Source organism: Hippopotamus amphibius, chromosome 12, assembly GCF_030028045.1.
Source record: "Hippopotamus amphibius kiboko isolate mHipAmp2 chromosome 12, mHipAmp2.hap2, whole genome shotgun sequence".
Lineage (NCBI taxonomy): Eukaryota > Metazoa > Chordata > Mammalia > Artiodactyla > Hippopotamidae > Hippopotamus > Hippopotamus amphibius.
In genome coordinates, this window is record NC_080197.1 from 42,416,286 (window position 1) to 42,488,374 (window position 72,089).

Sequence of the window (72,089 nt, forward strand, 5' to 3'; positions counted from 1 at the left end):
AAAAAGAGTGATAAAAACAAACACAAATCTACCTGGGGGAATTATCCTAGCCTGGGAGTCAGGCAATAAGTCATCTATCCACCAATCAATTTCGGGGCTGCGGGAAGGGCGGAGCTTAAAATTTTAAGACTCGCCAGGAAGGTTTTCTTTGAGAAGATGTCTTTGGAGAAAAGGCATGTAGGAAGTGAGGCGGAGGGGCTTGGGGAGTTGTTGGAGGAGGTGCAAGCAGAGGGAACATCACGTGTGCAGCCGGGGCCACCTGGGAGTGCCTGGGAGCTGGCGTGAGTGATAGAGTGGAAAGGCAGCCCCTGTAGGGCCAGAAGTCACCACCAGACATAAGCTTCTATTTGAGGATTTTAAGCAGAGAAAGAATGTGACCTAAGGGCTTTAACAGAATTCAGGATCCTCCTCTCTGTACAGAGGCAGGAGGGTGAGGTGCAGGTGGGAAAAGGAGGGAGGAAGCTGTTACAGAGTAGAGATGGTACCTAGGATAGGCCAGTAAATGTAAAGGAAAATTGCTGTCATTTGTGGACTTTGTATATCAGTATCTCATGAGCTTTATCATTAAGAGTCAACATCCATATCATCATCGTTTAGAAACACCCTCCGGATCCTACAGCAGGTGTGACTTCTAAGCTAAGTGCTCCCCTGTGCAAAATGTAACTTGTTCTTTTATGTAACTAAATTTAATTTCGTGTTAGGGAACCATTAACCCCAGTTAAGTTTAATCCCAGGGTAAATTTAAATAGGTAGCATTTTCTAAGGCAGGCCTGGGCGTTCTCATGCCATTCAGGGGTTTTGCCTGCTTCTTCTCACGGTGGGTATCTCCTGCTGCACCTTCCTGCCCCTGTGCTTGCATTATCATGGGTGCCCTTGGCTGTCACTGCTGTCCTGTGCAACTGTCCTAGGCAAGTGTCACTGAAAAATATGGCTTTCTAGCTGGACTTCAGACACTGGTCCCCTGTATTCTGGGCCCTCAAACCTATTGGGGGGTCCTCCCGTCTGCTCCCATCTCACCTTGACCTTGCCCCTGGGTGGAGAGAAACCACTGGTCCAGTGAGTTTTACTCATCATTTTCTATGGAAACTTTGCCCAGGGTGGTGAAGAAGGGAAAGGAAGCTTATATGGTTCTTTATTTTATGTCTCTGGCACACACTGCAAAGCTCTGTTGTGTGTGTGTGAGTGTGTGTGTGTGTGTGTGTGTGTGTGTGTGTGTGTGTGATACCTATAAATAGAACACCAGTGAGCTATACAAGGAATAAACTACTGATAGAAGCAACACCATAGATAAATCCCACATCAGACGGTAGGCTAACACCCTGTTGGACAACATTTATGTAAAACTCTAGACAACACAAACTAATCTATAGAATAGAAAACAGATGGCTGTTTGTGCAGGGATGGGGCTAAAAGGAGTGATTTTAAAAAGTCATGAGGAAATTTTGGGGGATGAAGGACATGTTCATTATCATGATTGTGGTGATAGTTTCATGGATGTCTGCACATGTTAGTACATGAAATGGCATGATTGAAATAGACACAGCATATGCATATCAGTTATAACTCAATAAAGCTGCTGCAAGTGAAATACTTTAAAGATAGGATCTTAGGGCAGCTGTATTGTTATAAGCAGTAACCTAAGAACCACTGAAGACCTGTCTCTTGATGTCTACATCTCATTGCTCTAGTCCATCTGTAATGGACTCCATGGAGGGAAAGTTTTTTTTTTTTTTCTTTTCTTTCAATTCTACGTGAACTTTAGTGATTGCGAGATGGGGAGAGAGAGTACATTGTCTTGTGCTTGCAGATTGAGAGGTCTGGGCCATGGGGACAGGATGGAGAGATCAATAGTCTGTCTGAACTTGCCCCTGCCACCTCCTCAGCATGCGTGGTCCTCGTTTTTGCCAAGACCACCCTTCTGATCTCAGCAGTAGTGTCCCTGTGAGTGCTCTGGTTGCCGTCACCCCCCCTCCCCCCCGACGCCAAACCGATGATGCCCAGCTTCTTAGCCAGATGCACGGACAGCCTCCGCTGGGCTGAAGCTTGGTGTGGTGAGTCACACCCTCTGTGGTGGCTGGTCCACGGAAGCCATGGGGTCTTCGTTCATGGTCAACTTCCTGGTGCGGCTGCATGGAGGGCAGGTCTACCTGTTTCTAACCTGTAAGTCAGAAAGCATCGCCATGCTGAGCTGTAGACAATGCTGTAGTTGAAGAGGGAGGTGTGCAGGGACTTATCCTGCAACTTTCCAACCAGCCTTGAGGAGCAAGCTCACACTTCACTGTTCATCTTCTTGTTGATGAAGAGACTGGTGGGTCTTCCAGTTGCCCCTCTTAATGGCCTCGGAGGCCGGACTCATGAGGCTCAGCAGAACCTTCCACTGGCCCACCCACAGATAGTGATGGCACTGCCTGTGACATTCATTGGCTGCATTTCTCTTGTGGGTAGCTGTGCAGGGGACCCCCAGGAGATGCACACGCCTGGTAGACACGTGCCTGAAGCTCTAGGTTGATGTGCAGGTGAAGGACACTCCCTGGTGCCACTCCACCTTCTCCCCCAAGTGCTATTGTGAAAATGAAGACTGAGCATTAACTTGTTCTATCTTTCTGTCCTCGTTTTACAATCATAATGATGAGAGAGAAATGGTTTAAGTGCTAAGGATGGGGGGCTGGGGGGCAAGTCAGTTTACTTTCTACGATATTTTTGCACCACTGACTTTTTCTTGCAAGGTTGAGGACCAGCAGCTAAACCTTCTTTAATAAATACATCAAGGGCCTGTCACTGTTGGAAGCCTCCAGAACTAGACCCTTGAGGATTGCCTTAGCACCACAGAACCTCCCCTAAGCGGAGAGATCTCCTAAATATTGCCAACAGGACAGTTTGTATTTGCAACCTTGCAGGATGTTGCTAAGATCATAAAACCCCAAAGCAGAAGCTGGCCTCCTTTCTAAATGCCATTTGGACATTCCTCTAGAAATACGATACAGAAAATTGAGTGATAAAACTAATCTTAATTGCCTTATTAGCGCAAAAAATCTGGTGCAGACTTTTGCTTGGGAGCCCTGGGGAGAGCTCTGGGTTAGAGCAGAGGAAAGAAAAAATGTTCTAAACACGAACATCACCCTGATACTATTTTCACAGAACTTTGGGGCTTGGGTGACCTCACTCTAACTCCTGTCCTAAATGTTCACTGAAGTATTTTATTAAATTGAGCTTCTAATCACCCAGAAGATATTTTCCTGAATCATGGCCATGGCTGACAGAGCTGGGTGAGAAGGGTAGGAAGTGGGGAAAGGTTGAAATTCCCCCAAATCTATAATCTAAGATAAGCATCTAGCTTGGGGAGAGTTCTAGCAATTTTATTTTCTACTTGTAAAAGTTTTCATTGAAGTATAATATACATACCTTAAACTTCATATATGTATCATAAGTGTATAGCTTGGTACATTTTCAGAAATAACACCCATGTAACCAGTGCCTAGATCAGAAACAGCATTTACAGCCGTCTAGGACCCTCACCGCCCCCCTCCCCCCCCACACACACATACAGACAGCTTACTTCTGGTCACTACCTACATGGTCCTCCCATCTGGCTAACTGACTTCTAATACTGTAGATTAATTTTGCCTGTTTTAGAACATTAAATAAATAGAATTGTACATCTGTTTCTTGTTTCTGGCTTCTCTTGCTCAAGATTTTGTTTATGAGATTCATCTATGTTGCATGTGATCGTAGCTCATTTGTTCCCATTGCGTCTCATTGCCATGGTGTGAACACATCATAATGATTTTCAGTCCATTCTATTGTCGATGGACATTTGGTTTGTTTCCAGGTTTTAGTATTTATCAAAAAAGCTTCTATGAAAATTTTTGTACATGAACATAGCCCACCAAATTGTTTACTGGTAATTAGTATATTCACATGCCTGAAGTGTGTGTTCCAGTCTTTCACCCATGTTCCTTTTTATTGGGTGATCTGTCTCTTTCAGCTTGATGAATAGGAGTTGTTACAGATCCTGAACACGAGTCCTGCATTAGGCATATATACTGCAAATATCTTTTCTTATTCCATGGGGTAACAACCTTCTTTTGAAAATCAGGAGGTTCCTAGTCCTCCTCTTATAGTTATAGGCTGTGTCATCTTGGGACATTCACCTATTTTCTCTACCAAAGTTTTCTCATCAGTAAAATGACACTCTGATTTCTTGATTGTCACTTTTTTTCTTGAGCTGGTATTACATACACCCTTTGGCAAAGGTTGAGTAAGGTTCTAAGTCAAAATTTGAGGCCCCCTCAGCTGGCTCAAACTGGATGAGGAGAGAGCAAAGGAGCCACTCAACACATACAGTGGACACAAGTGGCAGCATCACAGAACATGCCCGCCTGTCCTCCCTCCTCCTCTACATCACTAGCCATTTAGGAAGTAGCTTCGAGAGTTCTATACTAGGGAAGGAATTCCTACTAGAGAAAATTTACTTCCCATGCAGGATGATAATGGCCATTTCTGAGTTCTGCTCCACTGGAATCTTACCTCTTAAACATTTTACCTCGTGGCTTCGGCTATTTCCTGCTTGACTTGAAGAAGCAGACTGCTGCCATCTTGCCGCCAAAATGTGCATCTACAATGGTATTGACGCCTGCTTCATAGATTATTTTAAAAAGGGCAAAGAAGAGTCTGAGCAAAAAATGAAATTGGGTGGTGATCATGGTAGAATATCTGGAATTGTGCTTCCTTAATTTCGCTGGTCTCATGTTGACCTTCTGAGAGGTGTGTATTATTCTTTTCTTCATGAAGATGCCCAAGGAATCAGTGTAGGTTGATAAAATCATACAGGGGCTGGAGTGAGACAGGACTGGTTTTAAATAGTAATTCCTGATCAAGTTATATGACTTCTCTGGGCCATATTTTTCCTTTCTATCAAAAAGTGACAATGCCTTCAGTCTTTTGGGTGGTTTTGAAGATTATAGACCTGTACTGACCAATGAAGCAGCAACTAGCACCCGTGACTCATCCAAACTGAGATGTGCTGTAAGTTGAACTGATGTATTGGATTTTAAAGACTTGGTACAACTGATTTCATGTGGATTACACGTGGAGACAATATTATCTTGTGTATCTTGGGTTAAATAAAATACATTACTAAATTTCATCTCACCTGCTTCTCTTTACTTTTAAAAATATGGCTATTAGAAAAATGTTAAATTATATATGTGGCTCATAATATATTTCTATTGGACAGCATTTTTGTGGATTATGGCTTATAATAGCCATATTCATGGCTGTGAGGTCACCACTCTTCTACTTAGAGTGGCAGGTTCTGCTTGTTCCATTTTGCAAGGGCACCAGAGGAAGCAGAGGAAAGGGAAGGAGGCTTCACGTCCCCATCTCCCACGAAAAGATTCCAAGTCACTCACCCTCTCTTCAGGGATGCTTAAGGGAATCAAGAGAAGACCATCAACATTATCCCTTCTACTCCTTGTCCTGGGCCTCATCATGGAAGTTTCTTTCTCTCTTTTCCACTTTGGGTGCAGCTAATCCTTCCAACCCATTTACCTTCTCATTCAAGCGGCCCCACAGATGCTCCTCTTCTCTGACTCTCCAGCCGCCTCGGGCTTACTTTGTCTCTGGGAGACAAAAAACTGGCAAATAGGATATTCACTAGGCACTTAGGTCTTTAAATACTTGCTCCTGTTTTGTGTGCCCAGGGAAGGAATCTCTGCTCTCAAAATACCCATGAGAGGGGAGGGGAAGGAAAAAAATACAGGAAATATTCTGATTTATAATTTAAGAAATAATGTTGCTACATAGCAGTCTTTTACGGAGTTCTGACCACGTGTCAAGAGTAAGCCAGGGAATATGCCAAGGGAATTTATTATCTCATTTATCTTCAAGCCAACGAGGTGGTGACCATTATTACTGCCATTTTACAGATGAGAGACTAAGGCTTGAAATCTCTTGGTATCTCCTTCTGCTAAAATTCCAACTCTGAGGTCTGACTCTAGAGTATCCCAATTTAGTAACCATACTTCACTGCACTAAGTAAAGCATCCAGCAGGATACCAAGCACACAGTAAGGACTTGATAAATAGTAGCTTTTAGTAACTATGATAGGTAACATTCTTATTAACATTGTCCAAGGGGCAATGCTGGCCTTTAAACCCAATTCCAAATCTCTTTCCCCCATCCCTTCCACTTTCAAGTCCACCCTTATAATCCTGATTACCTTTTTTGATGACCGGAAGTGGTGCATAATTTCAGCCACCTGCAGCTCCCACTGGTCCCTAGTGGCTGCCTGGAGTGTCGCCGGGAGTCTGAGGCCACATCAAAACCTGGCGAGAAGGAATGCCACGGTTGATTGGAAAATCTCCCATAGCATGGGAGGGTTGGTGGCAACATGGTGACACACTTGTCATTTCTGTCTTCCATACCCACTACTCACAGGTCTCCAGCCACTGAGTCTGTCCTCCCCAGCTGCCCCCCATCCCATGCTCTGGCTCTTCTTATCTTCTTTTCAGCTAATTTAAGTCATTGCCATAAAGAGTGGGTCACAATTCCCAAGGGCACTGGCATTATGATAGGGGATTACCTCCAGAGATGTTCTTTCCTAATCTTTCTTTTCTAATAGCTAAAGGTCATGGAATCCCATAGGCCTGGGGAGGAGGGATGAGGGGGTGTTGGTGAGAGAGGACAATATCTGGAGGCAGCCAACCTTTCCCCGTACCCCCGATCACACTGCATCTGCCGGTGGATGGAGCCTAGGTTAGTAACAAAGGTCTGGACGTCCCCTAGCAAATCCCAAACAGGCAGATTTTAAATGTGTACTTGTGGGGCTACTCTTACATTTGGACTCAGAATAGAATCCATTTTCCCTCCATAACTGAGGTGATTTGGAAAACAGATATTCTCCTCCAGACAGGCCCAGATATTCTTTATAACATGGCATAAACACAAAACTCTGATATGTGCTTGAAATATGCCCCCAAAGCTTCCAAAGGGAGGAAAAAGTGTGTGGAAATGGCATGAATTAGAACAGGCTATAATCCTCTGAACGTACAGTCTGTCCTCAGCCTTGCTGTTTTGCAAAAAAGCATCTAAAATTTATGCTCTTACATTTGTCAGTTTAAAATTGTGAGCTGCGTGTTAGGCCAGTGTAGTAAAACATTGAAGGCATCGCTGTGGCTGGGAGAGTGGGGGTGGGGCTGTGCAGTCAGGTCATCGTGCAGACGTTACAAATTCTGCAGAGATTTTTATCCCGCCTCATTTGTGAATTTCAAGAAGCTTTGTATAATGTCGTCTCCCCCCCCTTAGATATTTACTAAGGATAACAAATTATATTGTTTTTCTGTCACTTTTGGAGACAGGCTGTCAATGAACAAGCTGTAAATGGTGTAATATTCTTAATAAATATGTGGACGAATCACTTTACAAAACAAGGTTAGAGAAAGAGCTGATAGGTGATCAATGGCTCATGAGAAACCCATAAGGAGGCGAGGGAATTTAAGCCCCTATGTTCTTCTAGAGCAGTAGTATCACAGCTGGCTTTATTCTGAAGCACTGCAGATTTGACAGTTTCAATGTCACAATCAACAATTAATCTTAAAGGGAAAACACAGCATTAAGTATTGGAAAGGGAAAATACTTCTAAGTCTCTTTTAAACAAGTACATCATTCACTTACAGAACATCTCAGTAGAATGTTCAAATGGGAATCCAAATTAAGGCATATTTTAATTTTATTTTTTTTCAAGAGATGACATCCCAAGCAGCCTTTGCTTTTTGCTTTTCTTTTCCGCAAACCAAAAACCCAATTGTCTTTAGAATCTGCCTGGGGAGCATGGCCAGTCCTTATATCCCTTAGCAATAAACTTGAAATGAACTTGATTAAATCACGGTGATTATATTATCAATTTTAAATATGTTGAAGGACCCTTGTGATTTGGTTTACGATCATTTTGGAGTATGAGTAAGTTGGTTCTATTGAATACTGGGGAGAAGGTAATTGGAGGAAAATTTTTTCCTTCAAAGACTTACATAAGCCTGCCTCATTGGCATATATGAAGCCCAAATAGGCTTGGCTGACACAATATTATTTTAAGAAGGAGCTTTTATAATAGATGTAACGCTTGCTGTATCGCGCTTCTATTTCAAAACATATACGTGGGGATAAACCCTGCGTTCCTCTTAGAACCAAAGGCTGCATGCCAGCTAACATGTTGGATGAGAGAAGACCGTTTAAGTAACTCATCAATTGAATTTCTGTTTAGCTATCAGTTATCTGGACCATTTTATGTTTTGCCCTGCTCCTGGGCATTAATTACATCTATTATCGAAGGTGTGAAGCATTTCTAAGGAGCCTCAGCCAGGCACTCTTCTGTATGTCAGGAATGTCATAGGGGCACTGTCCTGATAGGACTGAATCTATCGAAGGAACAAGCATCTTACTCAAGCCGTTATGTTATAAATCTGGTTCCCAGGTGTGAAGGGCAACACTTCCATGAGATTAATTCTTCCTGAGTTCCTACTGTGTGAAAGGCACTAGGAAAACATGTAAATTCCAAATACATGGTTAAAAAATTCAAGGGCTGCAAAGCCAACATTCACCATCTGTTCTTTTCTCAACAGAACATCAGCCTCTTACTTAATACCGGACTGTTCTCCTCTCAGCTGACATGGGCTGCCAGAAACCACAAGCTGCTGATGATGACAGCAAGCATCTTTCTGAGCCAGAAGCCTGTTGGTTCACAGCCTGCTGAGGTAGAGGCAGGCCATGCTGGAACACAGGTTGCCCCTGGCCCCAGGTGAGAGAGGTTAAGTTGAAGCATTTGTAAGAAAATAGAGACAGAATGAAGAGAAAAACCTCAGAGTTGTGGGAAGTATCACATACACTTTTGACACTGTCTTCTCAGCCTGTTTACTTTTTTCTTTCCATCTTCTAGAAATGAGTTTTCTTCCTCTTAACAGAACATGGGAGAGATGACGAAGGAAGAGCCTGTCTTTAGAGGTCACACCAAAGAACAGGACTCCTTTTAAAACTCATTCCATTTTGGAAAACATGCACTGGTAGGAAACTTTATGACCTTTCTCCATCAGAAGTTGGGAAGATGTGGGTGAGTCTAGGGAGCTAGGGAGTTGACTGTGAAAAGTCCTCAGGTCTCTATACGCACAAGTATCCTTTCAACCGCTTGGCACCAAGGACACTACTTCTCTGCTCTATAAGATCGGTGGATTTGATAAATATTTCGGCACACTGCTGGTGAAAGCAAAGGAGTACAATTCATTTGGAAAGCTTTTTATCAGTATCTCTACTAAAGACAGGACAAATATGTGTACCCTATGACCCAGCCACCTTCCTTCTGGGTATACACCCAGCACTAATGAATACATATCTTTACATAAAGATGTGTAAATGAATGTTCAGAGCAACACACCAAATGGCCATCAAGAGTAAATGGATCAGGGCTTCCCTGGTGGCACAGTGGTTAAGAATCCGCCTACCACCACAGGGGATGTGGGTTTGAGCCTTGCTCCAGGAAGTTCCCACATGCCACAGAGCAACAAAGCCATGAGCCACAACTATTGAGCCCGTGTGCCGCAACTGCTGAAGCTCAAGTGCCTAGAGTGTGCGCTCCAGAACAAGAGAAGCCACCAAAATGAGGAGCCTGCACACCACAATGAAGAGTAGCCCCTGCTTGCTGCAACTAGAGAAAGCCTGTGTGTAGCAACGAAGACCCAATACAGCCAATAAATAAATAAATAAATAAATTTATTAAAAAAAAGAATAAATGGCTCATAAGTTTGTTTTCTACATCTGTGACTCTTTTTCTGTTTGATAAATAGGTTCATTTGCACCCCATTTTTAGAAACTAACACAACATTGCAAATCAACTATACTCCAATAAAAATTAATTTAAAAAAGAGTGAACGGATCACTTTGTTGTACAGCTAATACTAACACAACAGTGTAAATCAACTGTGCTTCCATGGAAACAAAAGAGTGAATGGATAGATTGTATTCTTACGCTGGAATGTCCTATGCTAATGAGAATGAAAGAACCTCAGCTCCAGGCAGCGACATTTTGCTCAAAAGCAAAAAGTTAAGTAAGGAAGCCAGGCACCAATGAGGACACACTGTATATAAACTTCAGAACAGCAACAAACTTCAGAACAGCAACAAAGACCTGCCGTTAGATACCAGAGTGATGGTTCTCTTTGGAGTGGTATTAACTGGAAGGGGACTCGAGGAGCTCCTGGAGGACTGAAATGTTCTGAAAGGGGGGCTGGTTACCTGGGACTGTTTTCTTTGTGAAAATTCATTGAGTTGTACACATGATTTATGCTCTTTCCTGTATGTATGCTACACCCCAACAAATTATTAACAATGCTAATTAGTTTGTAGGGCACTTGAGATGCCCTGTAATCAAGAGCAGTCATTTAAGTAACTTTAGTGTTTTTTCTTATCAATCAGCTCTGTATTGAGCATCAACATTCCCTGGCACTGTTTCAAAAAAGTACGACACATGGGCTCCAAGTGAATGTAAAATCTAACTGGGGAGACGAGCCACATAAACCTATTAGAAATGTCCACAGGTCAATATAAAGTTGTGGCACCAACATGCATGTTTGGAAAAAAATATTCAGCCAGAATTCAGATAGACGCAAATAGGCCTGGGCTTTTTCCTTCCTTCCTTCTTTCTTTCTTGCTTTCTTGCTTTTGCTTTCTTTTTCTCTTTCTCTTTCTTCTCTTTTTCTCCTTCTCTTTCTCTTTCTCTCTTTCTCTTTCTCTCTTTCTCTTTCTCTTTCTCTCTTCTGTTCCCTTTCCCTTTCTCTCTCTCTCTCTCTTTCTCTTTCTTCGTCAGCCACTGTTATCTGTTATTTTTAATTTTAATTTTTTTTATTAAAATATAGTTGATTTACAATGTTTTCAGTGTACAGCAAAGTGATATACATATATATATATTACATGTATATATACACATATATTATTTTTCAGATTCTTTTCCATTATAGGTTATTATAAGATATTGAGTATAGTTTACAAAACAGAAATAGACTCACAGTCACAGAAAACAAACAAGGCGCTGGCTCGTGATAACCCCTGCTGCCACTTCCATCCCAATTTCAGTGGCACTTTTTGAGACACCTTCTCTGACGGGTCTCTGTCCTATACTCCCATGATGTCCCAAAAGGGTGCTGGGTAGCTCACATCACAACGAATTCAATTAATCATGTACTCTACTGTTTACTTGACACCTCTCCATGTAGCAGGGACCGTTCTGTTAATACTGGTATCCCTGGGCCTAGCTCAGGCTCAGAAAATTTGCTTAAATAAGCAAGAGGGGAAAAAAAAAGTTTAACATGAGCTGATCTTGTGAATAAAGAGTTTACAAAGGGGCCTCATCTAAGCTAGCTTTGAATGATGTATAGGAAATAATACACAGAGTAGGGAAAATGGCTATTGACTGAGCAACAGAGAATGTCTCAAACTGTTTCCATGTGTGTATCATTTAGTTATCACAATGACCCTATGACACTCCCCATCTGATCCGTGGTTATTTATCGCTGGCAAGTATTTAGAGAGGTTAAGTCACTTGCTCCAACTTAGTGAAATTTGAAACTTTAAATTGTTCTGTCTAAATGGCTTCCACTGTAGAAAAAGAAAAGGCAGGTTTAGCACATAAAGCTGTGTTCAGCTGGGTCAGGAGAACCCCTTCTCCCCCAGACTATTATATGCAGCATTTGGACCCTGAGAGGTCTTTTGGGCAGAAACTATTTTGTTCCATTAAGCAAACAGTAGGAATTTTTAGTTTTGTTTTTAAAGAAGGCCAAATGATTTCTTTACAGGCTTAATCCATTTGACGATATAAATCCGAGCCAATTGTTAAGCCTTAAAATAGTCTTGTCCATTTCTGCAAAAGAGAGATTTGGGTATAAAATCAATATAAGCAATCAAAATGCATTTCTCAAATAAAGTCTAGGAGGACCTGCAGTGAGGAGAGGGTTGGAATATAAGACCAGAGTAAAAACAGACTCTGAGCTGGCAGGTAACCATTTTCTCTGGATCCCGCACTATTAAGACTGATCTCTGCTCTACTCCCCACCCCCACCCATGTGCTGCATGTATGTTTCCAAGTACCTGCGTGTTTATGTGAACATACGATGCAGCTAATGCCCATCAGCTCTCTAGTGTCCAGGAGATCAATATATCTACAGTGAAGTCTCTCACTGCAGCTAAAAACCATAGAATTATGAAGCTGGGGGAAAGTACACAAAATTATAAAAGCCCTAGAATTTATTTCATTTAGTTTCCTTTTCTACAGATGGCAAGTTTGAGGCCTAAAGATGTTGTTTCAGTTAGCTTTCGCTGTGTAACAAACTATTCAAAAACTCAGTAGCTTTAAATACATATATATATATATATTATCTTCCCTGAGTCTATAAGTCAAGCTGGGAGGTTTTTCTAGTCTCAGTCAGACTGGGTTCTGGGTTCATTCATGCATATTTGGTCACACTTGTGAGTTAACAGGGATAGGCTGGCTTAGGATGGCCTTATTCACAAGACTGGCTGTGAGCCAGGGTGACCCCCCAGCAGGCTAGCCTGGGCTGGATCACATGCTAGTGACAGGTGGCCGGGAGAGTGAGTGCAAGTGTGTGAGTCCTCTTGAGGCAATCACTCCTATTGCATTCTGCTGGCAAGAACAAGCCACAAGGCCAGGTCAGATTCCTGATGGAAAGAGCAGAAAGATTCAGGATGTGAATACATGGAGAAGTGGCAATTTAGGGACAAGTTTTCTATCAATCTATCAGAGAAGTGGAATGGAGGGACTGGTCAAATGTCACGCGGGCCGTTAGAGGCCAAGGCAAGACCAGCTCTGGTTTCTGAGCTGCAGCCTCGCTTCTTCCACAGACTGAGTGTTTTGTGACCTCCAGGTCACCTCTTTTCTAGCTCCTGTTTCCTTCCTGGTTCAGACTCGCATTCCTCACCAGTGACTCTCCCTGCCCCATCCCTCTTCCACTACTCAACCTCCTTTCTAAATGGAAACTCTGATCTCCCTAACCCTCTTGCTCAGGAGACCTCAACAATGGCTGTTCACTGTATCCAGAGATTCAGGATTTCCCAGGTTGGCATAAAGTCCTCCATGGTGTGACCTCAGCCACACCCCCGCCCCCCAGCCCCCACTCTCTCCCTGTAATGTTCTACCACATGGGCAAGCTTGTACTTCCTGACCATGCCTCGTATTTCCTAGCCTCTGCTTTTGTTACTCCCTCAGTGGTGAATGTTCTTTCTTGATGTTTCTACCATTCAAAATCCCTCTTGTGTTTTTCAAAAATATTTAACAATTTCTCTGCATATAGGAAGATTTTTCCCCCTCCAACACTTTCTATTAAAACTTTCCAACATACGGAATAGTTGAAAGGACTGTATAGTGAATCCTCTTTTATGAGACCTAGCGTCTACTGTTAACACTTTACTGTATTTGATTTATCTTATATCTACCATCCATCCATCCTCTCTCCATCCATCAGCGCATGTTATTTTTCAAACATTTTAAAGAGAATTACAGATGTTGGCACATTTCTCCATAAATATTGCAGTGGCATATCATTAACCACTGTTTCATATTTATTCCGTTTTTTAAGGTAAAATTTGCATACGATGAAACACACACCATCTAAAGTCTATCTTGTGATCAGCTTGACAAATGCATACACATGTGTAACCCCAAACCCTTCCAATATAGAAAACAGAAAGTGTCTTCATGCCCTTAACCAGTCACTTCTGCACCCCAGAAGACACCACTGCTCTCAGGTTTTGTTTTTTTTTTTTTTTACCATAGATTAGTTTTGCCTGTTCTAGAACATCATATTAATAGAATTATATGATAGAAAACAGTTTTGAGTCAGTCTTTTTTTTGCTCAGAAAAATGCTTTGTCAAATGGTCTTTGACAAGTAAAATGAGTTCTTGTCTTGTTCCTCCTGCTGAATGGCTGGCTCTATGAGGCTGGGACTCTGCCGTGCACAGCTCTAAATGCACTGCAGCATGGAGCACCCTGCCTTACTCATAATAGGAATTCAATTTACATTTGATGAAGTGGAAGGCAGAGTTCCTAAGAGAATCTAAAATATTACAAGAAAACATACTCTACTTGTTTTGCTATGTTGGGTTCAAATGAAAAGCAGAGCAAACATTTCTAAATTGCTACATCTGGTGAGAAGTATGTAGCAAGTACCTGCCTTTCACAGTTGCCTTTTCTTTTTTTGCAAAGGAGGGAGCTAGGTGAACTCTCAAACTCGTCTTCAGAGTGGCTACACTTTTGTGGCAAAGCACAGCCAACTCCTTACATCCTTCAGAATCCCCAAGAACAAGGTGAGTAGAGAATTTCACCCTCAGGCTCAGGATCTTAAATAGAAATCTCGAATGAGTGCGTGTGGATAAAAGGAGGCATTAATAAATGTTTGATCATTAAAAATCTGATCTACATTTCTTACAATTCTTATTGAAATTTCATAGTAATAGTAACTCTGTTAAACTTACTTGGGAGGATTAACTTTCTGCATTGCAATGTGCTGGGAGGTTTGAAACACCGCAAATCGTTCTCACCTTCATCACCCAAGAGCTTAGGGTCTCCTGGGTGTAAAGGTCATCAGAGGATGCACAGCCCCACTGTAGCGTGAACCTGGTGACCTGCAAGAACTGAGTTACCCTCCAAAAGGTGCCAGCTCAAGTGTGCTAGTTCTTTCTAGCGTAATGGATGATTATTTGACATTGTTAAGGAAAAAGTTAACTACTTTTTTTTCTTTCCAAAAAGAGTCCTATATTTATTGACCATAAAATTATTACTGCAGCAGCTGCCTCTATCTCCCTTGTAGAATTCAGTGGCTAGAATTAAACATTAGCCTCATCGTATCATAATCACGAAGCATACCGGGAGTCACAAACTAAGTGTGATCAATTTTCACCTCTGGTGCTTAAAAGAGCTCTCTGTTTCTGTTCAAAGAGTTCAATCGCCTAATTTTATTTTCAAAAAAATTGACTTTTCTGACCTCCCTTTCACTTTGCTCCATACCTTCTTCTGAGTTATTATTTATCAACAATGTGGTTTTCTTTTTGTAGCCCTTTGCACAGAGGGCAACTTTCCCAAAGACAGCCTATACTGTAGCTACTGTTGGTATGCATCCTGGAGGATGGGCCAGATTTTACATTCTTCGGAAGCACAGAAAATCATCCGCTGTGTTCGAAGAAAATCACTCACAAGGGCTTCCACAGAGGGATCTGCACGTGGAAGCATAGTTTTTCTCTCTGGGCTCTAATGTTGCTTTTTGAATTCTTCACCTTCTGGGATTCATATTCGTTAGGAGCTATAGCCATGTGCCACCCTGGTTAATTTCTCCATGCAGAAAGCAACAGAGATTTCCATGACACTGCCTGTGGTGGGCAGTGAGGGATCCCGAGCTCAACTCGGTACTTCTCCCCACTGGGTAAATGATTCCTCAGAATAGTTAATAGGGCGTTGAAATCTGCACAGACAGAAATGCTAATGCCTCTGCCAGATACCTACGATTATCAGCTCAATCTTTAGCAGCTGGAATCTGACATAAATCCTCCGAATGTATTAAAGTCAGCCGTGGTAGCTGGCAGAGAGGCTTGTTATGTTGACCTTGGGCAAAGCCTTACCTGACAGCAATTCAATAGAAAGATGGGTGCCAAGGCACTGTATTTGTATAAAGAAGAGAATAAAGAGGTTGTTTAGGTTAAGCATCTGCTGTCATACACCATAAAAGCATGATTCGGGCTTCCTTGTGTGAGCCATGTTCCAACGAGACCCTGAGAGAGCGGGACTCCAAACAGAGGGACATTAAGCCAAGATCAGAGACCGAGGGACATCTAACTGCCTGTTATCGCCTGCTTCGCTGTGGGGATTAAAAATGCCTAATGACTTTGTGTTCCCCCAACAGAGTTTCATTGCCACAAACTGTGATACTTTGGTACCATACGGGCAGAAGATCTTGCCTCTGAAGTTTTTCACAGAATCTGGATGTAGGAATATATTGAAAAAATCAATAGAGGTTTTCCAGTAAGGATTAACTGGTAGAGGCGAAATCCCCTGAATAGAATTGAAATTCCCTGCATGAAGGAAAAAAATGTTTCATTTATAAAGTAGCTAAAGACCTATTTCTCTTTCAAAAACCTGTTAAAATTTGTCAGGGCCCAACTTCATAATAATGTTGAAAAAAAAATGTTTTGGAAACATTGCGTTGAATATAATTAAAATTAAACTTATTTGTTTCTCTTTGCTTTTTGAATGTGGTTACTAGGAAATTACAATTACACACGTGGCCCACATTGGACATCCTTCCAATGGCTTCTTAGCCTATTCAGATTGAAAGGGCAATTCTTCCCCATGGCTTACAAGGTTCTATGTGACCGACACCTTGACTGTCTATTCAACCACCTCTTCTAGCATCCTTCACGTGTGCACTTCTTTCTAGCCACACTAGCTTTGCTATTTCTGAATACACAAAGCTTACCTCTCCCTCAAGGGCCTTTGCACGTGCTGTTCTCTCCACCTAGAATGCACTTTTCTGGATTTTCTCATTTGCTACTCCCTTCTTCATTTAAGTGAAGAATTGCCACTCTTCTGAGAAGACTTTCTTGTTCACTCTACCTAAAATAAACTCCCATCTTCCTGATGCTCACTATCACCTTATCCTGATTATTTTTCTTCATAATATCTATTACTATCAACTATATGTTTTAGTGAGAATCATTTATTTAGTAATTATCTTTTAACTGAGATAAAATTGACATATTGCATTATATTAGTTTCAGGTATACCATCAGATCTTTTAATACATGTTTATTTTATATTATTTGTTGTTTTAATTATTTAATATTTTTTAATCAATTTAATTTAAATATCTTCTTCTAGAAGGCATGTACCATTAGAGAAGAGACAGTGGTATGCTGTATACAGCTTGTACTTGGTCATGAGAGCCAACTGTTAAATTTTCAGGAATTTTGAGAGCCGGTTTTGAGACAGAGCCATTATTAAAATTAAAGTATATGAACTTATAATTAAATGAATTACATTGAAAACAAAGGTAATAAATACTTAATCCTTATCATTTTCTATTTGCTTTGTTACATTTTATTCTTATCAAGGCTCTAGATGTTATTTATAGTTATTGTCTCTTTAGGGTGGAAATACTACTACTCATCTTTTACCAACTTATGTTGGTAGTTTGAAATTGGCCATAGTGGACGTCTTTACACCATGGAGACTGACAAATGCTACATATCAGGGCTTTCTTTCAGGGACTGGAGAAAGTCCTTCAACACCACCAGAACTCCACTGGGCACGATCTTGTATTTTTGCTGCTGTTCTCCCAGCGTCTGCAGAAACAGGATCTAATACATATGTATTTCTGAAGAAATATTAATTTAATGGATGGGATTTCATGAAAAGGGCAGAACGAGGTAGGCTGAAGTTATTTAAGAAGATTTGAAGGTGGTGAAATGAAATATTTCTTAAAAGATTTGGAAGATTTAGAAATCAGAGAGGAGTTGGATGTGTGTGTGTGTGTGTGTGTGTGTGTGTTACACATTTTTGGTCAAAGCAACCACATGAATAAAGGAATGGAAAGTGAGACATTTACAATGAATGTGGGCCTGCAAATGGAACCATTTGTAGTGCAGAAAGGTGGAGAGGGCTGAGGCTGAGTTCTGCAGGCTGGTGCTGGGATTTCAGCACAGCTCTGGGTGTTCAATTAGATTCGTGCATAAGGGACCCATGTGTCTTACTGGCGCCATGATCCTTGAATTGGCCAGAGGTGACCTGGCAGCCTCTTCTCCCATCCTCTGAGCCCATCTGAGTGTTTATGTGCCTTCTTCAGGTCATCACAGCCTACAGGGACGCCCCCCAGGTGAACACTCCGGCCCAGGGCTTAGCTGTTCCTTGTAGGTTACTTCTTTTTAGCTCATCAGTAGATCCTCCCACCTGCCAATTCCTGTAGAAATTTTAGATGCTGTGAAATATTATTCTTCCTGACTTGAAGGAATGGAGGCCCAGGCAACTTTGTGTTATACCCAAAAGCCCACATCCCAAAGCCCACATCCCTCCCACCTCAGCTTTCAGGCACTGTAGTTCGATGCAGGTGTGCAAGGACAGCTGCAACCTTTCTTTTCTAGGCTTTGGTCCACTGAGTCCCACGGAGCACAAAGCTGGTCCAGAATTAGCCACAGCTCCACCACAGAGAGAAAAGCAGCTAAGACTCACGGTGACATTTCCAGAAAACCCAAATCCAACTGGCCTAGGAGAAAGAGAATGTCAAGGAAAAGGACTGGCTTTATGCACGCCTTGATCTGTGCCTCAAATGATGCCAGTGGGACCAGGTTTCACTCTCTTCACATCTCTTAACTTCTCTTAAACAGCAAAGCTCCACGTTGGCTTTATTTTCAGACAATTGCTTCCCTAAATTGCCTACAGCATTTCCAGACCTCACGTTTTCTGGTAAGGAAAAGGATGAGAATTTCTTACCCCAAAGTCTCGGGGGGGAATGATAATAGTAAACGATACTTGAGTAGGCTTTTAATTTGTTACTTAACGTGATAGTACTTTACATAGAGTAACTCCTTTAATCTTTACATCTTTCTGTACTTAGATTACTCCTATTTTAGAAATAAAGAAGCTGAGGTTGAGATGTATTAAATAACAGGTCAAGGCCACATATGCCGCAATTGGCTGATTGGGAATTTGAACCCCGGCAGCTGCTCCCCGAAGTGTGTGTCTGCGGTGGGGAGGGCGGGCTTTATTGCAACCACGCGATCTCTCAGAGACCCCTTTATATGGATTTCATTGGCTCTGATAGGGCCACATGCGCCAATCCCTGAGCCAATCCCATGGCTATCGGTTGCTCAGTCCCCAGTCATGTGTGGTCTCCTGGGAAGTTGGAGCCTGGTTCCCTGTCCACCTGATGCGGACTAGAAACCGGAGATAAGTGGGTCTCCACAGGGCTATGGCTTGAGTACAGTGAAAGCTGCAGTGCTGACTACAGAAGAATCTCAAGCCCCACTGGGCTCTAGTCTCCCTCCCCCACCACCACACATAACATGCAGTGGGTTTCCTTAAGCTCTGGGCTGTGGGGGTGGACCAGTCTCTGTCACAGGGTGATGGACCTGAAGAGGCTGAATCCTACATGACCCTGGGGATGTGGGCCCTCTCTGCCCCACGGTGAATGGGGCCTCGATCCCAGGGTAGGCCATGCTTGTGTCGGCCTGCCAGGCCTCCCTATAGGGCTTTCTTGCCCTAAGCCATAGTTCAGGAGTTTGAGAACTCCTTGAAAGAAGCCATTTGTGCCGGGCTTTTGAGGGATGCGTGGCAATAAACTAGAAGTGGAAATTGCCACTCTGAGAAATGAGGGTGTCACGTTTTCATCAAATATAGCTCCTGTGGTGAGGGTGGGGGCACTGACACGACCTTTCTGGCTGTCGAGACCTTTCCACCTTGTCAGCTTAACGAATTTGAGCACCAAAGCCTGCTGGCAACTGTCCGTGTTTGGAGTGAGACAGTGATGTAATCCTGATGAAAATAGTTAATGAGGAATTAATGAGAGGTTATCCTCTTGTCTTCAATCATTTCCTGGTGAGAAGAAGATTCTCTAGCAGAACTCATTAGAGCTGTTCCTTTGCAGCTACTGAAATTACCCTGTTTTGAAATTACTCAGGGTTTTCAAGAAGCAAACTCATTTCAAGTCATTATTTCCAAATGTTATACGATTGTGGTAGGAAAAAAAAAAAGTTTTATTCTTTTTTTAAGCCAAAGATCTAGTCCAATCATGTGGATTTGAACACTTATTCTGTTGTCTAAATTCCACTCACACTTTATTTTAGTTTATTTTCTGGTGGAATTTTTTGCAGGCAGATGAAGGAAGGCAGAGGCCATTTGGGTCTCCATCAAAGATAGCAGATGAAGACAGATTTACTCTAACTGGGTCTGGGAGAAGAAGGCAGTTCAACCCAATTAAACAAATATTCACTGTGTACCTTCTGTATTGTGATAAGTGGAGTGCTTAAGATACAGCAACAAAAGAGCACTATGGGTAGAGTCTAGCTGTTGTGAGCACAGACTCTGGGATCTCACTGGAAGCTCCAAATCTCAGCCCCAGTATTTGCTATCTTTGTAATCCTGGGCAACTAAAGTCTCTAGTTTTCAGCTTTTTAATATGCAAAACGGACATTAATGTAATATTTGACTTACTGGGTTAACATGAGGAGTAAAAGAGAAAAATCTATAAAAAATATTTAGAAGTGTGTTTGGTGCATATAAGGGTCCAGTGGGTGTCTCATCAAGGAGCTCAAATTAGCACAAAACTTAAAGTAAGAGAAGTTTCTGCTTGAAAGTTTGACGAAGTATGTGGACCACTATCTGGTCAGGTTTTGTCAGCAAAACACGTTTTATTTCAGGTGATCTTCATGGCTTTCAGGGAAGCTGTTTTCATCAGAGCACCTGGGAAAAAAGCAAATTGCATCCAGGTATATTTGGAAATTTATCACAAGACCAAGACTGCATTTTAATTCAGGATAGTTTATTGCCTATATCTTACTGTAATAATTGCTACCTACATGGAAGAACATGTGACATCCCTTTCTGACTCCACACACAGATATAAATTCCAGATGCATTAAAGACATAAATAAAAACATGATCATCTTAGAACAAATTATAGATGAATATTTTCATAACGTTGGGATGATGGGACATTCTTAAACAAGGCAGGAATCTCAGAAACCATCATAAAAGAGAGATATTTGACTATATAAATATTTTTTAAAGAGTATGGTAAATATAACACTAGTAAAATGAATATCAAACTACATAGATTGTTAACATAATTACAACACAAATTCCAAGAAAAGAGTATGGTCTCTACTGTTCAAGGAACTCTTTCAATTGGTAAAATTAAAACCAAAGACAAATCATTCTAGCAAATATGAATAGACAATTCAGAGAAGATCTGGAAAAAGTCAGCAAATTTAGAGAAAGATGCTCCAACACATACAGGAAAAATGCAATTAAAAATTGAAGTACCATTTTTTTCAGTCGTCACATTGGCAATACAACATGGTGAGATTTTTGAGGGGAGGTGGGAGGCAAGAGAGGAGACATATTTCTTGTGTGAGAGTAAATTGCTACCGCATTTGAGGAAATTATCTAGAAATGCTGCTGAAAATAATGTTGACACCCTTTGCCCAAGAAATCCCACTTCAGGGAGTCTTGCCTACAGAAATAAAAGCACAAGAAGATAATGATATTATGTAGCCAAGTGTTTACTGCAGCTTTGCAGAGGAAGAAAATGGAAAGTGAGCTGAAAAATGCATCAACAACATAAAGATTGAATACATTACGGTACATACATTCTATTGAAGATTATGCAACTTTTAAAGAAATGAGTTACGGATGTTTATTTATTTTCCCATCTCCCAAATAAGTTTTTCCAACTCTCTGTTGCTTTTATTGCTGGCAGTTCTCAGCCTCCAAAGGAAGGCATTACTGTAGCTATGTTTACGTTTTCCTCCACATCAGTAGTAAAAGAACTGTATCCTGGATGGAAATTCACCTGTTAGATTCATATTCTCTGTAGCATGAAATTTCTGCCTGGGACATAGTTGAGGAAGCAAGAGGGGTGGAATCTCAGGGAAAGCATATCAGCACTAGCATGGAGAAGAACCTGGTAGTATATAAATTATTCCTTTAGCCTGGTTGCTTCATAATGATTTTTAAGGGGTAGTTCTTCCTACTGGGGAGAGGGGCTTCTTTATAAGACAATGGAAGATTTACCCACACAACCTAGGATTGTTCTCATGACATCAAGGTTAATGTGGCTCTCTGTCCCCTGGGACCTGTCAGCTGAGGTCATGTCCACTTTCTGCATCATTAAAGTCAATTAGTCACTTTTCTAACAGCTTCATCCAGGTGCCCTTTGATGACTTCTAATATCTGAAATAATTCATTCATGCTGTCATTTCTACAACAGGTATTTATTGAACACCTGATATGTGTTTGGATATCAGGGGATAGGCTAACGAATCAAGTAGACCAAGTCTGTGCTCTTATGAAGTTTGTATTCTAACTGGGGGACGAGGTGGGAAACAGACAGTAGAAAAATAAATGAATGATGTATAGAAGCCGATAATAAGTATATGAAGAAAAACAAAGCAGGTAAGCAGATGGAGAATAAACACATAGTGTGTGTGTGTGTGTAGGCACACATAGATGTGCATATATGTACCCACACTATTTTAATTAAGGTTGCACATCTCCGTAAAGGTAATGTTTCAGCAAGACTCTAGCTATGGGAGGACATGGACTCTTGGGGCTTCCCAGGAAAGAGGGTTTCCAGTAGAGGAAACAGTGAGAGAAATTGTTCCAAGGTGTTACTGAGTCCAAGTTCCTGCGGCTTGCTGCACTACAGGCCAATAAATCAAGAGATGAGTTGTCGGGGCAAGGAATAGAGACTTTATTTGGAAAGCCAGCAGGCCAAGGAGATGGTGGACTAATATCCCAAAGAACCATCTTACCAGTGTTAGAACTCAGACTTCTTTTATACTAAAAGGGGAGGAGGGTGTGGTTGGTCGCTGCAAACTTCTTGGTGTCGGACTCCTTTGTTCTTGCAGCTGTCCAGGTAGGTCAGGTCACAATATTCCTGTAAACCTCCAACAAGAGAAATGTTATTCTCCGTTCTTTTTAATCTCTATATGAATGGAAAACTGTTATGCCTTGAAAGGTCAGAGCCTTGAGAATGGGCTATCCTGTGTATTTCAGGCTATAGGAACATCCTTGCAGCAAAAGCAACAGAATGTAAAGGTTAAAGCAAAAGCAACATATCCAATATGGAGTCAGATTTGTTTTTCCCTATTATAAAGGCAGGAGCATGTGTGTGCCTGTGTTCCCAGGAAGACCGAGGCAGCCAATACCCCCGGAGCAGAGGGAGTGGGGATGGTAGAGAGTGAAGAAGATGCACGTACTGGGGCCGTGTGGGACCAGGTCACTCTGCTCGAGGCCCCCCCTCCTGAGCAGGAGGCTGATGATGTCCCTCTTAACATTTTAACGATCATGGCTCTCGCTGTTGTGAAGAGGACAGACAGGAAGAAGCAAAGCTGGAAGCAGGAAGCTAATTTCTTTTTTTTTTTATAAATTTATTTATTTATTTTTCTTATTTATTGACTGCATTTGGGTCTTCGTTGCTGCACACGGGCTTCCTGTAGTTGCTGCGAGTGGGGGTTACTCTTCATTGTGGTGCACAGGGTCCTCATTATAGTGGCTTCTCTTGTTGTGGAGCACGGGCCCTAGACACGTGGGCTTCAATAGTTGTGGCTCACGGGCTCAGTAGTTGTGGCTCACGGGCTCTAGAGCACAGGCTCAATAGTTGTGGCGCAGGGACTTTGTTGCTCTTTGGCATGTGGAATCTTCCCAGAGCAGGGCTCGAACCCATGTCCCCTGCATTGGCAGGCGGATTCTTAACCACTGCGCCACCTAGGAATTCTGCAGGAAGCTTATTCAAAGGCTCTTCAGAGATGCAGGGGGAGATTGTGGTACCTTACACTGGGATAGAAGCTGTGGAGGCAGCGAATAGCGGTCCAGTTTGGGAGCTTCTGAAGATGAAGCTGACCACATTTGCAGACAGCCCAGATATGAGGCAAGAGAGAGGAGTCCAAGGGGACTCCCCTGGTTTGGGAAGGGCCCCTGAAAGAGCTCCTTTCACAGTTATTTCTAACCTCCTGATCTACGTCCTGAGGTCTCATTCCTGAGAAGGAGGTAGAAGTTTGCACTCCAGATTCCTGGGTGAGCTCTGGAGAAGGCTGGCCTCCTGGTGTTTGCACTGGGCACCAGGCCTCTCTCCTCCAGCTTCGCTCTAAGCTAATCGCCAAACATGTTTGTATTTCACTTTAGAATTGAACAAGAGTGGACCACGTTCAAATAATTCATTTGCGATTCAGAAGGACCCCATGTGGTCTTCTTTTTATCCTGAAACTCCTTGTTATCCTGATTCTGTAGATGAATTCTCGAGCTGAAGGGCTAACACGGTTTCTCCAGTGTAACAGGGCTCTGATTTGAACCCCTCTGATCGCAGGCCCTCACCCTGCAGTGTCTTCCGTGAACTTGGCACATCATTCCCCATGTCCTGCCTCATCCACGCTTCCCAGTGACCTTGCCAGTATGCGGGGCAGATATAAACAGCTCTCTAGTGTGAACAGGAAACTGAAGCTTAGAGACGTCTCTGGTCACGGTGAGGTTCTGGTCTTCTGACACTCAGTACAGTGCTGTGTGTCCTCGTCCAGGGACCTGGGGAGTGGCTGACAACCGCAAAGAATTAGCAGACAATGCTTCATTTTTGTTGTTATTGTTGTTATTTTCAATCTAGCTTGTTCAAACACTAAGTTCCTTTAAAAACAGGACTTCGGAGAAGCAAACGTCAGCGAATCTCTGTTTGGTCTTGTGGAATCGGTTGGCTGACACCTCTCAGAGGAGATTTTGGCAGAGTCCAACTCAGAGCTCAAAACTCCCCACTGACAGCAAGCGTCAGCCCAGGAAGCAGAATCACAGTCTAAAGAAAGGAAAGTCCCCAAGTCTTCCCTGCTCTAAAACTCTGAAGCGGTTGCTGTGACTCATCCGAGGCCGGCTTATCAGAGGAGGCACATCATGCAGACAGCAAAAGCCTGTCCTTTTCAAGGTATCACGGCTCTGCGTCAGCTGGAAACTCAGAAGGCACAGAGGCCCGGGGAGGGCGCTGATGCCTTTCCTCGCTGCCGCCTCCTTGCGCTGCCCCCAGCCTGCTGTGGGAGGGGAAGCTGGCTGCCTCTGTGCGGAGGTTCTCGGCAGCCCCGTCTGCTTAATTTCCGGTGGACCCTCAGTGCCCGTGGAGAACGCAGGGTCTGCTTGTGATGTTGGTAATGAACAGCCGCTGGGAACAAATTAATGAGTGTGTCAGAAACTGCAGTGAAACTATATTACGATTCATAAACACCACGATGAACACGCCAGTTAAGCTCTGGTATAAATACACGCAGACTCTGAAGAAGCAAACTCCTTTTTCTTCTAATGAGAGGAGAATTTAAAATAACATCATTCTGCCCTGAGCAGCATTGCCAGGGGAGAATTCCTTAGTGGGTAGACAGTTTTTCTAATTTCATATTTGACACAGAAAGAAACATAGGGGAGTTTAATGTTACTTCTTATATTTGAGTGCACATGTACTATACTTTGAAATACATGTAGTATATATAGCATGTATGGATATAAAATATACAAAAATGTAAACAGTGTCATCTTTCTAGGTGCTGTGTCATGCTTGTTAAATGAGATTTTTTTTTTTAATTTTTAAAAATATTTTTATTTTGTATTGGAGTATAGTTGATTTACAATATTGTGTTAGTTTCAGGTGTACAGCAAAGTGATTCAGCGATACATATATCTATTCATTTTCAGATTCTTTTCCCATTTAGATTATTACAGGATATTGAGCAGAGTTCCCTGGGCTATTCATTAGTTCCTTGTTGATTATTTATTTTATACACAGTAGTGTGTATATGTTAATTCCAACCTCCTAATTTAAACTCCCCCCCTCCCCATCTTTTCTCTTTGGTAACCATAAGTTTGCTTTCTAAGTCTGTGAGTCTGTTTCTGTTCTGCAAATAAATTAATTTGTATCATTTTTTTAAGAGTCTACATATAAGTGATATCATATGATATTTGTCTTTCCCTGTCTGGCTTACTTCACTTAGTATGATAATCTCTAGGCCCATCTATGTTGCTGTAAATGGCATTACTTCATTCTTTTTTATGGCTAATATTCTACTGTATATATGTACCACAACTTCTTTATCATTCATGGACATTTAGGTTGCTTCTGTGTCCTGGCTATTGTAAATAGTGCTGCAATGAACATTGCGGTGCATGTATCTTTTCAAATTATGGTTTTCTCCAGGTGTGTGCCCAGGAGTGGGATCACAAGATCATATGGTAACTCTATTTTTAGTTTTTTAAGGAACTTCCATACTGTTCTCCATAATGGCTGCACCAATTTACATTTCCACCAACAGTGAAGGAGGGACTATCGTGTTTACATGGCCTTTCATTAATATTCTTCTTTACCATTTTGTTTGGAATTTGGAATCAGAAATTAAAACTCAAAGAAAAAAAAAAAAAACACATTGATCCCCAGAGACTTGTAACTTTAAAGCTCATGGCAGGAGGAGATAAAGAAACTTCCATTTACTTTAAAGTTGTAGAAGGATTGTGTTGGGAGCACCTACAGGCATCTGAGTTTTCGATCTGATCCCTCATGTGCATGAGGAAGCTTGTGTTTACGGTGGGGATGCTTTTCATAGGAGACCTAACACAGGGCTTCCGCCTCCCAGGAAAGCACCAGGGGCTTCTGCAGAGAGGATGGGAAATGGGGACAGGGTCTCAGTAGTAAGTTTTCAGGCTTTCTCTTCCCAATTCAAACAGAAACACCCCACTTTTTATCTGCTTTACATATTAGGGTTCCAGGTAAATTTCATCCCATTAAAGTGCGCTATAAATTAAAACTAGAACACTAAAAGTTAGTAGTAGATTGAGCATGGGCTTGAGAACTTATAAGACTTGATTTCATATATTGAGTCCAGTGTTTATTAGCTATTAGACATGGAGTACATGTAACCTCTTGGAGCTTTGATTTCTAAGACAGAGTGATAATAATACCTACTTGATTGATTGCCATGAGAATTAAAGATAGTGAATTAAAATGCCTTGTGTTTAATTGAATTTTACAAAAGATTATGATTATTAAAACAGATTCTAGCTGGTAACTAAATGGTCTGTTTTCCTCTGCTGAAAACTGCAGAACATGAAGCCTCCTTCCTCCAACTGTTGTAATGTCAAGCCTAACAGAAGGTATTTTTGCCTTGAGTCAGACTATTTAGCTACTCACAATCTAAAATGTTAAATAGATTTCTAGAAAAGAGAACAAAAACTAGTTCGAAAGTATTGCTTGTTTGTCATAAGCGACCAATTTGAATTAAGAACAGTTGTGGGAAATGATTTACTAAGACTTGAAGCAACAATGTTTCAGTTTTTTTGACCACCTCATTTTCAGTTATATATTCTTAGATATTTCTTTAATAGCTTAACATCATAACCTGTGACTTTCCATCTACAACAATATGCAAAAGAGAAAGCACCGCGACTAAATCAGGATTAGGTGTCAAATCAACTTTTCAGAAGTAAAAGCACATCTGGTTAGATTCTAGTTTAGTCCCTTTGTGTATTACTTCAGAAGCTGGGTGGTCTTCCTAGGTGGCACAGTGGTTAAGAACCCACCTGCCAATGCAGGGGACGCGGGTTCAATTGCGGTGCCAGGAAGATTCCACATGCCATGGAACAACTAAGCCCATGAGCCACAACTATTGAACCAGTGTGCTGCAACTACTGAAGCCTGTGCGCCTAGAGCCCATGCTCTGCAACAAGAGAAACAGCTGTAATGAGGAGCCCGTGCACCACAATGAAGAGTAGCCCCCCTCACTGCAAATACAGAAAGCCCGAGTGCAGCAACAAAAACCCAAGGCAGCCAAAATAATAATAATAGTAAATTAATTAATTAATTAAAAAAATAAATCTTAAAGAAAAGTTGGGTTTTTAGTAAGTGCCATGTTAGGGCCCTATTCCTTTGTTGGTATCCCTCCAGTCTTTTTACAGGCATGGCATGTCATATCACTTGTTTTATTCTATTCCTTAACAGAGTGACTCTTTATTGATACAGAAATCTTTCATTTGAATGGAGATTCAGGTCAGTAGTTAATGAGTTGATCTGTGGTCAATATCGTAGAAAAAGTGACAAGACATGCATTTGTTTTGAATGGAATGTTAGTACTTTACTGCTAGAGGAAAAGGGCTAGATATTGGAAATTAAAGGAGAAAATCCAAACTGAATTATACTGCCAAGATAAAAGGGAAGATTTGCTCTGCCCCCTCTTTAGGGAATTCTGTTACTCTAGTTGAACAATCTCACATTTATTTTATGTAGTTCAAAACCAAAGAAGATGAGGTATTACATAACCTTTTCAAACTTAGCAACCCAAGGTGAAATTTTGATGTATGGACCCAGCTTCATGTAGACAAGAGATCTTAAATGTGCCACTCACAAAACAACAGTGAGTGTTAACAGGGGCATCACAATTTATGTTCTTACATAACCAAGTATTTCCAGAGATGGGAGATCCACTGAGCTCATTTAGAGCAGAAAAAAATGGGTGTTTTAGATCAAAATGGCTTCTATCTATCATGAAAATGTATCCTTGAAGGACAGTGAATCAAGACTTAGGTGAGGAGAGAGATAGGATCAAGATGGCAGAGTAGGAGGACGTGCGCTCACTCCCTCTTGCAAGAACACCAGATTACAACTAACTGCTGAACAATCATCGACAGAAAGACACTGGAAATCACCAAAAAAGACACCCCACATCCAGAGACAAAGGAGAAGCTGCAATAACATGGTAGGAGGGGTGCAATTGTGTTAAAATCAAATCCCATAAATGCTGGGTGGGTGACTCACAAGCTGGAGAACAGTTATAATGCAGAAGTCTACCCACTAAAGTGAGGGTTCTGAGCCCCACATCAGGCTTCCCAACCTGGGAGTCCAGCAATGGGAGGAACCCCCAGAGAATCAGGCTTTGAAAGCCAGCAGGATTTGATTGCAGGACCTCCACAGGACTGGGGGAAACAGAGGCCACTCTTGGAGGGCACACAAAAAAGTGTGCTCACCAGGACCCAGGGGGAAGGAGCAGTGACCCCATAGGACACTGAACCAGACCTACCTGCTGGTGTTGGAGGGTTGCCTGTAGAGGTAGGGGGCAGCTGTGGCTCACCAAGGAGACAGGGGCACTGGCAGCAGGGGTTCTGGGAAGTGCTCATTGGTGTGAGCCCTCCCAGAGTCCACCATTAGCCCCACCAAAGAGCCTGTGAGTTCCAGTACTGGGTAGCCTCAGGCCAAACATCAAAGTGGGAACACAACCCAACCCATTGGCAGACAAGCAGATTAAAGTTTTACTGAGCTCCGCCCACCAAATTGGATTAAAGCCTTACTGAGCTCCACCCACCCAGCCCTACCCACCATTTGTCCCTTCCATCAGGAAGCATGCTCAAGCCTCCTAGATAGCTTCCTCCACAAGAGGGCAGACAACAGTATCAAGCAGTATCAGCAGTATTTTGTCTTGTGGAACTGAAAACCACAGCCACAGAAAGATAGAGAAAATGAAAAAGCAGAGGACTTTGTACCAGATGAAGGGACAGGATAAAACCCCAGAAAAACAACTAAATGAAGAGGAGATAGGCACCCTTCCAGAAAAAGAATTCAGAAAAATGATGGTGAAGGTGGTCCAGGACTTTGAAAAAAGACTGGATGCAAAGATCGAAAAGTTTACCAAAGACCTACAAGAATTAAAGAGCAAACAAACAGAGATATGCAACACAATAATGGAAATGAAAAATACACTGGAAGGAACCAATAGCAGATTAACTGAGGCAGAAGGACGAATAAGTGACCTGGAAGACAGAATGGTGATAATCACTGAGGCAGAATAAAATAAAACAGAATGAAAAGAACTGACGACAGCTTAAGAGACCTCTGGGACAATGTTAAACACACCAACATTCGCATTATAAGGACCCCAGAAGGAGAAGAGAGAGAGAAAGGACCTGAGAAAATATTGGAAAAGATTATAGTTGAAAACTTCCTTAACATGGGAAAGGAAATAGCTACCCAAGTCCAGGAAACAAAGAGAGTCCCAGGCAGGATAAACCCAAGGAGAAACACGCCAAGACATATAGTAGTCGAACTGACAAAAATTAAAGACAGAGAAAAGTTATTAAAAGCAACAAGGGAAAAACGACAAATAATATATGAGGAAACTTCCATAAGGGTAACAGCTGATTTCTCAGCAGAAACTCTGCAAGCCAGAAGGGAGTGGCATGATATATTTCAAGTGATGAAAGGGAAGAACCTACAACCAAGAATACTCTACCCAGCAAGGATCTCATTCAGATTGGATGGAGAAATCAAAAGCTTTACAGATAAGCAACAGCTAAGAGAATTCAGCACCACCAAACCAGCCCTACAACAAATGCTAAAGGAACTTCTCTAAGCGGGAAACATAAGAGAAGAAAAGGACCTACAAAAACATAAACAAAACAATTAAGAAAATGGTAATAGGAACACGCATATCGATAATTATCTTGAATATAAATGATCTAAATACACCAACCAAAATACACAGACTGGCTGAATGGATACAAAAAGAAGACCCATATATATGCTGTCTACAAGAGACCCACTTCAGACCTAGGGACACATACAGACTGAAAGTGAGGGGATGGAAAAAGATATTCCATGCAAGTGGAAATCAAAAGAAAGCTGGAGTTGCAATAGTCATATCAGATAAAATAGACTTTAAAATAAAAAATGTTACAAGAGACAAGAAAGGACACTACATAAAGATCAAGGGATCCATCCAAGAAGAGGAGATAACAATTATAAATCTATATGCACCCAATACAGGAGCACCTCAATACATAAGGCAAATGCTAACAACTATGAAAGAGGAAATGCAAGGCAGAAATAGAGACACGGATGTAGAGAACAAACATATGGACACCAAGTGGGGAAAGCGGGGAGGGTTGGGGGGAACGAATTGGGAGATTGGGATACCAAATTGTACACTCTAAATGTATGCTGTTTATTGTCTGTTACCTGTATCTCAATAAAATTTCTTAAAAAAAAAAAAGACTTAGGTGAGGCCTTTTATGATCCACTCCACACAGAATGACTAGAAAAGTTTTAAGGTCTCATTCATATTTAGAGTCACCAGATTTCTGAAGTGCTTGTTGACTGTATGGGACCATCTTAGCACAACTGGGGTGTTTCACGTCAGCCAACACATGGTGTAAACTCAGTCTTCTCACACTCGTCCTTTCTGTAATGCCTGAAATGAAACAACAAGGAGGGACAATGGTAAGTAACTCAGCAAAAAGCAGTGATTTGTAGGTAGTTGCCCAAAGGCCAGGGTGAGTCCCAGCCTGTTTTCTAGACGTCTGTTCAGTTCCCCTAGGAAGGTAGTTTCTTTGTTTTACAAAGTTGTTTTGCTGTGGTGTTCATTTTCTCCAGATGTGATTTTAGCAATGACTAAATCACTCTGAAATAAATTGAGACAGTATTTAGTACCGTAGTTTGGCTTCCTCCAGAAGCACATTCCGAGAAAAGGAATCAAGAGCAAGTTTATTGGGAAGGTAGTCCCAGGCAAAACTGAGGCATGGGGGGAAGGAAACAGATCAAACATGGGTTGTAAAATGTTACTGCTGGAGACAACTAGAACCCACACCCACTGGGAAGTTTGGGGAAAAGATGTGAAATATGCCTCAGCGTTACCATACATGAGCAACAAGAAGGGTCAGAGAAGAGGCAAATGAGAGGCAGGGACAGGTCTGCTACAGATGGTGACATCATGATGTCAGTAAATCCCCTACATACAAACAAGTTCTGTTCCGAGAGTGCATTTGTGAGCCAATTGTTTGTCGGTCCAACAAAGTTAGCCTAGGTACCCAACTAACACAATCGACTATATGGTGCTGTACTGTAATAAGTTTATAATACTTTTCAAACAAAGAATACAAAAAAAACAAACACAGAAAAAATTTCTAATCTTACAGTATAGTACCCTGAAAAGGACAGTAGAACAGTACAACAGCTGGCATAAAAAAGCACATTCACATCTTTGAAAGTTTGCAACTTGAAGGTTCGTATGTAGGGGACTTACAGTAATGATTTCAGGAAAGTTATCCGGAAATTGGGGTGAGTTCGGGATGGGTGGGAGGAAATCCGGTACATAGGAAGATAAAGCAGAGGGAGCCAAAAAATATATCACGGATGGGAAGACTTTGGATACATTAAGTCTCTAGTGAGGAAGAGTACTTGTGTTAATTCCGACCTTCCACCATGATTAAGTTTTACGTATCCACAGAATGGTTACTCGGCACATAGGGTGTCCGGGCACTGATCCTTGGTTTCTTCTTGTTGGCTTTTATTCGACCATATCCTTGATGACCATCACTGGTGGACAAGCAAAGAAGGAGGAAGAGGAGGTGACAGGAGGAGAAAGAAGAGGAAGAATATTAAGAAGGTGGAGGAGAACAAAAGACAATAGTTAGAGTATATAACCTAGATCAGAAGTTTTGGAATTTGGATGTATGGATCAGTGCTAAACTGTGATAACCTTTTTTCCTAGTCCACAATGGAAAGAGAAATAAAAGGACAGTGAAGTTGTGTTGATAAAACTTAATCTACTCTGAGATTATATCTTTCCAAATTTTTGTTAAAATTTTCTCTTTTCTGCAACAACAGTGAAAATAGATGAGTATTTTTAAAAGTACTCTCTTAAAGCAAGATCATTAGAAACCTCATGCTCTCAGTTTTAAAAATGTGCATCTATTTTGCTGGTATGAGAAACCCAGGGTCCTGGAACCATTAGCCTCTTCCACTGAGGTATTCCTTCGATCATTCAATGCATAGTCAGCCAATCATATTGACTGTGACTCACTTCTTAGCAAGGCTGCATTTGAAAGAGTGTATTCAAGTGGATCAGAGCACAGTCCGGGGGCTAGAGACTGGGTCTATCAGCATGGTCTTTTGCTGTCCATGAGAACCTTTATGGGTTATTCAAACTTTGCATCTCAATATACTCATCTGTAGAATGGGCAAAGTAGTAATAGCACGTAGTTCAACAGGTTGAGGCAAAAATAAACAAAATAATACATGTACAATGCCTAGGACACTAAGCAAACAATAAATGCTGCTGGTTAGAGTGAATTATAGGTCCTATTGTGAGTTAAATGAAACACACTATTACGGCTGGATGTTTCCTAAATCGAATTTTTTTCTGAAGTAGTGCTTTCTAATTAAACTACTTGGTCTATATGCATTACAACAGGTGGAGGAACATTTTCTAAATAAAGTAGTCAAAGAGCTAAACATAATTTTAGACATCAAGGACAGATACATTACTCACTGTAGGTAATAACTTTTCCCATTTTCACATTATTTTAATGAATATTCAGATGGACTCTACTACAAAGAATTTACATTTGTATAAAAGCATTTGTAAAGCTTTTAAGGTTTAGCACTAGTTCTTGACCACTTGTTTTACCTACATTCTTTGCAAGCGTTTCTTATAATTGGTGTGGAAAACAATGGCATTTTCTTCTTAATTAAGACACCCTTTGGAAATGTTAATTAGCTATAGTAATTATATAATAAATAGTGTAATATATCATAGCAACTGCATTATAAAATAATAAAGCAAAAGAAGTCATTTTCTGTTTTTAGGCTTTTTTCTGGAAGTTTTAATAGCATTTTAGCAGACAAGGTAGTACATGAGAAAGGATTTAGGAGGTGGTACTAGTTCTATTATACCATAAGTCTAAATTTTGGATGATAGCCTATGAGAGACATAGAATAAGAAGATAGAATCTTTACAGAGAGGAAGATAAGAGCTGAACAGATGGGCTAACTCTGGCTTTTTTAAGCAGAGGTCTTTCCAAATATGAAAGCAGCCTGGTGGATAAAGGAAGAGATGTTTTGTCTGAACTCAGCACCTGAAGCAATAAATGCTGACTCTTTTTCCCGTTACCATAAGGGAATCTTGACCAGGACAGCAGGGAGACTGATGGGATGAGGAAGACAAATGAGTTTAAGATACATTAGCTTCTTATCTCCTAATGGACAGACTAAAATTTGATTTTAATTTCAAGCAAAATCTCATTAACTGAGCTCAGCAGAACTACAGGGAGACAGTTATCGGCCATTCCTTAATCGCTTCTCAAGTGGTCACTTGGCTGGACTTTTAACAGCTGGTTTCCAGACTCACTGGCGGTGGTGGCTAGAGCACCTGGAGACAACTACACCATAGTTAGCTTCTCTTTCTCCTGCGATGTCCTTATGTTTAGTAAAGCCACACGCAGCCGCTTGTGGATGACTATTGTAATTTTTCAGGGAAATGAAGCCCACAATTATGGTTTGCAAAGTGTCATTTCCAGTCTGACGAAATATACTTCAGTCTTTATGTTACCAAACTGGTTGACCAGACCCGTTCTGGGATCCTAACCCAGGCCGAGACCCCCTGTCTCGGCCAAGGAGTTTCTTTTTCCAACAAGATTTGCAAAGCCAATAATGAAACCTATGCTAAGATTGGAACAGCACAAGCTTTGTTTGATGGCCAGAGAGTGGAGAAGCAGGAGCCTAGTCTGAAAATCAACCTCTCAAAACAATTCGTGCAGAGACACCAAATATATAGGAGAGTCGGGATAAAAGGGAGGGAATTGGAAAGAGTGGGAGGGATATTCATGACTTATCCGGGAATAGGCTTGTGATTTGAACCTGGAACTGATGCAACTCTCCCTGTCAGTCCTTGTATGGGCTTTTCTGGTTGTTGTCATGGCAACCATCAACTGCCTTGGTGTTGGTGGGTGTGTCACTTAGCATGTTAATGTGTCACCAGGAGCATGTAATGAGGCTCAAGGTCTTCTGGAGGTCAAATCCTCCAACCTCTTGGGCCTAGTTTGTTCTAACCAGTTCTTTTTTTTTTTCTCTTTGTAGCTTCTTCCTGATACTTAGATAAGAGGGAGGCACAGGGGTATGATTCTGGGGCAACAGCTTTGGTAATATTTATTCCTGTTGAGGAATTTGGAAACTGATTTGGCTAGTCCCTAAGTACCCCTCCCCTCATTACAGGTAATTGATAGCATCAAAGTGTCCACCCTGGATGGCTAATTCTGGATCTAGATGGTTTTGTATATTTAACTCCATACCATTACAGTATCTAATTTTACTGGGAACACCTTGTGCTTCATTTTTTTAACTTGTTAAATTCTTACTATGTGCAAAAGATCCCTTTTCTGGAAGCTGAGAAGAATGCCAGTGAAGTACAGGGCAAATTCCACACAAACATATGAAAACACGCCCACATAGCAGGGATATTTGATTAAGTAAATCCACCCTGAAGAGTGGATTTGCAGATTTTGAAAAATGATGATTAAAATCGGGCCTGCAAAAATAGCTGAACTTAATGTTGGGTAGAACCGAAGATGAAAGTGCTGAATGTACATTTTAAACAGATGATCAGCAAAAATATAATGTGTAGAACTCAGCAGTTTCAACCAAAGAGTGAATATTATGACGCAGACTGAAAGATAGAAAATTAGAGGTAAATAAAATTTTCCCTTACAGATTTTTCAAAATCATCAAATCTAAAGTCCCCAGGTTGGTTTTGCTGTGGTGACTAGAAAATGGTCATATAAGATAATCTCTCTCTCTCGCTCTCTCCCCTCTATGTCATGCCGATACTAGTTCCAGAATTTAAAGCTGATGTAACTCTAGGCTGGTGGGGTATGTACCTGTCGGATAGTCTCAGAAATGCAATGATGCCTGAGCACAGACTAATCTGGGGAAGAGTGAACCCCTGCCCGTTTGCTCACTGCCTGGTTATAGGAGAGGAAGAAAGGCAGACCCCAGGAGCTCCCTTAACCTCCTGTTATAGGTGGTGCAGACCTAACCAGAGATTCCAGTCTGGCCTGGCCTCCTCTCTGACCCCACTTCCTCCTGCTCCTGAATAAGCTTCCTATGCCTCTGCCCAACTGAACAATCAAACAGTTCTCTCTGTTGCTGTTCAGCTGTGGCCCAAGATGCTTCTCTATGTCATACCTCTACTCTTCTAAGTCCAGCTTATCTATTTTATCTTCCGGGAAGAGTTCCCTCACCACTTCCAGGCAGCAGATACACTGCCCTCTGTGCCATCACCATGCCCAGGCAGACCCTAGCAGGCACAGTTCCACATGGTGGATGCTCAAAAGATGTTTATTATTGGAGGAAGTGGGATAAAGGAAGACAGTTATTTGAAACACTGGCACCAAGGATCTTGAAGTAAATCCAAGATTCATCAGCTGCGCTGGTATTTTGTCTTTTTGTTTCTCCAGTCTGTGGAGAGTATATTCACTACTGACATGCTTCACATCTACAATGCATAAGTTATGAACACTGGAACCAATAGCAGCACAGAATGGAAAGGGGAAGAGATGCCACCTCACTGCCCATTTTTCAGTCCTCACCTGCAACAGCAAACCTGAGGCCATTAGCATTTGATGAAGAATCAGAAGAGCTGTATTTACAAACCCCAGTTTGCTCTCAGCTTCCTTGTGTGACTCCAGACTTCAAACCTATGGAAGGATTTTGGGGTAGCAATTGGAAAACCTGTAAACTGAGAGTGAATTTTTTCCCCTTGAATTTTCTGATTGGCAATCTACATCACAATACTCACTGTTTGGTTGAAACTGCTGAGTTTTACAAATTTTCATATTGACTTAAGAAGTCTGTTTGGCGTGTTTCCCCAGAACATAGCGTCCATAAAATGCTGTTTGTCTTGTGTAACTGTAAAGTAAATGTATAATTATTTGCTGAGGCAACTAAGCCAAATACTAAGAAAGTATAGAGCCAGGGAATTGAAACGTATGGCTGTATTGGATATCTCTCTGGACCATGGATTTTCTTCCAAAATGTAGGCCTTATGAAGGCAACTTATCAATTTCACCACAAGATATTCAAGGAAGCCCCAGTCATAAATGAATTGACAATAAGAAGAATAAAGTTTCTAAGGTAACAGTCGTAAAACTGGGGATTGCATTTTCCATCAAAGGCTCAGCATTGAGTAACTCTAAAAACCATCAAAATGGGTATTAATATCAAACGCATAACAACTACCAACCATGGAAAAAATTTAAAGTAATCAAATTATACTTTAGGCCCAGTAGCCGTAAATGTAGGATAACCTATTGTCTAAAAGTGACTCCATGGGGCTATAAACAGCAAGGACAGTATTTCAGTGAGTCTTCAACACTTGGTAGATGCAGAAGGCATTTTTATTGAAATCTTCCCCTCAGAACACCAATAGGTAAACTTGAAGAAACACTTGTTAACGTACAAATAAGAATGAATTTCACAGACCATCCCATCCTTCCTCTTCTCTGTCCGACATGGTGGGTACCATTTAAGGACTTTGCTAGATCATAATTGTGACCAAAACTTAGGCAGCCTCTTTAGCCAAAATTAAACTTTTGACTTTTACTCATTTTTTCTGTTAAAATTATTTTTACTCATTTTTGATGAGTGATAAGATGTATATGGTTAAAAATTCAAAAGACACAAAAGGGAATAGACATTTCTGGTTTGAAGATGACAGCATAAAGGTGCCACGTACCCTCCCTCTTTACATAAATCACCTCCAAATGAGAAGGAAAAACAAGTGGGAAAAACAGAGACGCAAAGTCCGTATTAGACACGCTTAGGGATAATTGAAATGGCAAATGAGAGTGGCTGGAAAGGGCTTCAAAGGCAGTGGAGAGGACCCGATATAAGTCACCTCCCCTCTTTGTTCTGAAGCTGCAGCTTGCCCTCCCCGGAGGCCATAACAGATACCAGTCAGTTGTGTATCCTTCTGGAGATAATCCCCATTATTTTTCTGTAATCACACAAATAGTACATATTTTCCATGCAATTCTGCACTTTGATATGTTTAAAAGTTATCTTTTCATATCATTTCAAATAGATCTGCTATTTTTAATGACTGTAATATTTTATTTTAATAAATTGCTCATAATTTGTGTAACTGGTGCCTGTTAATAGACATGTAGGTTGTTTATATTTTGCAGCTACAAGCAACGCTCCAGGAATGAAGCTGTGTATTCATCATTTGACACATGCTTATGTATAGAATAAACTCCCAGAAGGTGCACTGTGATTTCAAAGGGTGCACGCATTTTTAATTTTGATACATCTTTTTAAGTAGTTCTGCATAGTGGTTGTTCCAATTTATACTTTTACTGGCGGTGGAAGATATTTACTTTCTTCATTAATGATACCAATAAAGTGTGTTTTCAAACTTTATGATCTCCCCTAATCTGTTAATGTTAATATCAAAGTTTAATAAGCAGCTATTCTAGTGTAAGTGAAGTTAACATTTTTACTATTTTTGAAACTTTTTAATGAACTCTATGTCACAGACTTTGTACTTTTTCTATTAGAGTTTTCAAAAATTGATTCGTAGAAACTTTTTGTATGATAAGGGAATTAATTTTCTGTGATATGAATCACTAATTTTTTTTTTACAAATGTATTGTTTGATTTTTAACTTTGTATGTAGTGCTTTTGAACACAATTAAAGGAAAAAAATAATATTGTTTAATTTACCAACCTTTCTTTATATGTCCTCTACCTATTTTATCACACCAAAGAGTTTTATCTGCCTCGAAATCATACAAAATTTTTTCATGGTTTTTTTTTTGGCAATTTGTTTTATTTGTCATAAAAATTTTTTAAAGCAATCTAAAATGTGTTTCATTTAAAAGTTAAATTATGGATTTTAGGGTATATATACATTTTTTCCCCCAGAAGGCTATTAAGCTGTCACAATATATTTGTTGAATAAGCCTTCTTTTCTCCATTCCCAAAATTGAAACGTTATCTTCATGACATATTTAATTGCCTTGTGTATACAGATATTTCTGGACTTCTACTATTCATCTCTCTCTTTTTTTAAGTTCCTTATTGGAATATAATTGCTTTACACTGTTGTGCCAGTTTTTTTCTGTACACCAAAGTGAATCAGCTGTATTTATACACATATCCCCATATCCCCTCCCTCCCTCGACTCCCTCCCACCCTCCCTTTCCCAGCCCTCTAAGTTATCACCCATCTTTGAGTTGATCTCCCTATGTTATGCAGCAACTTCCCACTAGCTATCTATTTTACATTTGGTAGTATATATATGTCAACCTTACTCTTTCACTTCTACCCAGCTTCCCCTTCGCCTCCCCTGCCTCCACTCACCCCATGTCCTCAAGTCTGTTCTCTACATCTCCATCTTTATTCTTGCCCTGTCACTGGGTTCATCAGAGCCATTTTTTTTTTTTTTTTTTTAGATTCCATATATATGAGTTAGTATATGGTATTTGTTTTTCTCTTTCTGGCTTACTTCACTCTGTATGAGTCTCTAGGGCCATCCACCTCACTACAAATAACTCAATTTCATTCCTTTTTATGGCTAATATTCCATTGTATATATGTGCCACATCTTCTTTATCCATTTATCTGTTGATGGGCATTTAGGTTGCTTCCATGTCCTGGCTATTGTAAATAGTGAATAGTGTTGCAATGAACATTGTGCTGCATGTTTCTTTCTGGATTATGGTTTTCTCTGGGATTGCTGGGTCATATGGCAGTTCCATTTCTAGTTTTTTAAGGAACCTCCATACTGTTTTCCATAGTGGCTGTACCAATTTACATTCCCACCAACAGTGCAGGAGAGTTCCCTTTTCTCCACACCCTCTCCAGCATTTATTGTTTCTAGATTTTGTGATGATGGCCATTCTGACTGGTGTGAGGTGATACCTCATTGTGGATTTGACTTGCATTTCTCTGATGATTAGTGATGTTGAGCATCTTTTCATGTGTTTGTTAGCCATCTGCATGTCTTGTTTGGAGAAATGTCTATTTAGGTCTTCTGCCCATTTGTGGATTGGGTTATTTGCTTTTTTGGTATTAAGCTGCATGAGCTGCTTATATATTTTTTAGATTAATCCTTTGTCCATTGCTTCGTTGGCAACTATTTTTTCCCATTCTGCAGGCTGTCTTCTTGTCTTGTTTATGGTTTCTTTCGCTGTGCAAAAGCTTTTCAGTTTCATGAGGTCCCATTTGTTTACTCTTGATTTTATTTCCATGATTCTAGGAGGTGGGTCAGAAAGGATCTTGCTTTGATGTATGTCATAGAGTGTTCTGTCTATGTTTTCCTCTAAGAGTTTTATAGTATCTGGCCTTACATTTAGGTCTTTCATCCATTTTGAGTTTATTTTTGTGTATGGTGTTAGGAAGTGTTCTAATTTAATTCTTTTACATGTAGCTGTCCAATATTCCAAGCACTACTTATTGAAGAGGCTGTCTTTTTTCCATTGTATATTCTTGTTTCCTTTGTCAATGATAAGGTGCCCGTATGTGCGTGGGTTTATCTCCAGGCTCTCTATTCTGTTCCATTTATCTATATTTCTGTTTTTGTGCCAGTACCATACTGTCTTGATCACTGTTGCCTTATAGTATTGTTTGAAGTCAGGGAGCCTGATTCCACCAATTCCATCTTTCCTTCTCAAGATTGCTTTGGCTATTCGGGGTCTTCTGCATTTCCATACAAATTGCAAGATTTCTTGTTCTAGTTTTGTGAAAAATGCCATTGGTAATTTGATAGGGATTGCATTGAATCTGTAAATTGCTTTGGGTAGTATAGTCATTTTCACACTGTTGATTCTTCTAATCCAAGAATATGGTATGTCCCTCCATCTGTTTGTATCGTCTTTGATTTCTTTCATCAGTGTCTTGTAGTTTTCTGCCTACAGGTCTTTTGCCTCCTTAGGCAGGTTTATCTCTAGGTATTTTATTCTTTTGGTTGCTATGGTAAATCAGAATGTTTCCTTAATTTCTCTTTCTGCTCTTTCATTATTCATCTCTTATTCATGTGTCAGTACCACACTTTTTAAATTTTTGTGGCCTTATAACATGCTTCAGTATTTATAGCTCTAGTCCTCTCCCATTGTTGCTCCCCCTGAATATCCAAGTTTATTTTTGCTTGCTTATTTTTCCATATGAAATTTAGAGTGAGTTTATCTAGTTCCAAATAAAATACTATTCACTTTTTTTTGGATCACTACCTTCAATTTAAAGCCAACCCAAGAGTGCTTAATAGTATAAAAATGCTAAGAACACAGGGTCCCCCCCATTTTTTTCTCCTTTTTTGCATCTCACTAGTATTGCAAAATATTTTTTTTTTTTTACAGATTGTACATATTTTTGTTAAGTTCATATATGTATAATTTTTTTTGGTTGCTACTCTAAATGGTGTCTCTTATTCCATTATATCTTTTGATTAGTCGAATTCATGAAAGCTACTGATTTCTGTGCATTAGTTTTGTTGCCCAGATATTTTTGAATTCTCTAATTGTTTGTGGTAGCTTTTAATTAGATTCTTTCTAATTTTCCATATTAACATCTGCACATGATCATTTCATTTCTTGGTTTCTCACTAAAATCTTTTTCTTTATTTTGTTTAATTATATTGGCTGGTATTTCTAGAGCAATGTTAAACGATAATGGTGATAGTAGCATCCTTATTTCATTTCTAACATTAATGAAAATGCTTTCCTAATAAACCTAGTGCTGACTTTGGGTTGTGATCATTTATATTTCAGAACATTATTTTATTCCTACTTTATGAGGTTTTCATTTTGAAATCAAGAGTGGTTTTTGGTTCTTGTTAAAGACTTTTAGCATATATGGTGATGAATGTTCAATTTTGGTCTGTTTATATGGTGAATTATATTAATAAATTTCCTAATATTGATACCTTCTTTCATTTTTGTATAAAGTCCCACCTGCTTATTCTGTCTTTTTTTTTTTTTTTTTTAACATATTGCTCCATTTTCCCTTATGCTGTTTTGTTGGGCTTTTTTTTTTTTTTTTATATCACTTCTCATTGTGCTATTAACCTGGATTTTTTTTTTAACTGTACTAACTTTGTTGGGTTTGGATAGCAATGTTATAGTATTTCCAAAGAAAAATGTAGTTTGGAGCTTATTTTTTTTTTTCCTTTCTGTGCTTTAGACAAATTTAAAACAATGGATATTAGAATGATCTGTTCTTTAAAGGTTTAGTTGAAATCCCCTGGGAAGGTTGTTCTCTGAAGTATCTTTTCCCCCTATAGCAGTTGGATTCTTTAGATTCTCTATTTCTCCTAGAATTGGTTCTGGTTAAGTTTTGCTCAGCAATGGCTACTGCGAATCACTTAACTATAGAAAAAATGATATTTCTGGAAGCATGTTGAGAGCTATTTGGGCGCTTCCCATTTCTTTGGTGAGATTTTATAGTTAGAGACATAAAAATTTAAATTCAAAACCAATTGCTAAAGTAAATAGAGTATTTAACCGTATATGTTCTGTAGCCTTCCAATCATGGAAACTGGCAGAAATACCTGAGTGACAAGGAAAGTCAGGGAAGGTTTTCAGATTGTAGAAAGGCTTTAGGATGTTGCATAGCTCCCCAAAATAGAGTCTCATCTGTGACAAAGTTGCTTGGTAGAAACCAATCTCCCCACCATTTATTGTGCTACAACTCAGCCTCTCACCCTTGGGGATCACTAATTTCTGATCTCCTTCACAAAGCTTTGGAACGTCCTTGTCAATGTAGAAAACTGACGCTCTATAACCACAGCTGCCTGTGCTTAGCATCTCAGATCATCCCAGATACAGCCATGTGTCGTTTGTGTGTGTGTGTGCGTTATTCAAAGTGTGTTATGTTGCACAGGCCTTGAACTGAGAGTTAATTAGGCAACAGGGAAGGAAAGGAAGAAAGCAAAAAAAAAAAAAATCAATTTTAATCACCTGCTATGTATATGACCTAACAGCTTTATATGTGCTATGTTATTTAATTTTTACGTGTGTCACTTTATTTTTTTTCAGTTTCATCAAAGAACTAACTGGGGTCCAGGGAAGTTAAATGACTTTCCTAAAGTCACATAATTAATGCATAACCGAGTTGCAACATGAACCGATGTTCTTTCCTCTACGCAATCCTGAAACACCAATGATAAAATGAAGAGCTCCAAAGAGACAAAAGTGTTGCTGGTAGAGTGAAATATTAGTGACCCCAAGTTAAGGGGTTAAGAAATTCCATAGGCAACAAAAACTGAGGTCACCAAAACTTCACATCTTAGCTAATCATTTTAATTCCTCTTTTATCAAGACTTTTATCACATCGGGGGGAAATAACATTTTTAGTAGTTTCTATTTTGAAGCTGTCAGACACATTTAAAAAAAAAAGGAAGGAAAATTATGACTTTGTTCTTAGCAACTTCCTGGTCAGAGAGGTAATTTTCTAAGTAGGCAGTAGGTTCCTGAGTGCGGATGCTGCTATTTTGGTCTGACCTAAATATCCACCCACCACCCATAAGAAATTGGCAGACACCTCTCAGAAGGCTGTCCTGTGAAAAGGTAGGCTTTATAGCAATGTCAATGTCCAACAGGCACTTAATGCAGGATGGTTTCAGGAACTAAATTTCAACATGGAAACAACTCCCATTTGTACCACACGATCCAAAGCGCACTGCTGGCTGGACTAAAAGCAGGTTGATGTTTCAGCCTTTTCATTAGTCCATGTGTACTCCTCAGTAATTTTCTTTGAACTCAGATTTTATTCCACAAGCTAATTGTGTGTTTCCAAGTTTTATGGAAAACACTATTCCCTTAAGATAAACTTGCAAATCATATTTCTAAAGTTAAGAATGTGTTTAGGAAATGTAGGACACTGCATCCATCTCTAGGTAATTTGCAATACACATTCACATAGTAAAGGATCTGAGACGTTTTGCAATAAGAAATTAGCTTAATTTTGTTTAATCCAGCATCTTCAAAATAATTTTTGACAATACTATTTTTTTTAATTTGTCACATTCCTATGTATAAACTTTTTTTTCTAAATCAGTGGTTGGCAAACTATAGCACATGAACAAAGTCCTGTACATCCACAAGCTTCCTTTTGTACACACTAGAGCTAAGAATGTTTAAGAATGTTTAAACCAAAAAAAAAAAAAAAAAAGGTTGTATAAAAAGTGCCCTACATGACCCTCAGATCCTAAAAGTATTTATTCTCTGGTCTTTTCCAGAGAAGTTTTCTTACCCATGTCATTCTGAACCAAAAATATTAACACATTTTAAGTAAATAAAGATACACCACTTATTACAAATTATATAAAGAAATGAGGTAATCATTTTTCTTTTAAAATTACTCTTCTAAATAATTCAAAATTGAATTATTCAAATGAAAGGCATGGCAATGAAAAGATTAGAGGATTCAGGCAGCTCTTGCAGATTTAAACCCTCAAATTTACAGTTGATATCAAGAGGCAATGTTTTACGGGCTAAAATAAAAATTAGTTTTAATTAAATAAAATAACTCAAAAAATAACTTTGGTGCTATACCAAATGAATAATTTCTATCCTCATAGAGTCACTTACCATCTCTTATAATCTCTTATTTATATATATTTAAAAAAAGCAGATTGAACTCACTATTCTTAGCTTAAGGAGAGAGTTTCAGAATTATATGGTAGTTTAAATACTTAAGGTCTGCAAGCTGCAACACGGTCCCATATTAATTGGGTCATGTCAAAAACTCACTGAATCTGGGAAAGTTTTTCAAAACACACATTACTGCATTAGATCCTCCCTCTTGAGATGCAGATTTTGTAGGTGTGAGGTAGATCCTCTATATGTAATTTGATAGACCTTCCAGAAACTTCTTTTTTGCTTTCTTCCCTCCTCTTCCCTCCTTACTGTTGTGTAACAAATCACCCCAAAATTTAATGGCTTAAAACAATGTAAGATGACCACATGCTAGCGTGTCATCTTGTCATGTGGGTTGCCAGGGCTCAGTTGGAAGGTTCTCACTTTAGATCTTTTATCCAGCTGTGGTCAGATGGCTCTTCAGGATACAGGTATCTGAAGGCTTGTTTGGGCTGGACATCCAAGACAGCTCATCACATGGTTGGCATTTGATGCTTGCTGTTAACTAGGAGCTCATCTGGGACCATCAGCTGAAATACCTATGAATGGTCTTTCCATGTGGTTTGGGTTTCTCACAGCATGAAAGCTGGGTTCAGAGAGGGGGCATCCCAGAGACCCAGGTGAAATCTTTGAAAGACCTAGCCTCAGAAGCTCAGAGCCTCACTTCTACAGCACTCTATTACTCAAGCAAGTCACTAAGGCCAGCTCAGTTTCAAGGGGAGGAGAATTGGGTCTTATTTTTTATGTGGGGTACAACATGAGCAAGAAGGAATTGGTACCCGTTATTTTTGGAGTCTATCTACCATACTCTACAGCTAGAAGATACTTAGTCATCTAAAAAGCTCTTCCATTCCAAACCTATGGTGAAAAAAATGATGGTGCTTTCTCTTTTTAATATGTCATTGACAAGGCATTGATGCTACTCACTGTTTCTAGAGGAAAAGTGGAAACCACAAACTTGGATGTACTCTGATAGCCTTATAAGAGGAGCTACATTTAGGGTGGCCTAAGGTTGTAATTGTTTTATTTTTCAGTGGCACTTTCTTGTCAAGTAACTCAATGTCTTGTGTAACCTCATCAACCATGGGATATCATACAGTCTGCATGAGATGGTGTAGGGTGTTTCCTTAATTCAAAATTGATGTGATTCTGCAAATGCATGCAGTACACACAGCAAGACAGAGTACTTGTTGGGGAGGTTTCAGGGGTTATTTGTTTGCACAATTGAATAAAAGCAATAATTGGACAAAGTGATTCATTGCTTAGGGGCAGTCCTGAAAGCAACTTATCTGTTTAATGTGCCTTTCCATTTATTTAGCCAGGTTGCATATTTTCCCCTTAGTGCTCTGTTTATTATGCATGTTTTTCCATATATTAATTGACATATATGTTTATAAAAGAGATGCTTTTACTCAAATAGGAATTGGTCTTGCTGCTTGGGCTGATACTTACCCAGGGCATATTACAGTGAGTTAGGTAGCGAAGAAGTTCCACTTAGCGCTTCACATTCATGGAGAGCCTTAAATTTAGAACTGATGTTTTCTCAAATGAGGTCATACTTGTACTCAGAAAGATACCCTGGCACCAATGAAAAAGAGAGTCATTATACATCTTTAAACCTAAATTCATGATCTGACCACTCCAAAAATTTGTTGTATGTGACAATTTTTTTTAACTTAAACTAAATCCTGATTGTCATGTGAATAGCATTGTTATATTGTGATGCAGTTGTGTGTATGTGTGTGTATACATTACTGCTGTTGAGTTTTTTCAATATAATCACATCCTGTTGACTGCAGTATTTGGACTCCTGTTTGGATCTTTGTTTCACTTCATATGTGGGGCGCCTCAGGAGGTGGCAGGGCCTCCTGTGGGCTTCAAGAAGCCGTATGTCTCCCTCATTTGCATTTTCTGGGAGTCAGGAGGATAGTATAAATGCCTCTCTGTTTTCCCAATTGAGATAGCTCTCCTTAACTTTACCTAAGTAATGTGGGGAAAATGTTTATCTTCGTAGCAACAGATGCAAGAAATTTATTTGTGGCAAAAGGCTAGCTCTTCTGAAAAAAGCCTTTCATATGTGACTTCAGTATGGAACTCAGCTTCAGACTGGCTACCACATTTACACAACAGACAGAGGAGGGCTTTAATAATTTTGTGGGAAGAAGGAGGGGACAGCCAGTAGAGCAATGAGTATGCGCGGAGTTCAAAGACAGAGAAGCCCCCCCACACCTATTTCATTGTTTTCTGCGTAACTGCTTTTAAGATACTTGCTTCAGTAAATTCTACGTTGCCCAGAAATGCTTTTGTGCAAATGTTCTTTTTGAGAATCTCAGAAAAGAAGAACAAAACAACTAGCTGTTTGGACAACATGCAAGAATAATGTAATTGGGTGAGAGCAGGTTACCCAGCAGGGTCCCAGCGGGACAGGAAACGGACAGCCTGAGCTCTAAGCTGTTTCAGCAAGGCCAGGGGCTTGGTAACAGGAAGCAAGAGGCAGGACTCAACTGAGTCTATGGGGCTTTTAACTCCTGCGGAAAGATACCCCAGCCTTGTTTTTGTCCCATCAATAGCAGGAAGCCGAGTCCCATTCTTCCCTATGGGGAGACCCTGTCAGCAGTGGGATTAGAACTGGTTTTTGGTATCAGTTGGGAGCTCATAGGTTGGCTCTTCAACACGGTAGCACTGTGACATTGGGAAAATTCCTTAATTCCCCTTGCCTGTTTCCCCCAAAGTGCGTTGGTGTGAATGATACTCACCTTAAAGTGTTTCTCTGAGACTTAGATGATATAATGCATAGAACATTCCCGTCAGAGGCCCACATCCAGTAAATGCTTGATAAACAATAGCTGTCGTTGTCTTTAGCGGTCATGGTACCACAACTGTGAAGGATGTTCAGACTTTGGCTGAGGATGCTATAGGGGAACATTTGCTTTGCGGGAACGTCGTGCTTCTGGCAGTTCCACATTTGCAGGAAATTGGCAGTAACAATTCAGAGCAGAAATAGCTAAAGAAAGAAACGCAGACATGGTGATTTTTCAGAACTGAACTCTGAGGCTTGGAGACACAATGTCCTCTGGAATTGGAACACAGCCTCTGGATCAAAATTAAACATTAAGACGCCAATTAGTAAGGACCAGCATGGGGCAGGGACCATTGGAGCTTCAAAGGCGGGCAGGGAAGGAAAAAGAAGGAATCCACGATATTTAGAGCTAAAAAATAACTGCAACCTGGAGAGTTCCTTAGCTCAGATCTTGAGAGTCAGACCCTCAGGTCGGAAGTCATGTCCTCCCAGGAGGAACTGGTGAGGATGAGGGGAAGCAAGACAGAGCAAGGGACCGGCAAAGCCACACAAGAGAACAGTCTCAGAAATCCCAGCCTTGGCCGATCCCATGGACGTTCTGAAGCTGCTTGCCTTGAGGTAAAGGAGCTGGCTTTTGTTACTCAGGCCCTAAGGGTCTTGGCACTTTCCAGCTTTCAATCATATGGCAACAGCCAGGGTCAGAGTGGAGAGCACTGGCTGGAGGCCAGCCACTCTGGCCAGAGCAGGATATGGCCTTACTTGCAGTATAATATTCAGCTGGTGACCCACAGCGATGGTAGAACTAGTCATTAAATACTGAAACCCTTCTGTATAGTAATGGTTTGGTAAACAGCTGTTTCTCCGATGCCCCTGAGCATCCCATGACCACTCCTAGGATCCTGCAGAGCTCCCTGGAGGCTTCTGGCTACTAATAGGATTGTTCGGTGTCCTATCACAGATGCTGAGCAAGATTGGGGTTCTCACCCGTAGATAGGAGTCTCCCAGATCATTATAATTTTGTCAGTTGTCAATCCTTTAATGAAATTGCATATGGTTTCTTAAATTAATTTATTTATTGGCTGTGTTGGATCCTTGTTGCTGCACGCAGACTTTTTCCAGTTGCTGAGAGCGGGGGCTATGCTTCGTCGTGGTGTGCAGGTTTCTCATTGTGGTGGCTTCTCATGTTGTAGAGCACGGGCTCTAGGTAAGTGGGCTTCAGTAGTTGTGTCTCGTGGGCTCAGTAGTTGTGGCACATGGGCTTTGTTGCTCCTCAGCATGTGGGATCTTCCTGGACCGGGGATGGAACCTGTGTCCCCTGCCTTGGCAGGCAGATTCTTAACCACTGTGCCGCCAGGGAAGTCCCTGCACATAGTTTCTTAAACTCTCCTTTCTAGGGAATAAATTCCAAAGCACTGTGAGGAGCAACAAAGGAAGCACACTGTGGAATTTTCTTGATTAATTTCTCTTCATTATCTAAGAAGACTCAGAGATTTTTAGTAACGTCCGTGCCCTGATTTACTAAAGTGACTTTTAATGGTGAGTAGGCTCACTTCTCTTCTAAGCACAGGTGTTTATTGGGAAACTTTAGAGAAATAGTCTATGAATCACTGTAGAGTTTCACATCCTGACAAAGGAGAGAGAGGTAGTGTGTCACTATTTAGTACAAGGTTTTGTTGCTCTGTTTACGCCTGTGAGTTCCATTGAGGCTCCTATGATGACTATTTTGACAAGCTGAATCTGTCTTCCATCCATTAGTAGATAATGCTGTTTCATTATACACTGGGAAAATGATAAACCTGTAAGGGGTGATGGAATAACCAAAGATGGGTGGATGGGCTTAACTCTTATTGTGAGGCATTTGCTCCTAGTCAAGTTCCAATGGCTTGACTCATGACAGGGTCCTGTTCAGTCATGCTCAAAAATAGATGAGACATTTATTCCCCAGTTGGCTTCTGGATTACTTCTAACTGATGCATGTGATAACACACCTCTTGTCCTAGGTGTGTGTGTATGTTTGTATGAAGGGGTTGTCATACATTGGGTTTCCCCAGAAGCAGACCCTAAAACAAAGTCATGAGTGCCAGTAGCTTATTTGGGAAGGGATCCCAGGAAGCACCGGAATGGAAGTGAGGAAGTGAGGGAGGGAAGGAAAAGGGGTGTCACTGAGCAGGTTATCGCTGTGGGTCCCTGGAGCTCAAGGTTGCTGGGAAAGTTAGGCAGTGTGGAGACAGTGTAGAGCATGTAATTCAGGGTAATCCTCACCAAGGCACTAGTAACATCGTTCTATATCCAGGCCTTTTCATGCCTGTATTTACCTGTCTGCTCAGGAGACATGTGAGTTTGAAAACCTGTAGTTAGTTGATGGGTCAGAACAAATGGAGGATGGGTATACTTACTTGGTTATTCCTTGACTTTCTTGACTGTGAGCATTAAGAGGGGTATCTCTGTAACTCAAACCATAGAAACATGAGAGATTTTACGAACTGCCACCTTCTATAATTACAAAGTCTACAATATTATCTTTTTGTTAACAAACTCATAGCAGCCATTTTGACATTTCTGGGTTGATATTCTTATTAATGACTCTTCTAGAGAGGACTCAACTTTGAAAAGCTTTAGACATCTTTGCAGCTGTGCCCAAAGCAAAGGAGAGATATGAGAAAAGAAGACCTTTTTTTTTTTTTTGTTTTGTTTTGTTTGGCACACGGGCTTAGTTGCTCCGAGGCATGTGGGATCTTCCTGGAGCAGGGATCGAACCTGTGTCCCCTGCATTGGCAGGCGGATTCTTAACCACTGCGCCACCTAGGAAGCCCCAAGAAGACCTTTTCATAATCTCTCCAAATTCCATTTCTTTAGCTTCTATTATCAATGAATCCAGGGAGGCAATCTAAGGAATACCAACCAATAGGACTAAGGGCATTAAATCAACTACAATACTATTACTTTAAGGCGTTCTCGGTGACTTGGTGTGATAAAATGAACTGTAGATTGGGGTTTAGAAAATTAATTTTTGCGTCCTTGACTGGGTTATCTAGAGAAATAACCATGATTTACTCTTCACCTTTCTGGTCTCAGTTTTAGCATGTAAATAAGTCTGAATTATATGATCTCTCTTTTTGCCAAAAATTCAGCAATGTTGCTTCCCTTTAGAAGTACATTTTTTTTCAGAAGGAAAGATAACATTTTTCATTTTTATACCTTTTTCCCCTATTACCTAAACAATTTAACAAACTGAGGAAACATTTGGAAAATACAGAAAAGACAAAAAGATCATGTTTGTCATTCTATTTTAATGTTTCATTCTTTCTCACGAAAATTATTTTTATGTAGTCAAAATTATAATGTATACACATTTTTGTATTTTTACACAGCTGTGAGGAAATAAAAACTCCAGAAAGGAAGATGATAGTTCTTTTTGAATACTTAAAATATTCCCATGTGGAAGAGATGACAGACTTGTTCTGTGCAAAGTATCAGTGAGAGGAAGGAACAACATTCATTTTGGCTTATTATCGGGAAACAGGTTCCTTTTCTGTGTCCCTGGAGGAGATGTCGTACTCAATGGACATGCAGCAGGGAAGAACCAGAGAGGTGTTAGCACAAGGTGATGTCGCTCCATTTTGGGGAAAACACAGTTCTCAGGTTTTACTGTTTAAGGTCTTTTTCTGATACTCAGCACTTTGTAAAATCTTCATTCTAATCATTCCATTAGCAAACTCATAGCAGCCATTTGGCCATTTCCATATTTCTGGGTTGACACTCTTACTAATGAATGACTCTTACAAGGAGGATGCAGATTGTAAAAACCTTTAGATCCCCACATCTGTGTCCAAGGCACAGGAGATGTGTAGGAAAACAGAACCCTCTTATTAGCTCTGCAAATTCCATTTCTTTCATTTCTACTCCCAGCTACCTGCAGTTGTACCAACTTTCCCTTGTACATTTCTCCTAAATGGTTTCTTTCACCCCCTTTTCATATTCTGTTTTTGTGAAATTATATTTCAGACTCCTGAGTTTCTGTTGGATTAATCACTGATGATTTGGCTCACATTAGCTGTGAGTAACGTAGGTGGCAAAAGGAGCAAGGCATGCAGTGTCACATCCATGAAACCTTGTTCATAAAAGCAAATTTGAATTCTTCAGAAATGGGTGAAAGGAAGAACTCTAATTCTTACAAGCTTTTCTCTACCCTTTTTTTCCCATACTTTTTTTTCACTTTAGTACAGTTCTTAAAAATACATTTTAGTGTGCGTGGGAGTTAAATGCATCGTCAACTGGAAGTTAACTCTGTTCTGCTTGAGGAGCCATCCAGAAGGGGACATCTGGGTATTCAACATCCTTGTAAGATGAGAGAAGCATACGCAGGAGGAATTAAATCCTCTAGACGTATCACTGCACAAGGCATTTAGCTAAAATATTTTTCTACCAAATTGCCTTCTGAAGATTTTATGGAGATTTACAACTGAGAGACTTTAGAAGGCAGGTAGAGAAAGGTGGAAATTCAGGCATGATCTGGAATAGATATGCTTAGGCAGGAGACCCAGTTGTTATTGGATGTCTGGTGCTTTAATGTCTCTCTATTGCAACAATTATTACTTCATGATAAATGTATCTTACTTCCGGTGCTTTTAACTCTTCAAGTTGCACCTATTTATTTATTTCATGTGCTCTTAAAACAAGAACTCTAACATTAGGAAATGAAGACCTGTCAAAGAGGCCAGGTCTCTGAAAGTCATACGAATATGAATAATATTAATGAGACTTGTTTCCAGGTCTCCTGCTGCTCATTTCTTTTGTTTGTTTGTTTGTTTCCTGTACATCAGAGTATGGATGATTATACATATATTTCATCTGTTTATTTTTTAAAGCTCTTTATTGGAGTATAATTGCTTTACACTGTTGTTCCAGCTTCTGCTGTACAGCAAAGTGAATCATCTGTGTTTATACATATATCCCCATATCCCCTCCCTCCCGGGACTCCTTCCCACCGTCCCTAACCCACCCCTCTAGGTCATCACCCATCATCAAGTTGATCTCCCTGTGTTATGCAGCAGCTTCCCACTAGCTATCTATTTTATATTTGGTAGTGTATATATGTCAGTGCTACTCTCTCACTACATCCCAGTTTCCCCTTCATCCCCCACCCCGTGTCCTCAAGTCTGTTCTCTACATCTGCATCTTTATTAGTAAGCCAAAAAGAGAAAAACAAATACTTATGCTAACTCTTATATATGGAATCTAAAAAAATGGTACTGATGAACCCAGTGACAGGGCAAGAATAAACATCTGTTTATTTTTAAATAAATTATTCTCAAATGTGAGGCAGTGGAAACTGAAATAAGGTTGATGTAACAATCGTATATGAGCTACTCTTGCCTCTGGAGAGAGACAGAATGGTACATAGAAAGAGCATAGGACTAGAGACAGAAATTGGGCTCAAATCTTAGCTCCCTGCTACTTTGATTGAGATGGGTAAGCTATTTCCACATTTCTTCTGAAACGTATTTACTTAAATTCTATTTTGAAATAAATATGTTTTGTAAAAACCATTTCTCTTTTGGGTCTTTCCTTTGGTGTCAAAAACCTACTCACTTAATCTATCTGAACCTCAATCTCTACGTATTTCTAAATTCTTTCCAAGATGATCCTTACTTAGATGGTATCAGCTAGCATTTCCCAATAGCTTGGAATGGCTTTTAGTTGTCCTGTGGCTGCCCACCACGGGGGTCTACTTTTCTATAAAGTGAGTTTTTCTAATATTGCATAAAAGAAGGAAATGTGGAGGATATCTATAATGTATACAGTTATTGAATCTCCGTTAAGTACTGAATTTCAGTTGCAATCACTGTAAGTTGTCTCTAGGTTGAAGATTACATTCACACCATCATTTTATGTGGCTACCCTGTAGTTTCAGTGATGTCTAAATCCCCCAAGTTCATTACTTCTAAAGAGAAACTGTGTTGTCTAGTTTCCAAGTTTTGGACAATTTCCCGTTAGCTTTCTGTTACTGATTTCTAGTTTGATTCTGTTTTGGTCAGAGAATACACTCTGCATCTTGTCTATTATGTTACACTTGTCGAGGTTTGTTTTTATGGCCCAAGATTTGGTCTATATTTGTATGTGTTCTGTGAGTGTCGGAGAAGAATATGGATTCTGCTGCTGTTGGGTGGTTTGGTCTATAAATGTCAATTAGATCCTTTGGTGGATGGGGCAGGAAAGTCCACTGTGCTTACCCCCATTTGTGCTTACTGTGTTTTCACAAGATTTCTTTTTTATCATTTCCTTTCTGTTTATCAAATTTTCTTAAACATTATTTTAGGAAATGTCTCCATGCAACAGATATCTTAGTTTCCCTCCTTCTGAGAAGGTCTTGATGTTCCCTTCATTACTGAAGGATATTTTCACTTTGTACAGAATTGTGGGTTATCAGTTCTTTTGAAACTTGTTGCAACTGTTCCATGTGACCTCTGTGGTTTCTGATGAGAAACCCACTGTCATTCAAGTTGGTTTTCCCTGTAGGTAAGATATGGAGTTTGGGGGGTTGTTTTGAAACTTTTTTTTTTCTGTCTTCAGTTTTCAAATATTTAGCTGTGCTGTCTCAGCTTGGATGTACGGAGTTTATCCTGTTTAAGATTCACTCTGCTTCTTGACTCAGTAGGTTTGTGTCTCTTGTCAAATTTGGAAAGTTTTCAGCCATTATTTCCTTTTCAACTTTGCCCTCTTTCTCTTCTCCTTCCAGGAGTTTAATGACCCAAATATTAAATATTTATTTTACTGCCACAGGTCCCAGGAGCTTTGTTCATTTTTATTTTATTGTCTTTCTTAGTTAAGTTTTGGATTTTCTTGGTCCTTAGTAAGACAAATGATTTTTTGATTGAAACCTGCATGTTTGTATTATGTCACAAGACTCTGGATCTTATTTAAACTTCCTGTTTCTGTTGGCTTTCTCTTACACAGTTCCAGCAGTGCAAGGGGTTAGGAGGACCACCCCATTACAGTCAGATGGAGATAGAATTCCTGGTTCTCCACTTGGCTTCTCTTGACTGTGGAGGTGGGGATACTCCTTGTTATTACTGGACAGGTGTGGGAATTCTAGCTCCCCTCGAGGAGTTCACTGACACAGCACTGGGGCTGACACTCATTTGCAAGGATAAAAGACGGAACATTTAATAGTTCCTTCTGGAGTATTCTGGCACTTCTTCCTTGACTGGATATGATTCTCTAGACTAACTGTCCAGGAAACATGCAAAAGATACTAATGATCATTAACAAGTAATTCTCATCAGTATCCTGAGATTTAAATAAAATGGTTTGTTGACTTTATATTAACACCAAAGAAAGAGATATTTTAAAGCTAAAGCCTCAATGGCCTCTGAAATTCTGGTGACACAGAAAACAGATATTGTAATAATGTTGTGTGTATCTTAGTTTGTCTAAGTAGAAGTTTCTCAGTTTTTATTAAATACCTAAAGGGTTCTATGTATACCACATTAAATAAAATTACCAGTTTAGAGCATTTAAACAAGTGAAGAAACTTCTGCACTTCTGCGACTGGCACGTGTTCCGTAAAGCTTAGGGTTAGGCAATTTTTCAAATCCTGTCCTCACAAGGGGCAGAGTAGAATCCTTATGAATTACGGTCAGAAACCATGTTTTGGCTGTCTTAGGCAAACTGAGTGAGCGAATCCTATTATGATGCTACCTTCCCCAGGTATGATTTTTCATTGTCGTTCTGCCTTATGCTGGGATTTTTACATTTCAGTTTTCTACTCCCACTTAGTAGCTTCTTGAAGGTAACGTCCACATCTGACTAACTTCTCTCTCTCATCCCTAGCAGAGAAAAGAAACGTTATGTGTCAGGGTTCTCTTCTTGAGTAACCTGGTGCATTGCACATGCTCTCACAGCCAGTGATGTGATCCAAATACTAGTCAGCTGTCTTTGTAAATGTCTATCATAGATCACAAAGGAGGGCTTGCAAGGGAGCAGGATAAGGCTGTGTGGTGTAGCGATTAAGAGGCAGAGTCCACTTCAGATCAGTCATGAAATCTTGGAGAAGCTGTCTTATGTCTCTGAGCCTCAGGTTTTTCATCTATAAAATGTGGATATTAATAGTACCCATCTCACAGAATTTGTCTAAGATAATGAGTTATTTCATGTAAAATTCTTAGCACTGTGCCTGTCATACAGTAAACAATCATTGACACATATACACTATTGATAGTGTGTATAAAATAGACAGCTGAGGGGAACATACTGTATAGCACAGGGAACTCTACTTAATGCCCTGTAGTGTCCTAAGTGGGAGGGAGATCCAAAAGGGAAGGGATATAAGCATACGTATGGCCGATTCATTTTGCTGAGCAGTAGAAGCTAACACAACATTGTAAAGCAACTATATATCAATAAAAATTAATTTAGAAATAATTAAAAAAATTAGTAGTTTCTTTCTTTCTTTTTTTTTCAGTGTTTGGTGCAAATCCATGCTGCATATTTGTGGTAGGCAGCCTATAAGGTAGGATCCAGTGATTCTTGCCTCCTGGTATCCATGCCTTTATATAATCTCCTCCTGCTATGTGGACTGGACCTAGTGACTGACTTCTAACAAACAAAATATGGCAAAAATAATGAGACATCACTTCCTTGATTAAGTTACAAAAAGCCCACCTTCCATCTTGCCTGCCCGCTTACAGGCTTGTTCATAGGGAGGCCAGCTGCTGTGTTGTAAGCTACCCTACAGAGATGCCAAGGGGGGAGGCTTCTGCCCAAAATCTAATCTGCAGACCAACAGCCTGTGAGAAGCTGATTCCTGCCAATAGCTATAAGAGTGAGCTTGGAAGTGAATCCTCCCTTAGTTGGGTCTTGAGATGACTAAAATCCTAGCCAGCCTCTTCACTGCAACCTTTGAGAGACACAAAGCCTGAGGACCCACTAAGCCACTCTCATATTTCTGACTCACAAAATAAATGTGTGTTGTTTCAAAACACTATATTTGGGGGTAATTTGTTACAAGGCAATGAATAACTGATACAGTATTAGAAAAAGGACTAAGATCATAAGACCTATTGGTGATGGATCATGAGAATCTTTATATTCAGAAAGCTGCCCATTTATGGCCACATTTGCACATTTAGCCATGAGAGAAATATGGATGGTAAACACAAGTGCCTCCTGTGCTCTGCCCCTTACCTGATAGCCTACCTGATGTTTACCTGGTTGAACATAATTTATAATAAGCACGATCTCTGAGGCTGAAGTGCGACGTGGTAGTGATGTGGGACAGAGAAAAGGAGGGAAAAGAATTAGGACTGATATTTTATGTCTCTTAAAAAAATCTGACCTTTTGGAAATATCACTGTGTACATTTAAAATATTAATAAGGGTTCTTGCTGTTAGTGGGCAAAGGGAGGTGTTGTCATGTGTGACCTTTTATTGAAGTAAAAGAAAATTGACAGTTTTATTAGCAAGAGAATATGCAAAGGAGAAAGAAAAGCTGCTTCAGTAGTAATTAGTTACACAAGCTGAATATCGTTAGGCAGCTGTGATTTTATACAAGGGAAGCCTAAATGTGATTTTTGAGCCTCCTGCATTGAAGCCAGTGTAGATTACGGCTGGAGTGGAAAGGCACTGCACTATGTCTTTTCTATTCTTTCTGGAAGGATATATACGTGTTTTTTTCTTTTCCTTAGCTTTTTTTGGAGTATAATTACTTTACACTGTTGTTCCAGCTTCTGCTGTACAGCAAAGTGAATCAGCTGTATGTATACATATATCCCCATATCCCCTCCCTCTTGAGCATCCCTCCCACCCTCCCTATCCCACCCCTCTAGGTCACCACCAATCATCCAGTTGATCTCCCTGTGTTATGCAGCAGCTTCCCACTAGCTATCTATTTTACATTTGGTAATGTATATATGTCATTGCTAATCTCTCACCCCCCCATACCCCATGTCCTCAAGTCTGTTCTCTACATCCGCATCTATATTCTTGCCCTGCCACTGGGTTCACCAGTACCATTTTCTTAGATTCCATATATCTTTTCTTAAAAAAAAAATTCAACCAAGTCATTCTCCTCAAGATGAACTTATATACAAAACAGAAATATACCCACAGACATAGAAAATAACTTGTGGTTGCCAAAAGGGAAAGAAGGGGGGGGAATTAAATTCGGAGTTTGAAATTAATATATACACAGTACTGTATATAAACTAGATAACCAACAAAGACTTACTGTATAGCACAGGGAACTATACTCAATATTTTGTAATAACTTATAAGAGAAAAAAATGGGTATATATGTATGTATAACTGAATCACTTTGCTGTAAACCTGAAATGAACCCATTACAAATCAACCATACTTCAATTTTTTTAAAAAAGGAAAAGATAAAAAAAATTTAAAAAATTTAAAAAGCAACAACTGTCCAAATCAGGAAATGTGGACTTAAAATCCAAAACAATTTCTATCTCAAAGAAGCAAATTTTCTTGGCAAAAAAAAAAAAAGAATCATGTAGGAAAGCTTTTAATACCCTCTGCCCTGCTACCAACTTACACATTCAGTTGACAAATATTTATTAAGTACTCACAATGTGCTCGACATTTTTCTAGGCTCAAAGGAATCAATGATAAATAAAAGAGATAAGGTCCTTGCCCTTGGGGAGCTTATTTTCCAGTGGGTAAGATAGAAAATCAGCAAGCACAGAAATACATGCATCTGACGTTTTGAAAGAACAAACTCTAGGAGGAGCAATCATAAAATAACACCATTTTTTCTCTCTCCATAACTTATTATAATTCTCTGTGAAATTAGTTCTTTCTCCTGGATGACATGTTGTTCTAATCCAAGAACTTCAACTCATATCATTATTCCAACTATAAAAAATTTCTCCAATCACTTTTAGGCACAAAACAGTTTCATTTAAGTAGTAAAAATATCCACTCCAAGGGACTTCTCAAAACTCTTGCTTTCATTTATAACTAAAGCTTCTCACTTTACCGTCGAACATTGGTGGCCACAATCTATTTCCCTCCATGAGACTTTCCCATGGAGTGCTTTTAGGGGACACAGTCTCTAAAAGCCTCCATCAGACTTGGGACAAACCCTGGGTGAAGGAGAGGAAATTCACACCAAACCAACAACTCTCCCCAATTCTCTTTCTCTGAGATGTTTTAACCTTTTCGTACACTTGAGGTAAGTGTTTGGATGTCTTCTGCATGTTGTAGCCTAACTTCTCATTTCTAAAGATGCATGTACCTACCACCTATTGTTTTCTTCCCTGCTTTTTAGGGCCTTAGCCAAATTAGAGACAGAAAGAGCACCAATTAAATATCTATCTATCTATCTATCTATCTATCTATCTATCTATCTATCATTTAATGTATTTTCCAGGTCATAATACAGTAATAATAGCAATAATTAAAAATAATAAAGCAAGGTATGGGATAGTATATTATTGGTGTGATAGGAAAGGCTTTTAAAGAGGCAGCCCTGCTCCACTGAAGGGATGTTACAAAAAGGAAATAAGGAGGAATAGTGACTCAAGGTGACCTTGGGCTTATTTACCAAATAAAATTTAAGCAAGTTGATGGAAGGGACCATGGCTTATGTTCCTGCAGCACTATCTATTGCTCCTCGCCCACTACCGCTCAATGGAAAATGTTAAATAATTTCTGGTTTATTGACTAAATGATTGGGGAGATAAAAGCTGAGAGGTCGCTTGTTGATATTCTCAGCCATTAAATATACCATTAATGTTGGTGAAGGTGGGTCCAGTTTCAGGATCTACCAGTCACTGAGAATTCTTCCTTTGGCTCAAATTTCCTCTCCTTTCAGACCCTGTCTTCCCTTGTCCAGAAAAAACATTTTTTAAAACCGTGACTTGTATTTTAGAGATTGTTGACTTCAAGGAGAATCTCAGGCTAAAGTCTGAACCTGTCTTGGCTTGATATGTGATTCTTCTTTGACTGATGTATTTATGATGCAGAAAGGAAACTTGGGCGTTTATAGTAAACTTTATGAATATTTGAAGGGATGCCCATCAAGTGGAGTTAAGAGTCTAAGTGCTTTTATAGCAGAAAAAATAGCTGTCATAGAACTCAGAGTCAAATGGGAGTTGTAAGTGTAAACTGCATGAAATCCATTTACTGGAAAATCAATATATGTCCTTATGAAGGACCCCGAGGCAGACAAGGACTGTTCTTACAATGCTTTCTAGGTTGTCTCTCTGACAGCAGTCTAAATGTCAAACTTACTCCAGGTCTAAGGAATTTCTGTCCTCTGATAAGCTGCTAAGTGGAACTCAGGGACAATGTAAGTTGTTCATATAATTGAAAGATTAAGAGTATATGATTAAAATAGTCGAGATTTTCAAGAATTTCAGACACAAACTTCATGGAAAAAATGGTTATCCCTCTATACAATGAGTCACCTCATAGCACATGAGAGTTACCTGAAGATTGTTGTTGGTTTGTTTTTTATATTTTCCTTCAGCCCACAGATATTCGTGACACATTATGTACCAAGGGCTGTGCTAGACACAGAGAATGCAGAGAGGACCACAACATACTTTTTGCCCTCAAAGTCCAAATGACTGTCATGTTTTATTGACAATCTAATATTTGGGATACATAGAGTTAAAAAATATATCCTTAATTTCACCTATTTCTTTTACCTTTAAAATGTGACTACAAGCATACCTTGGAGATATTGTGGGCTCATTTCCAAACCACCTCAATGTAAGCAAATATCACAATGAAGTGAGTCATGAATTTTTTGGCTTCCTAGTGCATATAAAAGTTACAGGTACACTATATTGTAGTCTATGAAGTACGCAACAGAATTGTCTAAAAAAACAATGTATATACCTTAATTAAAAAATAATTATTGCTAAAAAATGCTAACTATCATCTGAGCCTTCAGCAAGTTGTAGTAGTAACATCAAAGAACACTTGTCACAGATTCCCATATCAACTATAATAATAATTAAAAGATTTGAAATGTTTTGAGAATTACCAAAATGTGACACAGAGACATGAAGTAAGAAAATGCTGTTGGGAAAAGGGTGCGGAAAGACTTGCTCCACACAGGGTTGCCACAAACCTTCAGTTTGTAAAAACGAAACATATGTGAAGTGCAACAAAACAAAGCACAACAGAACAAGGTCTGCCTGTCATAGAAGGCTTACAGCTACGCAGGTGGCTCACGGTATTCCGCTATTGGACCACACTGGTCGAGGGGGAGCTGCCCACACACGCCCCCAAGCCTGCATTTCAGTCCCCTACAGGTGCAAGTCCTCAAGGGGGTTTCACTACTGATGCAGCCCAAGTCCACGGCCAGGATCTCTAATGAGTAGCATTTAACCTTCCTGTCTGGACATATAAGACCCTCAAGTCCTTATCCAAGCTTGCATCCCAAGTGCAGTACTGTTTATAAAAACATTTTACAATTTTTTTTTTCTGAGACAAGTGTGTGCCAAACTTTAGGGATGGTGTCCCATAGGGGAACATGTAGGTCTTTTATTAAATCCTTAGAGTCGTAAAACTTCCCCATCCAGGTCAAAATCACTAACATTCACCACATACATCAACTATCACCTATCACAATAAAGTTTTCGACAGCAATCTCCAACAAGCACCCATTGTTTACTTTGTTGTTGTCGTTGTTGTTTCTTTTTTGTTTTGTTTTGTTTTTAAGAAAACTGAAAAAACCAAAGAAGATGGAAGACATCAGGTGCGACTGGAATAGAAAGAGGACTGAGTAAGTGGAAAATCTCTTTCAAAAGAAACAACAGTGAGTAACTTGTTATTAATTGATAACAATTATGGATGACAACCCTGTGGTTTTCCCTCAGGAATTTCCTGGGTGAATTTTTCATTTACTCTTGTAGGTTTTAAATTTGAAGTTGGGAAATCTCTTTGTGGTAGATTGCTTGCAAAAATGACCACAATTGTTCCTGTCACTGTGTCCATGCCCCTTTGCCATGTGGCTTTGAAGTTTTTCCCAGGAGAGGTGGAACATATTTCTCCATCCTTTAAATTTGGTCTGACCTGTGACTTGCTTGGACAAATGCAGCAGGAGTGACACTGTGCCATTCCTGGGTCTGGATCTTAAGAGATCTTTCATGCTTTTGTCTTTCTTGTGGAACCTGCAAACACCATAAGAACAAGCCCGGGCTACCCGGGTGAAAGACATTATAAAATGTGAAACAGAAACGAACGGTCCCAGGCAAGATCATCCTAGATTGGCTAGCCACAAATATCTGGCAGCTGACCACAGACGTGTGAGTTAGCCCTCTGAGACCACCCAACTCAGCCCAACCCCAATTACTGACCTAAAGAATCGTGAGCTTTTTTGAAAAAATTATTTTATTAAAATAACATAATTGAAGAACCATCACATAACTGTATTTTGTCAGGCACAATAAAAACAAAATTAAAACCCAAAGCATCAAGAAAACCTGTGTTCCTGGCTTCCTTGCTTACACATGATGTATTGTAGAGACAAGTCTGGCCTGTGGATCCACCGCATAGGGGCAGCTCCTGGAACAATTTTAAGCCAGTAAATTTTTAGGGCAGTTTGTTATGCAGCAAAAGCTAACCAATGAGTCTTCCAATTCTTTTATTTCCTTCCCACACAACAAAATGCATGTTTATGAGGTTGGATGACTACTGATCAGCTCCTCTGCAATGTTTAAGTGACAAGCCTATCTGAATATTGAAATTACACCTCTGATTCAGAAAATGTCTTAATTTCAGATGATACTGTAAATATACAAGGCAGTTAAGAAGGTGGGAGGCTATAAGTGGTCTGGTTTTACATGTTTTTAATAACATCGGATGATTTTAAAGATTCTAAAACAACTGTACCACCAGACAAGTGCTCACTGAAAAGACCTGTTATACTTTTTAAAATCACATCTTCAGTGATTCTGATCATTTCAGAATGTTTTCCGCTGTTTTATTATGCCCTCTGAAGATATGAGTACAGTCATTAAACGCCATCCCCTAGCAAACAAAATTGCCGATATTATTTCCGTTTGAGTGTGATACCATAATCAGGGTGCTCTTTGGAGGTACGTTTCTCTTCAGGGAAATTGTGCTGGCTTTAATGTAGCTAAGCTTTAATGTGCAGGTGACGTGCCCCGTAACACTTGTCTACGCTAGGGACTCAAAATAAGCATCCTACCTCAAATACAGACAAAATGAAGAAGGTTCTTACAGAAATATTTCCTTAAAAAAAAATCTGATTCAATGAATGGAGCTACAGTCATGCAAGCTGGCTCTCGGCTGGACTGTTTTTTTTTTTCTCCTAAAACAAAAACAAACGCGGAGTAGGAGTTTTGAACAAGAGTCCCCATGGGGTGGTGCCTGCGGGGGGAAGGCCACGAGAGGGGAATATGGGTCTTTGGAAGTTCGCAGAGGATGGGCAGGAAGGAGGGGGTGAGTGAGATGGTGGAGAGCTAAGCCCACTGTTACAGAATCCCCATCCTTCTGTGACTCCGCAAAGCCCCACAAGAACCTGTGAAACACAGGCAGGTTTGATTGTGTTTCTTGAGGAGGCTAGTGAGGGTGTTGTTTTACACCAGCGAATGTAAATGATTGATGTGGTCATGGATGTGGAGAGAGAAAAGAAAACAATGGGATGGTAACACTGGGGAGTCTGTGGAATTGTTGGGCGAGAATAGAGCTACCCACAATGTAAAATTAAATGTTCCAATTAAGAAACGTAAATTTCAGACATGCAGGGGTTGTCAAGTTATTTACAAGGCATTATGTTGTAGAGGGTTTGCCCATATGTGCGTTATAAGAAGCAACGTATAGCTGCATCATTCAATCACTTTTTCTCCCCTTGGCTGTGTTGGGTCTTCGTTGCTGCGCGGACTTTCTCTAGTTCTGGCGAGTGGGGGCTACTCTTCGTTGCAGTACTCAGGCTTCTGTTTAAAGTGGCTTCTCTTGCTGCAGAGCATGGGCTCTAGGCGCGTGGGCTTCAGTAGTTGCAACATGCGGGTTCTAGGCACGCTTGCTCAGTAGTTGAGGCACAGACTTAGCTGCTCCGCAACATGTGGGATCTTCCCGGACCAGGGAGCGAACCCATGTCCCCTGTATTGACAAGTGGACTCTCAACCACTGCACCACCAGGGAAGTCCCCAATCACTTCTTGAACTAAATTATGTGTGCCAAATCCCAACCACAAAAGTGCAACTCATTGTACAGGAAGTGAACATTGATCACAGAGGGCATGATGGTCCTTATTTGGGGAGAGATGTAGAAATGACTGTGACACTGACATCAGAACCTCTGGGGAAGCCCTTTCAAAACTACATGTTTCAGAGAGACCCAGGCTCATGAGCCAGCTGAGAGAATGATGTGAAATGCCCAAAGTGCCTTTCTCATGAAATTTCAGACAGCAAGTTGGTGATTAGAATGTTTCCGTTTTTTTCTTTTTTCTTTTCTTTTCCCTGCAGACCATTCTTGAAGGGAAAGGAGCTCCAGCTCCAGAGTGGGTTCTGATTTGTTGAGATCGGATTCCCTGCACACTATGCACTAGACTGTGTTGATCCCAGGGCTGGCTGTCAGCACGGTTGGAACACTGGTGGGGGTACTCATGTCCCGAAATTGAAGATTTGTGTTAAGAGTATAGTGCCAGGACTTCCTAGGTGGCACAGTGGTTAAGAATCCACTTGTCAATGTAGGGGATATGGGTTCGAGCCCTGCTCTGGGAAGATTCCACATGCCACGGAGCAACTAAGCCCACAAGCCACAACTATTCAGCCCATGTGCCGCAACTATTGAAGCCCACGTGCCTAGAGCCCGTGCTCCACAACAAGAGAAGCCACTACAATAAGAAGCCTGCACATCACAATGAAGAGTAGCCCCTGGGCTTCCTAGGTGGCGCAGTGGTTAAGAATCCACCTGCCAATGCAGGGGACACAGGTTCGATCCCTGCTCCAGGAAGATCCCACATGCCACGGAGCAACTAAGCCCATGTGCCAAAAAAAAAAAAAAAAGAGTAGCCCCTGCTTGTAGCAACTAGAGAAAGCCTGTGAGCAGCAACAAAGACCCAATGCAGCCAATAAATAAATAAATAAATAAATATATATATATATATAAAAAAGAGTATAGTGCCAGGAAGCAGGACATTTTAAAATTGATGCTAGAACAGTTTCAACCTGGAGTTATGAATTCTCTAGGAGAAAATTTGTTTTTAAGATTTTCATTGGATGAATCAATAAAAGAGCAATATTCTAAAGCATATTTCCTGTCCCTCAGATAATTCCTTATAATCCTTGTCCTGCAACTTCAGGATCTGCATTTCTGTTCATGGAGCCACACAAAGACTCTACAATGTAATCACCTGGGATGAATAAAGGTTTCGTGGGTGTTTAAAAGTGGGAAAGTGGTGGGAAAACTGAGCCATCGTGGATCACATAATACCAAAGGCAAATCAAATTCAGAAGCAGCACTAGGGTCCAAGAATTTTATTTTTCTTTTAAAAGATATCTATGCATTACTCATATTTGGAAATACTGAGTTAGAATCTGCCACTGAAATGCAGGCTTCTGGGAAGAAGGTGCTAGAAAAGCTAGGCAGTGTCATTTGTAAAAGCCCCACGCTGGCTGCACTGTCCAACACAGCAGCCCTCAGCCACGTGGGCTGTTTAAACACATATGTAAATGGATTAAACTTTTTTTTAAGTAAAATTTCAGCTCCTCAGCCCCACATTTCAAATGTTTCAATTGCCACATTTCATGAGCATTGGCAAACCCAAGAATTAAATATTAATTCATTCAATTCATAGTTATTGAATGTTTATGTATGCAAGGTATACATAAACATTCATCTCTCTTCTGACAAGATGAAAAATGAAATGGCCAAATTGTGGATAAGTGAAAAGAGAAGTAAGAAAAGGGCAGGTTCCACCTGCTAGTTAATTGGTACTTGAAAAAGTGTGAGCTGAAGATATGCCCCTTATCCTGCTGTCTATCTTACACTCTAGTGGCAGCTAAAAAGTGGAAAATTGTTAGTTCTTCCAGTTAGGGATGGATACCTTTTGAATGTCTACTGATGCCAAGCAGTTATGAACAAACATAATGCATCACCCGCCATGACTATTTTTCTAAGAAAAAATAAGCATGAAAATGTTTCTATTCATTGTGATGACAGGAGAGAAAACGTTTCTTTAGTTACAGTATGTAATTTAGAGTTATGAACTGAATACTTATCTAGAAACCATGTCTCTCTTCTTTTTGAGGAAACATATCCTTATGCTGTAAAGCTTTTCTTTACAGAGATCATGGATTTCTATGGTATTTAGTAATCATGGAAAAGAATTTCTCCCATTTTCTGTCCAACTCTACTTATGACTGAATCTGTTGACTCTGTTGAATAGGGCGTTTATCCAGAATGACGCTGGAATTGGGAGTGTTACCCTGGGTGAGGGATAGAACTACTGACTACTGTTTTCTCCTCCAAGGAGAACAGAATACCCCTTCTTCTCTGTGTGTAATTGCCTAATGGGGCAAATTCTTTAGTTTCTTGTGTGATAGAACATATCATCAGACTGTGCTGTTTTGAGGCATGGTCAGCATATAATTCACATAATATAAATTCATGTAATTCATATGATTCATCTCTACATATTGCACCACCTGGCTATTCCTTTTGTTGAGTTTTGATGAGGAGGGATTTGAATGAAAACACCAATATAAGGCTAGTGCTGCTTATAGCCAGGAATGTATACTCAAGAGGCAGAGAAAATGAAAGAGTTGAGTACTTCAACATGTAGTGTGGATTATATCCAGATTACTAGCAAATGAAAATTGTGCACAACAGGGACAAGGTTCTGTCAGAGATTAAATTCCTCTTTTTATTGACTGTGTTCTAGACAGAGATGATGACTCACTTTGGGACACGAAATCTATTTCTTTATTACATCACACGTGGCAGGAGAGGGAAATGTGTGTGTGTCTGTGTGTGCGTGCGTGTACGCCTGTGTGTGTAATCTGTTTTTGTAGGTCAAAGGAGGAACAGTTTTAGGGATGCAGCTTTAAAGATCTAAGAGGAGGGCTGTGGCATCCTAAGAGGGGAATAGAGGAATTGATAAGTATTGAGAAGGCTGAGGGTCAGTGAGCAAAATGAAGGATACTGGATGTTGGGCAGCCAGCCAGAGCCTGATAGCAGCCCCTAGCTGAGAGGCCCCATCTCAGGACTCAGCTCCGAGCATGGCTCAACAGGCAGTAAGACAGGTGGTCAGCCTGCTACTGCCTCCCCCAATCTACTGCTACTCAGGCCATGTCATCTGAGTGTCCTCCTGGTACCATATTCTGTGCCTCAAAGATGCCCAAGGCTATGGAAAGCTCTATAGGATTTGTTAATACTTAATAAGGTGAAGATGTTTAGTCCATTGATGTTGATGTCAATAGCTAGCTAGTGGTTGGAGACCCCAGGTCCGTACACTCTGGTGATAGATTGAGGTGTATTGATAGACAGAAGGGAGTGGTAACCTCAGTTGCCTATACAGACTCTGAAAGCAACAATATGCATTTCATAGACACATATTTTTAATAATGCAAAATTTAGAGTTTAAAAGTATAGGTGACTGATATTCCCCAACCCTAAGACTTAAAGCTATAGTAAAGAAGATGGTGGGCTATTGGTGAAAAATAGACCAACATATCAATGAAACAGAAGAGAGAGCCCTTAAACAGACCCACAGAAATATAGTGAATGGATCTTTGAAAAAGCAGGAAGAGCAATTCAAAGGGGAAATAATAGGCTTTTCAACACACGGTGCTGGAACAACTGGACATCCACAAGCTAAAAAAAATAAAACAGAAAAAGAAAAAGAAGAAAAAAAAAGGAAAGAAAGAAAATAAAAAGGACCTACACACAGACCTTATACTTTACACAAAATTTAGCTCAAAAAGGATCATAAACCTAAATGTAAAATGAAAAATTATAAAATTCCTAGAAACTAGCATAGGAGAAAATCTAGGTGACCTTAGGTTTGGTGATGCCTTTTTAGACACAGTAACAAAAGCACAATCTATTAGAGAAAAAAATTAAGTTGAGCTTCATTAAAATTAAAAACTTTTGCTCTGTGAAAGACGCCACTTGGAGAATGAAATGACAAGTCATAGACTGAAAGAAAATTTTTCAAAACACATATCTGATGAAGGACTTGTATCTAAAATATAAAAAGAACTCTTAAAACTCAACAATAGGAAAACAAACAACCCACTTTAAAATAGGCAGAAGATCTGAAAAGACACATCATTAAAGATAAACAGATGGAAAGTAAACATATAAAAATATCTTCAATACTTAATGTCATTAAAAAACTGCAAATTAAAACAACAGTGAGATGTCACTACACACCTGCCATAATGGCTAAAATCCAAAACACAGACAACATCAAGTGCTGACAATGATGTGGCACGACAGAAACTCTCATTCATGGTTAGTGGGAATGCAAAATAGAACAGCCACTTCGGAAGATCGTCTAGCAGTTTCTTACAAAATTAAACATACTCTTACATTTGATCCAGACATGGCATGCCTTGGCTATTACTCAAATGAAATGAAAACTTATGTCCATGTAAAAACTGGACATGGATGTTTATAGCAGCTTTATGCAAAATTGGCAAGACAGATACAACCAAAAACACACAGTGGTATGTACATATAATGGAATATTATTGACTTACAGAAATAAATGAGCTATCAAGCTGTGAATAGATATGAGGGACCTTAAATACAAGTTGCTAAGTGAAAGAAGCCAATCTGAAAATGTTACACATTGTTTGATTCTAACTATATGACATTCTGGAAAAAAGGCAAAATTTGGGAGAAATTAAAAAAAGAAAGAAAGAAAGAAAGAAAGAACGAACGAAAGAAAGAAAGAAAGAAAGAAAGAGAAAGAAAATCAGTGACTTCCAGGGGTGTGGGGGAGAGAGGGATAAATTTTCCCTGAAAATTCAGGGAAGTTTTAGGGCAGTGAAACTATCCTATATGATACTGTAAGTGTGGAGACGTGTCATTACACATTTATCAAAACCCAAGGAATGCACAACATAAATGTAAACTGTGAAATCTAGTTAATAATGTACTTATATTGGCTGATCAGTTGTGACAAATATACCACATTAATGCAAGATTTTAATAATAGGTAAAATTAGGTGGGGGGAGATGAGGGTTTGCAGGAACTCTCTATACTTTCCACTCAGGCTTATTTTTCTGAAAAGCTAAAGCTTTTCCAAAAAAATTAAGTTTATTAACAACAACAGCAGCAAAACAAATCTGATTTTTAAAAAGTCAAAGTACTCAAATAGACATCTCTCCAAAGAAGATACACAAATGGCCAACAAGAGCATGAGAAAATGTTCAACATCACTGATCTTTAGGGAAATGCAGATCAGAAGCAACTCACACCAATTAGAATGGCTACTATTTAAAAAAAAATAACTAAAATAACAAGTGCTGGTGAGGATGTGGAGAAATTTAAACCCTCAGGCACTGTTGGTGAAAACGTAAAATTCTGTAGCTGCTATCGGCAACAGTATGACAGTTCTTCAAAAAATGAGAAGTAGAATTACCACATGTTCCCGCAGTTGGACTTGTCTGGCTTATATCATTTGCTACCACAATTAGCAATTAGAAATCTAGAAAATATTGTTTGTTTAAAGACTACCAGGAGAAAAAAGATGGCGGCAAAGTAGAGAGACGTGGAGTGCATCCCTCTCCACAGATGCATTAGGAATGCACGGAAGGACGCAGTCATTCCCACAGAGAACCAGCTGAACACCAGCAGACGGCCTCGGACACCAGAAAGGACTATGGGGAGCCCGACATAGCTGGTAGGGAGGCATCTATGACGGCTCAAAGAGGGTGAAGCGGCGGAGCTGTGGCAGACGGGAGGGAGTGAGAAACATACGGAGGGTCTGCAGCGCAGCTCAGCGTTCCCGGACCGAGACGTCGATCCGCGGCTGAACGGAGGGTCCAGGAGCGGGAGCGTGGGAACCGGAGAGCTGGTTCAGGGTGAGAGACATTGTTGCCGGTGGGGTGACGGACCGAGAGGACAGGAGGGAGGAGGCCCGCGGAGAGGAGTGCCTGTCCCTGAGAGCTGCCCGGCCATGATGGCGGCTGGAGGCTGCAGGCTCACGGGTTGGGGGGAGGAGCCGCGTGCATAGCCTCTCCCTCTCTTTCAGCGCCTCTGCCTGTGGGCCAACTAAGGTGCTCAGGGATAACAAGCACCCTCAGGTGCTTGGGCGGGGTTAGATTAAAACCCCTTGCAACGCCAGCAGCAGGGAGGCTGCCGAGAGGAAAAAAAAAAAAAAAAAGCAGCAACAACAACAACAAAAAAAACCCGAGAGAGGCCCAACTCTAAGACTTTCTGTTTACGCCTGAGCCACTGGCGTCCCTCTGCAACAGGCACCTCCAAGCCCGACTGAAACAACAGTGCGTCACTGCTCACTCACTCCCAGGAGAAGGAGCCACTATTGTACCCTCTCCCTCCCCACACACCGACGCTTACAGACGAACAATAAAGGAACCTCTGCTGGTCACAGAATAACGCAAAAAAAAAAACCCAACGCAAGGAGGACACTTACAGCTGAGATGCTAAGGAAACAGAAATAGTAGTATCAATACCTATTGAACTGGTCTGTTCTGGGATCAGTTCTGGATTTTTCTTTTTTTTTCTTTTTCTCTCTCTCCTTTTTTTTTTTTTTTTCTTTATTAAATACGATCGTAGCCCTAAGAGATCTACAAGTTTTATAACATAATTTTTTAAGGATATTTTTTATTCGTTTTTTTTTTTTTTTTGCCTTTTTATATACTTCTATACCTAGCTAAGTTTTTGGTAGTACGGACAATATATCTCTCATACTTTCCTTTCATCCCTATCTTTTATACATTTCTATTCCTTTCTTTTTATTTGCATATTTCCAACCACATTACGCTCCTCTGTTCCCCTTTCTTCCAGCCTTTTTAAGTTTATTTTATCTTAACATACTTATAAGCAACACTATCGGTCTGCTCAGACTCCTTGCTATATTCTCCAGAGGATGCACTGCCTTGGTATTTAATATTAGGCTTTTGTCTTTATCTTAGTTCTTAGTACAGTTGTCTAATTACATTCTGAGAATCTCCCTTCTCTATGGTGGTACTCTAGCTCTTTTCTATATTTGATCCTAGCTTACAAAATCCCCTGGATTGATGTTTGTATGTGTAGGGTGTTATTTGTTTGTTTGTTTGCTTTTGCTTTTGTCTCTGATTTGTTCTGTTTCAGTTGTCAATTTCTGTTGGGTTTCTCTTTGAATATCTGATAGCACACTGGGGTTCTGTCAGGTCTTTCTAGAGCCTTATGTCTTAACGGATTCAGTAATTGTGTGTCTTATACATGTATGTGTTTCCTAGACTTAATATTCATTTAATCCAATACTTGGACATTAGTCTGAGGCTTGGACAGTCTTCTATAAACACCTCTATCTCCAGGACAAGCAACCCCAAAAGTTTGGACAACCATGAGGAAACAAAGAAACACCATGCAGGCAAAGGAGCAGGAAAAAACCCCACAAGACCAAAGAAATGAGGAGGAAATAGGAAAAATGCCTGAAAAAGAATTTAGAGTCATGATAGTAAAAATGATACAAAATCTCGATAACAAAATAGAGAAAGTACAAGAAACAGTTCATAAGAACTCAGAAAAACAAACAGCAATGAATAACAAAATAACTGAAATTAAAAATACTCTAGATGCTATAACCAGCAGAATGACTGAGGCAGAAGGACGAATCAGTGAGTTGGAAGATAGAATGGGGGAAATAAACACCACAGAGCAGGAAAAAGAAAAAAGAATAAAAAGATTAGAAGACAGTCTCAGAGACCTCAGTGATAACCTTAAACGTACCAACATTCGAATTATAGGCATCCCAGAAGAAGAAGAAAACAAGAAAGGGTCTGAGAAAATATTTGAAGAGGTTCTAGTGGAAAACTTCCCCAACATGGGAAAGGAAATAATGAACCAAGTCCAAGAAGCACAGAGAGTCCCATACAGAATAAACCCAAGGAGAAATACACCAAGACACATATTAATCAAACTAATGACAATTAAACACAAAGAAAAAATATTAAAAGCAGCAAGAGAAAAGCAACAAACAACATATAAGGGAAAACCCATAAGGATAACAGCTGACCTTTCTACAGAAACGCTGCAGGCCAGAAGGGACTGGCAGGATATACTGAAAGTCCTGAAAGAGAGAAACCTACAGCCAAGAATACTCTACCCAGCAAGAATCTCATTCAGATTTGAGGGAGACATCAAAAGCTTTGCAGACAAGCAAAAGTTAAGAGAATTCAGCACCACCAAACCAGCCTTACAACAAGTGCTAAAGGAACTTCTCTAAGTAGGAAACACAAGAAAAGGAAAACACCTACAAATACAAACCCCAAACAATTCAGAAAATGGTAATTGGAACACACATGTCAATAATCACTTTAAATGTCAATGGATTAAATGCTCCAACCAAAAGACACAGACTGGCTGAATGGATCCAAAAACAAGACCCTTCTATATGCTGCCTACAAGAAACCCACTTCAGACCAAGGGATACATATAGACTGAAAGGAAAGGGATGGAAAAAGATATTCCATGCAAATGGAAGTCCAAAGAAAGCTGGAGTAGCAATACTCATATCAGACAAATTAGACTTGAAAGTAAAGACTATTAAAAGAGACAAGGAAGGACACTACATAATGATCAAGGGATCCATTCAAGAAGAACATATCACAGTGGTAAATATCTATGCCCCCAACATAGGAGCACCTCAATACATAAGGCAAATGCTAACAGCTATAAAAGGGGACATTGAGAGTAACACAATAATAGTGGGAGACTTGAACACCCCACTTACATCAATGGACAGATCATCCAAACAGAAAATAAATAAGGACACACAAGCTTTAAATGACACATTAGACCATCTCGACTTGATTGATATTTACAGGACATTCCGTCCAAAAATGACAGACTACACTTTCTTCTCAAGTGCACACAGAACATT